Raw genomic sequence first — 68,010 nt, forward strand, 5'->3', positions numbered from 1 at the left:
TAAAAAAAGCGAGAGTAACGCCTGTCCACAAATGTGGTAATCTCACAGATGTTAACAACTACAGACCTATATCTATCCTGCCAAACTTGTCAAAAATTTTTGAAAAACTAATCTATAAGCAGCTTTACTCATATCTAGCCAAACTCAATATACTTAGCCCTTGCCAATATGGCTTCAGACCCAAAAAAAGCACTAACGATGCACTTATTAGTATGCGTAACTCGATTCATACAGCTCTTCATAAAAATGAGTTCTCTGTTGGGTTGTTTGTGGACCTGCGTAAAGCTTTTGACACTGTCAACCACCAAAACCTTCTTCTTAAATTACATCATTATGGAGTCAGAGGACATTCCCTACAATAACTCAAATCCTACCTTACTGACAGGCTCCAATATGTTTCTGTGAATAATACAATTTCTCCCACCCTACCCATCAACATTGGTGTTCCCCAGGGCAGCATACTTGGCCCTCTCCTCTTTCTCATCTACATTAATGACCTTCCAAATGCCTCCCAACACCTCAAACCAATTCTATTTGCTGACGACACAACCTTCATTTACTCCAGTCCTGATCCCCTTGCTCTAAATGCCACAGTAAATACTGAGCTAAATAAAGTCCATCTGTGGCTAACTGCCAACAAACTCACCCTTAACATTGACAAAACCTTTTATATTCTGTTTGGCAATAAATCCTCTAATCAAATAAATCTCAAAATAAACAATACCCAAATTTGTAACAAATTAGATGGCAAATTCTTTGGCATTCTCATTGACCACAAGCTGAATTTCCAGGGACACATTCTAAACATATCAAAAAAAGTTTCAAAAACTGTGGGCATTCTTTCTAAGATCAGATATTATGTACCACGCCCTGCCCTGGTGACTCTCTATTACTCCCTTATCTATCCATATCTCAACTATGGTATTTGTGCTTGGGGCTCTACTACCCAAAATCACTTACGTCCTCTAATTACTCAACACAAAGCTGCTATTAGGACAATATCCAATTCTGGCCCCAGACATCACTCGGTACCCCTACTTAAATCTCTGAATATGTTAGACATTAAGTCACTGCACATTCTCTCATGTGTATTATACATATATAAAACGCTAAACTATAATGCCAATCCTGATCTCAAAAGCTTCATAGAAGGTTGTATCAGAACCCATGAGCATCACACCAGAAATAAATACAGTTTTGATATTCCTAGAGTACGACTTAATCAAACTAGAAATGCTCTACAAATCAAGGGGACCAGAATGTGGAATGACCTTCCCAACCATGTTAAAGACTGTACCTCTCTCAACCAGTTTAAGTTAAAAGTGAAGCTATACCTAATAAATTCCCTGTAACCTACCTTACCCTTCTATTGTCAACCAATGTCTATTTTTTTCTTTAAAGAGCGCTGTTTGTCGACATAATTGTATTTGTGCTGCTTTTTCATCTATGTTTTCATTTCTTGTTTTCATTCTACTCATTATGCTCAATTAGTATTAAGCTTGTCATTTAAGTTTATCATGCCCGAAACGCTTTGCGTAATAGTGGCTTTAGGCATTGTATGTACTAGCTATACCTATAAGTTAAACAATCCTTGTAAATATTTATTGTATGTATGTACCTTACCTAAATAAAATTGTATTGTATTGTATTGTATAGTAACCAGGGTGTGAGAGAGGGTCACTAGTTCCTAGTAACCAGGGTGTGAGAGGGTCACTAGTTCCTAGTAACCAGGGTGTGAGAGAGGGTCACTAGTTCCTAGTAACCAGGGTGTGAGAGAGGGTCACTAGTTCCTAGTAACCAGGGTGTGAGAGGGTCACTAGTTCCTAGTAACCAGGGTGTGAGAGAGGGTCACTAGTTCCTAGTAACCAGGGTGTGAGAGAGGGTCACTAGTTCCTAGTAACCAGGGCGTGAGTGGGGGTCACTATTTCCTAGTAACCAGGGGGGTGTGAGAGAGGGTCACTAGTTCCTAGTAACCAGGGTGTGAGAGGGTCACTAGTTCCTAGTAACCAGGGTGTGAGAGAGGGTCACTAGTTCCTAGTAACCAGGGTGTGAGAGGGTCACTAGTTCCTAGTAACCAGGGTGTGAGAAGGGAGTCACTAGTTCCTAGTAACCAGGGTGTGAAAGGAGTCACTAGTTCCTAGTAACCAGGGCGTGAGAGAGGGTCACTAGTTCCTAGTAACCAGGGTGTGAGAGAGGGTCACTAGTTCCTAGTAACCAGGGTGTGAGAAGGGAGTCACTAGTTCCTAGTAACCAGGGTGTGAAAGGAGTCACTAGTTCCTAGTAACCAGGGTGTGAGAAGGGAGTCACTAGTTCCTAGTAACCAGGGTGTGAAAGGGGGTCACTAGTTCCTAGTAACCAGGGTGTGAGAGGGTCACTACTTCCTAGTAACCAGGGTGTGAGAGAGGGTCACTAGTTCCTAGTAACCAAGGTGTGAGAGAGGGTCACTAGTTCCTAGTAACCAGGGTGTGAGAGAGGGTCACTAGTTCCTAGTAACCAGGGTGTGAGAGAGGGTCACTAGTTCCTAGTAACCAGGGTGTGAGAGGGTCACTACTTCCTAGTAACCAGGGTGTGAGAGAGGGTCACTAGTTCCTAGTAACCAAGGTGTGAGAGAGGGTCACTAGTTCCTAGTAACCAGGGTGTGAGAGAGGGTCACTAGTTCCTAGTAACCAGGGCGTGAGTGGGGGTCACTATTTCCTAGTAACCAGGGGGGTGTGAGAGAGGGTCACTAGTTCCTAGTAACCAGGGTGTGAGAGAGGGTCACTAGTTCCTAGTAACCAGGGTGTGAGTGGGGGTCACTAGTTCCTAGTAACCAGGGGTGTGAGAGAGGGTCACTAGTTCCTAGTAACCAGGGTGTGAGAGGGTCACTAGTTCCTAGTAACCAGGGTGTGAGAGGGGTCACTAGTTCCTAGTAACCAGGGTGTGAGAGGGGGTCACTAGTTCCTAGTAACCAGGGTGTGAGAAGGGAGTCACTAGTTCCTAGTAACCAGGGTGTGAGAGAGGGTCACTAGTTCCTAGTAACCAGGGTGTGAGTGGGGGTCACTAGTTCCTAGTAACCAGGGTGTGAGTGGGGGTCACTATTTCCTAGTAACCAGGGGGGTGTGAGAGAGGGTCACTAGTTCCTAGTAACCAGGGTGTGAGAGAGAGTCACTAGTTCCTAGTAACCAAGGTGTGAGAGAGGGTCACTAGTTCCTAGTAACCAGGGTGTGAGAGAGGGTCACTAGTTCCTAGTAACCAGGGTGTGAGAGGGGGTCACTAGTTCCTAGTAACCAGGGTGTGAGAGGGTCACTACTTCCTAGTAACCAGGGTGTGAGAGAGGGTCACTAGTTCCTAGTAACCAAGGTGTGAGAGAGGGTCACTAGTTCCTGGTAACCAGGGCGTGAGTGGGGGTCACTATTTCCTAGTAACCAGGGGGGTGTGAGAGAGGGTCACTAGTTCCTAGTAACCAGGGTGTGAGAGAGGGTCACTAGTTCCTAGTAACCAGGGTGTGAGTGGGGGTCACTAGTTCCTAGTAACCAGGGGTGTGAGAGAGGGTCACTAGTTCCTAGTAACCAGGGTGTGAGAGGGTCACTAGTTCCTAGTAACCAGGGTGTGAGAGGGGTCACTAGTTCCTAGTAACCAGGGTGTGAGAGGGGGTCACTAGTTCCTAGTAACCAGGGTGTGAGAAGGGAGTCACTAGTTCCTAGTAACCAGGGTGTGAGAGAGGGTCACTAGTTCCTAGTAACCAGGGTGTGAGTGGGGGTCACTAGTTCCTAGTAACCAGGGTGTGAGTGGGGGTCACTATTTCCTAGTAACCAGGGGGGTGTGAGAGAGGGTCACTAGTTCCTAGTAACCAGGGTGTGAGAGAGGGTCACTAGTTCCTAGTAACCAGGGTGTGAGTGGGGGTCACTAGTTCCTAGTAACCAGGGCGTGAGAAGGGAGTCACTAGTTCCTAGTAACCAGGGTGTGAGAGAGGGTCACTAGTTCCTAGTAACCAGGGTGTGAAAGGGGGTCACTAGTTCCTAGTAACCAGGGGGTGAGTGGGGGTCACTAGTTCCTAGTAACCAGGGGTGTGAGAGGGGGTCACTAGTTCCTAGTAACCAGGGTGTGAGAGAGGGTCACTAGTTCCTAGTAACCAGGGGTGTGAGAGAGGGTCACTAGTTCCTAGTAACCAGGGGTGTGAGAGGTCACTAGTTCCTAGTAGCCAGGGGTGTGAGAGGGGGTCACTAGTTCCTAGTAACCAGGGGTGTGTGAGAGGGTCACTAGTTACTAGTAACCAGGGTATGAGAAGGGAGTCACTAGTTCCTAGTAACCAGGATGTGAAAGGGGATCACTAGTTCCTAGTAACCAGGGCGTGAGTGGGGGTCACTATTTCCTAGTAACCAGGGGGGTGTGAGAGAGGGTTACTAGTTCCTAGTAACCAGGGTGTGAGAGAGGGTCACTAGTTCCTAGTAACCAGCGTGTGAGTGGGGGTCACTTGTCCCTAGTAACCAGGGGTGTGAGAGAGGGTCACTAGTTCCTTGTAACCAGGGTGTGAGAGGGTCACTAGTTCCTAGTAACCAGGGTGTGAGAGGGGTCACTAGTTCCTAGTAACCAGGGTGTGAGAGGGTCACTAGTTCCTAGTAACCAGGGTGTGAGAGAGGGTCACTAGTTCCTAGTAACCAGGGTGTGAGAGAGGGTCACTAGTTCCTAGTAACCAGGGTGTGTGAGAGGGTCACTAGTTCCTAGTAACCAGGGTATGAGAAGGGAGTCACTAGTTCCTAGTAACCAGGGTGTGAAAGGGGGTCACTAGTTCCTAGTAACCAGGGCGTGAGAGAGGGTCACTAGTTCCTAGTAACCAGGGTGTGAGAGAGGGTCACTAGTTCCTAGTAACCAGGGTGTGAGAGGGTCACTAGTTCCTAGTAACCAGGGTGTGAGAGGGGGGTCACTAGTTCCTAGTAACCAGGGTGTGAGAGGGTCACTAGTTCCTAGTAACCAGGTTGTGAGAGAGGGTCACTAGTTCCTAGTAACCAAGGTGTGAGAGAGGGTCACTAGTTCCTAGTAACCAGGGTGTGAGAGGGGGTCACTAGTTCCTAGTAACCAGGGTGTGAGTGGGGGTCACTAGTTCCTAGTAACCAGGGGGGTGAGAGGGTCACTAGTTCCTAGTAGCCAGGGTGTGAGAGAGGGTCACTAGTTCCTAGTAACCAGGGTGTGAGAGGGGGTCACTAGTTCCTAGTAACCAGGGGTGTGAGAGAGGGTCACTAGTTCCTAGTAACCAGGGTGTGAGAGGGTCACTAGTTCCTAGTAACCAGGGTGTGAGAGGGGTCACTAGTTCCTAGTAACCAGGGTGTGAGAGAGGGTCACTAGTTCCTAGTAACCAGGGCGTGAGAGAGGGTCACTAGTTCCTAGTAACCAGGGTGTGAGAGGGGGTCACTAGTTAATAGTAACCAGGGGTGTGCGTGGGGGTCACTAGTTCCTAGTAACCAGGGGTGTGAGAGGGTCACTAGTTCCTAGTAACCAGGGTGTGAGAGAGGATCACTAGTTCCTAGTAACCAGGGGTGTGAGAGAGGATCACTAGTTCCTAGTAACCAGGGTGTGAGAGAGGGTCACTAGTTCCTAGTAACCAGGGTGTGAGAGAGGATCACTAGTTCCTAGTAACCAGGGTGTGAGAGGATCACTTGTTCCTAGTAACCAGGGTGTGAGAGAGGGTCACTAGTTCCTAGTAACCAGGGTGTGAGAGGGGGTCACTAGTTCCTAGTAACCAGGGTGTGAGAGGGGGTCACTAGTTCCTAGTAACCAGGGGTGTGAGAGAGGATCACTAGTTCCTAGTAACCAGGGTGTGAGAGAGGGTCACTAGTTCTTAGTAACCAGTGTGTGAGAAGAGGGTCACTAGTTCCTAGTAACCAGGGGTGTGAGAGGGGGTCACTAGTTCCTAGTAACCAGGGTGTGAGAGAGGGTCACTAGTTCCTAGTAACCAGGGTGTGAGAGGGTCACTAGTTCCTAGTAACCAGGGTGTGAGAGAGGGTCACTAGTTCCTAGTAACCAGGGTGTGAGAGAGGGTCACTAGTTCCTAGTAACCAGGGTGTGAGAGAGGGTCACCAGTTCCTAGTAACCAGGGTGTGAGAAAGGGTCACTAGTTCCTAGTAACCAGGGTGTGAGGGTCACTAGTTCCTAGTAACTAGGGTGTGAGAGAGGGTCACTAGTTCCTAGTAACCAGGGTGTGAGAGAGGGTCACTAGTTCCTAGTAACCAGGGTGTGAGAGAGGGTCACTAGTTCCTAGTAACCAGGGGTGTGAGAGAGGGTCACTAGTTCCTAGTAACCAGGGTGTGAGAGAGGGTCACTAGTTTCCTAGTAACCAGGGTGTGAGAGAGGATCACTAGTTCCTAGTAACCAGGGTGTGAGAGAGGGTCACTAGTTCCTAGTAACCAGGGTGTGAGAGAGGGTCACTAGTTCCTAGTAACCAGAGGAAGTTTCACTTCCACAAAATGGTTCATCAACCACATTTAGACGCCAGCTGCTAAGGTGACCCCATGTGTATACTTGCCTAGTTGTGCTTGTCTGGCTCTGCTTCTCTAGTTGTGCTTGTCTAGCTCTGCTTCTCTAGTTGTGCTTGTCTAGCTCTGCTTCTCTAGTTGTGCTTGTCTGGCTCTGCTTCTCTAGTTGTGCTTGTCTAGCTCTGCTTCTCTAGTTGTGCTTGTCTAGCTCTGCTTCTCTAGTTGTGCTTGTCTAGCTCTGCTTCTCTAGTTGTGCTTGTCTGGCTCTGCTTCTCTAGTTGTGCTTGTCTGGCTCTTGCTTCTCTAGTTGTGCTTGTCTGGCTCTGCTTCTCTAGTTGTGCTTGTCTAGCTCTGCTTCTCTAGTTGTGCTTGTCTGGCTCTGCTTCTCTAGTTGTGCTTGTCTGGCTCTGCTTCTCTAGTTGTGCTTGTCTAGCTCTGCTTCTCTAGTTGTGCTTGTCTAGCTCTGCTTCTCTAGTTGTGCTTGTCTAGCTCTGCTTCTCTAGTTCTCTATTAGGAGGAAGCTCCAGGTCGTGGAGTAGGAAACAAACATGAAAGTCAGAAGTTTTATGTTAAAATAGAAAGTTTAACCGACAGGTGTAACCATTGTTAATCGTATGCAGCAGTCTGCCACAGCTCGGGCCACACCTCTGGTCTGAGTAGTGGCCACACCCCTGGCTCACCTCTGGTCTGAGTAGTGGCCACACCCCGGGTCACAGTAGTGGGCAGTACTGCTGGCCATGTGTGACCTCTCGCTAAGTACCAGTGCTCTATAAATAGAGTATAAATAGAGTGAGGTCGTCGCTGGAGGACCCAGAAGACCAAAGGCTTCTGCTGGAGCTCAGCAGAAGCTCCTCCAGCATGGTACTCTCTTATACCCACCTTGGTACTCTCCTATACCCACCTGGGTACACATACCTGTGCATGTATTTCTAATTATGTAGGGCGGATAATGGTTAATGCCTCGGGCACCGGGTCCTCGGGACGGCTCCCAGCTGCTGGGTGCAATCCCTGCAGCCTAGTTACCGGCTGAGCCTGACAACGCCGCCATCAAGGGAGTGTACCCAGACTGGAGGTCCAGCGAGGGCCTTCAACGGCCTCATGTGTCTTGTAGGAATGTATGACACTAGCATCAGAAATAACCAAGATCCTGAAGTATTTAAGGTGCCTCAGATAATTCTCAGACACCAGATGTGTATCTGCTTTCTAGAGCAGTTTATTGTGCCAGTCTTCAACAATTTGTGAACATTTGCCTACTTGGTCCTGGAGGCCGGCGCTGGCCTAGTGCATCTCACGGTCATAAACACATCTCACCACAGTAATCTCAGCATGTGGTCTACAACAACGTTTTTCAAACTTTTTTTCTTTTACTGCGACCAGCAGCATGAACTACATTTAGTATTGCGACTCAGTGGGCCTATGTGTAATACATCAGATGTCATCTCTCAATGTTCCTTTATTTACTTTTGACACATGATATATATATGTGTGTGTATATCACGAAAATAAGCGCGTGATTAAATCACTCCTGAAGATGTATTAATATACGAAAGTACTTAAGGAAATTCCCGTTTCAATTTTCCTCCGTGGTCTGACACTGAAAAAAATAGAAATATGTAATTTACTTGAATGCATATATATATATATATATATATATAAATATATATATATATATATATATATATATATATATATATATATATATATATATATATATATATATATATATATATATATATATATATATATTATACATGCATTCAAGTAAATTACATATTTCTATTTTTTTAGGAAGAATATAGAAAAATATAAAAAAATGTAAGAAATTCTAACAAACAAGACTCATTAAGCAATATTGTTAAAAAAAAATTAATGAGAAGAATGTTCTTGTTTGTTTGTAAGTAATTGATGACAAATTGGAGCACAGGAAGACACTGCACATCTGGTGCAGCGTTGAGCTGGTTTCTGTCTCGTTTGTAATTGAGTTAATGTTGAACGTCCTGGGTTGATAATAATAGTCGTCGTTCACGCAAGTAAGTAGTAGTGAAAGGTGATAGTATCAGGATAGCCTTTTTACTTAAACGTGGAAATTCTCATTTAATAGTAATCCAAAATGACAGCAAACATAATTGCTCAGTCGTTCTTGAGAGTAAATGAACTCCTACGGTACAGCAATTGTCTGACAAGAAGCGTACCATCAGTTTTTTTTTTTTAGTTTAGATCATTTATTATTCACCCCATACCCATCTTGTGGGCGGTAGTGGAAAGGGTTACAGAGGCACATAATGGGCTCAGGGACTGAACCCCACAATTCATTTGTGGGGTTCAGTCCCTGAGGCAGCCTCACAAACTACAGTAATGAGACCGTCGCTCTCACTTAGTTTGTGTGGGATTTGTGTGTCGCCCCACAGGTCTGGAGCCACAGTTTGAGCCACAGCCCCCTCCCCCCCTCCCCCACGTACAGTGGTCCCATCCCAAGAAGCAAGGTGGCACGAATTCCAGTTGCCTTACTTTCTAATATTGCTATTACGTCAGGGTTCTTGTCAAAATTTGTCAGTTCATGCATCTTAGGTGTCAGTCTGTAAGCTGTCTTATATCAGACTATTAGGTTCTCGCCTCAACTTTCCTCACAACTCAGTACATAGGAAAAAAAGCTTAAATTGTGTCAGGGTGGTCATTTCCAAATGTTCAAAAAGGAGAACTTTGGACAAATTATATATATATATATATATATATATATATATATATATATATATATATATATATATATATATATATATATATATAGAAGGGGTGTAAAGACAGAAGGGGTGTATACACCCCCCTTTAGGCGAAGGGAGCAGGAGGTTGAACACAAGGTACCATCTGGGAGGTGAAATCCTGCAAGAGTCAAGTAGAGAAAGATTTGGGGGTTGATATCACACCGAACCTGTTCCCAGAAGCCCACATCAAAAGGATATCATCAGCGGCATATGCTAGATTGGCCAACATTAGAACTGCCTTTAGAAACTTGTGTAAGAAATCATTCAGGACCTTGCATACCATTTATGTCAGACCAATAATTGCGTATGCAGCTCCAGATTCAGAGGTAAGCTAGCAGACTAGTCTCAGAACTGAGAGATATGAGCTACGAGTAAAGGCTACGAAAGCTACACCTCACGTGCTTGAAAGACGGAAGAGTAAAGCTAGACATGACAACTACCTACAAAATTCTCAGGGGAATTGACAGGGTGGACAAAGACAAACTATTTACCACGGGTGGAACACGGACAAGGGGACACAAGTGGAAACTTAAATACCCAAATGAGCCACAGAGATATTAGAAAGAATTTGTTCAGTGTCAGAGTAGTTAACAGATGGAATTCATTAAGCAGTGATGTGGTAGAGGCTGACTCCATACACAGTTTCAAATGTAGATTTGATAGAGCCCAGTAGGCTCAGGAATCTGTATACCGGTAGATTGACAGTTGAGAGGCGGGACCAAAGAGCCAAAACTCAATCCCCGTAAGCACAACTAGATGAGTACAGAGCCTAGAGTGACAGTGTAGCCCTGTCACTCTGTACAGAAAATTTGTATTTCTCCTTTCATAAAAATCATGGTTGGAAGGATTGGAAATATAGCAAGTTCAGTTCTTTAATAATATGGTTATAATTACTTGGTCTGAATTACTAGCTCCTTCCAACCTTGAAGGGATAACTGGTCCTTGGACCCATACTGACCCGCGCTTCCTCTATTATGAGTCAAGCTGGGAACAACGGGGTCAAACTGTGAGCAGTTGTGGTGTGTTGGTAGTCTTAGCAACGTCAGCTAGGCTCTTGTAAGTCTTGACAACATGCGTCTATCATCTTACTATGGCGTCTATCATCTTACTGTAGCGTCTATCATATTACTATAGCGTCTATCATCTTACTATAGCGTCTATCATCTTACTATAGCCTCTATCATCTTACTGTAGCGTCTATCATCTTACTATAGCCTCTATCATCTTACTGTAGCGTCTATCATCTTACTGTAGCGTCTACCATCTTACTGTAGCGTCTATCATCTTACTATTTTACTAGAGCGTCTATCATCTTACTGTAGCGTCTATCATCTTACTATAGCCTCTATCATCTTACTGTAGCGTCTATCATCTTACTATAGCCTCTATCATCTTACTGTAGCGTCTATCATCTTACTATAGCCTCTATCATCTTACTATAGCGTCTATCATCTTACTATAGCCTCTATCATCTTCCTATAGCCTCTATCATCTTACTATAGCCTCTATCATCTTACTGTAGCGTCTATCATCTTACTATAGCCTCTATCATCTTACTAGAGCGTCTATCATCTTACTAGAGCGTCTATCATCTTACTATGGCGTCTATCATCTTACTGTAGCGTCTATCATCTTACTGTAGCGTCTATCATCTTACTAGAGCGTCTATCATCTTACTATGGCGTCTATCATCTTACTATAGCCTCTATCATCTTACTGTAGCGTCTATCATCTTACTATAGCCTCTATCATCTTACTATGGCGTCTATCATCTTACTAGAGCGTCTATCATCTTACTAGAGCGTCTATCATCTTACTATGGCGTCTATCATCTTACTGTAGCGTCTATCATCTTACTGTAGCGTCTATCATCTTACTAGAGCGTCTATCATCTTACTATGGCGTCTATCATCTTACTATGGCCTCTATCATCTTACTGTAGCGTCTATCATCTTACTATAGCCTCTATCATCTTACTAGAGCGTCTATCATCTTACTATAGCGTCTATCATCTTACTGTAGCGTCTATCATCTTACTGTAGCGTCTATCATCTTACTGTAGCGTCGATCATCTTACTAGAGCGTCTATCATCTTACTATAGCGTCTATGATCTTACTAGAGCGTCTATCATCTTACTGTAGCTTCTATCATCTTACTATAGCGTCTATCATCTTACTATAGCGTCTATCATCTTACTATAGCCTCTATCATCTTACTTTTTTCGGCTCATGTAAGTGGGAGTACAGTGTGGGAGTGGCAGCAGGCGGAGGTGACAACAGAGACGAGTAGGGAGCGTATTCCCGGCGGGATAGTACAAGGTGTGTGAGGAGCAGGAGCCGTGTGGAGGCGTCCCTGGGTATGAAAGTTACCATAGTCCACCCTATTATTACCCTGGCTGCTGGTGCCGCCGCTGTCATGCTCTCTAAACGTCATGGTCTTCCCACTTCATTCTCACTGGAGATCCTTCACACGTCGTGTCCGCTCCGTTACGGCTCATTCTATACTGCAGTCCCTTCACTATCATACTCATATATAAGTAGTTGGGATTTGTCTCTGTTAAACATCATTGTTATCTGTTGCCAGGTGTTGATATCTGTGTTTTTTTAGTGCGTTATCTTGAAGACATTTTCCCGCAGATTTGCGGGAAAATTTTGTTTTGGCAAAAAAATAACAGGAGACTGTAGTTTGTATTTTCGTCTGTGTGGGATGAGAGAGTAGAGAGAACAAAGACAGTGTACTATGAACCAATCTTACACGGCCCTCAGACCGGGAGATAGTGTGCTCTTGTAGTATATAACCTCTCTCAGAAAATGAAATAGCTATTGCCCAACTTTGCCCCTATTTATTCATATGGCTCTTATTTTAAAATCTATCACTCCATGACCACATTTATTTACAGATTTTGTTAAGATAAACTTTGCAGCATCTGCATCCTGGTGTTGTTCTATTGCTCCCCTCATTTTGTCATAGTAGTTGAGCAGTTGTGAGACAGAATCTTCGCGCTTTAAGCCAACATTGACCTCCATGTACAGCTGATTTCTTCTTAAAATGTGATTTAATGTTCAATAACTATCTTCATCTTCACTAAATTGAGACGTTATTGCAGTTCCTTCAGAGGAACAGTCAACATGAGAGAACTTGTACCACCTGATGACCCCCAACCCCACCTGATGACCCCAACCCCACCTGATGACCCCAACCCCACCTGATGACCCCCAACCCCATCTGATGACCCCCGACCCCACCTGATGACCCCCAACCCCACCTGATGACCCCAACCCCACCTGATGACCCCAACCCCACCTGATGACCCCCGACCCCACCTGATGATCCCCAACCCCACCTGATGACCCCCAACCCCACCTGATGACCCCAACCCCACCTGATGACCCCCGACCCCACCTGATGACCCCCGACCCCACCTGATGACCCCAACCCCACCTGATGACCCCCGACCCCACCTGATGACCCCCGACCCCACCTGATGACCCCCAACCCCACCTGATGACCCCCGACCCCACCTGATGACCCCCGACCCCACCTGATGACCCCCGACCCCACCTGATGACCCCCAACCCCACCTGATGACCCCCGACCCCACCTGATGACCCCCGACCCCACCTGATGACCCCCAACCCCTTAGGTGTCAGTGTAACCTGTGTGTCAGTGCATCTTAGGTGTCAGTGTAACCTGTGTGTCAGTGTATCTTAGGTGTCAGTGTAACCTGTGTGTCAGTGCATCTTAGGTGTCAGTGTAACCTGTGTGTCAGTGCATCTTAGGTGTCAGTGTAACCTGTGTGTCAGTGCATCTTAGGTGTCAGTGTATCTTAGGTGTCAGTGTAACCTGTGTGTCAGTGCATCTTAGGTGTCAGTGTATCTTAGGTGTCAGTGTAACCTGTGTGTCAGTGCATCTTAGGTGTCAGTGTAACCTGTGTGTCAGTGTAACCTGTGTGTCAGACCAAGCGAGGGTGGCGGCAGGAGTCGGCTCATCCTCTAAGACGTACTGCTACATTAGGCCTAACAGAGTGCATGTAAATCCTACACTAGGCCTATCAAAGTTTGGGTTAGAGTGTTGCCTGCTTCTCCCGCACTCCACAAGATGGACAGCACAAAACGCCAACATTGTTGGTTGAAACAGCCCCATTTTCATACGTTCTCCTAAATAGTTGCTATATAATTACTATTATTTAGGAGGTTGGGTTGCATGGGGTGTGGATGGGGGTGGTGTTTGATAGGTTGGGGAGGGGGAGTATAGTTTAATGGAGGGGGGTCGTCTTCAGGGGGGTGCGGAAGGGGCCGCAGGTATATAAGGGGTGGACGCTGCCTGCCTCGCGACTACTGTAGAGGCAGCAGCAGCCGGGAGAGGAGGGACCCCAGCTCCCAGGACACCCCTCACGGACCTACCTACACTCCCAAGTACACACACACACCCACGGACTGTACTTACACCCAGCAACACATGAACTAAGACACAAGCCGCTATGAGAACGGTAGGTGGAGTGTGTTTCTGTACTCGGCCAGTGTTCTGTACCATCAGAGAGATTTTTACACAACTCTGATTAATAAGAGCTAAGTGTACATTGTGAGAGCTTTATACACCTCGAGAGAGCGTTGTACACCCCAAGGGAGCGGCGTGCACCCTGAAGGAGCGTTGTACACCCCAAGGGAGCGGTGTGCACCCTGAGGGAGCGTTGTACACCCCAAGGGAGCAGTGTGTACCCTGAAGGAGCGTTGTACACCCCAAGGGAGCGGCGTGCACCCTGAAGGAGCGTTGTACACCCCAAGGGAGCGGTGTGCACCCTGAAGGAGCGTTGTACACCCCAAGGGAGCGGTGTGCACCCTGAGGGAGCGTTGTACACCCCAAGGGAGCGGTGTGCACCCTGAGGGAGCGGTGTGCACCCTGTGGGAGCGTTGTACACCCGAAGGGAGCGGTGTGCACCCTGAGGGAGTGGTGTGCACTCTGTGGGAGCGTTGTACACCCCAATGGAGCGGTGTGCACCCTGAGGGAGCGTTGTACACCCCAAGGGAGCGGTGTGCACCCTGAGGGAGCGTTGTACACCCTGAGGGAGCGTTGTACACCCTGAGGGAGCGGTGTGCACCCTGTGAGAGCGTTGTACACCCGAAGGGAGCGGTGTGCACCCTGAGGGAGTGGCGTGCACCCTGAGGGAGCGTTGTACACCCCAATGGAGCGGTGTGCACCCTGAGGGAGCGTTGTACACCCCAAGGGAGCGGTGTGCACCCTGAGGGAGCGTCGTACACCCTGAGGGAGCGTTGTACACCCTGAGGGAGCGGTGTGCACTCTGTGGGAGCGTTGTACACCCCAATGGAGCGGTGTGCACCCTGAGGGAGCGTTGTTCACACCAAGGGAGCGTTGTGCACCCTAAGGGAGCGTTGTTCACACCAAGGGAGCATTGTGCACCCTGAGGGAGCATTGTGCACCCTGAGGGAGCGTTGTTCACACCAAGGGAGCGTTGTGCACCCTGAGGGAGCGTTGTTCACACCAAGGGAGCGTTGTGCACCCTAAGGGAGCGTTGTTAACACCAAGGGAGCGTTGTTCACACCAAGGGAGCGTTGTGCACCCTGAGGAAGCATTATACACTTCGAGGGAGCATTATACACCTCGAGGAAGCATTATACACCCTGAGGGAGCATTATACACCCTGAGGGAGCATTATACACCTCGAGGAAGCATTATACACTTCGAGGGAGCATTATACACTTCGAGGGAGCATTATACACCTCGAGGGAACATTATACACCTCGATGGAGTGTTATACACTCTGAAGGAGCATTATACAACCTGAGGGAGCGTTATACACCTTGAAGGAGCATTATACACCCTGAGGGAGTATTATACACCTTGAAGGAGCATTATACACCCTGAGGGAGCATTATGCACCCTGAGGAAGCATTATACGCCTTGAAGGAGCATTATACACCCTGAGGGAGCATTATACACCCTGAGGGAGCATTATACGCCTTGAAGGAGCATTATACACCCTGAGGGAGCATTATACGCCTTGAAGGAGCATTATACACCCTGAGGGACCATTATACACCCTGAGGGAGCATTATACACCTTGAAGGAGCATTATACACCCAGAGGGAGCATTATGCACCCTGAGGGAGCATTATACACCTTGAAGGAGCATTATACACCCTGAGGGAGCATTATACACCCTGAGGGAGCATTATACACCTTGAGGGAGCAGTATACACCCTATGGGAGCATTATACACCCTGAGGGTGTATAATGTACTGTACACCATCCAGGAGTACTGTACACCATCCAGGAGTACTGTACACCATCCAGGAGTACTGTACACCATCCAGGAGTACTGTACACCATCCAGGAGTACTATACACCATCCAGGAGTACTGTACACCATCCAGGAGTACTATACACCATCCAGAAGTACTGTACACCATCCAGGAGTACTGTACACCATCCAGGAGTACTGTACACCATCCAGGAGTACTATACACCATCCAGGAGTACTGTACACCATCCAGGAGTACTATACACCATCCAGGAGTACTGTACACCATCCAGGAGTACTATACACCATCCAGGAGTACTGTACACCATCCAGGAGTACTATACACCATCCAGGAGTACTGTACACCATCCAGGAGTACTATACACCATCCAGGAGTACTGTACACCATCCAGGAGTACTATACACCATCCAGGAGTACTATACACCATCCAGGAGTACTGTACACCATCCAGGAGTACTATACACCATCCAGGAGTACTATACACCATCCAGGAGTACTGTACACCATCCAGGAGTACTGTACAATATCCAGGAGTACTGTACACTACCCAGGAGTACTATACACCATCCAGGAGTACTATACACCATCCAGGAGTACTGTACACCATCCAGGAGTACTGTACACCATCCAGGAGTACTATACACCATCCAGGAGTACTGTACACCATCCAGGAGTACTGTACACCATCCAGGAGTACTGTACACTACCCAGGAGTACTGTACACCATCCAGGAGTACTGTACACTACCCAGGAGTACTATACACCATCCAGGAGTACTATACACCATCCAGGAGTACTATACACCATCCAGGAGTACTGTACACTACCCAGGAGAGTACTATACACCATCCAGGAGTACTGTACACCATCCAGGAGTACTGTACACCATCCAGGAGTACTATACACCATCCAGGAGTACTGTACACCATCCAGGAGTACTGTACACCATCCAGGAGTACTGTACACCATCCAGGAGTACTGTACACCATCCAGGAGTACTGTACACTACCCAGGAGTACTATACACCATCCAGGAGTACTATACACCATCCAGGAGTACTGTACACCATCCAGGAGTACTATACACCATCCAGGAGTACTGTACACCATCCAGGAGTACTGTACACCATCCAGGAGTACTGTACACTACCCAGGAGTACTATACACCATCCAGGAGTACTATACACCATCCAGGAGTACTATACACCATCCAGGAGTACTGTACACTACCCAGGAGTACTATACACCATCCAGAAGTACTGTACACCATCCAGGAGTACTGTACACCATCCAGGAGTACTATACACCATCCAGGAGTACTGTACACTACCCAGGAGTACTGTACACCATCCAGAAGTACTGTACACCATCCAGGAGTACTGTACACCATCCAGGAGTACTATACACCATCCAGGAGTACTATACACCATCCAGGAGTACTGTACACTACCCAGGAGTACTGTACACTACCCAGGAGTACTGTACACCATCCAGGAGTACTATACACCATCCAGGAGTACTGTACACCATCCAGGAGTACTATACACCATCCAGGAGTACTGTACACTACCCAGGAGTACTGTACACCATCCAGGAGTACTATACACCATCCAGGAGTACTGTACACCATCCAGGAGTACTATACACCATCCAGGAGTACTATACACCATCCAGGAGTACTATACACCATCCAGGAGTACTGTACACCATCCAGGAGTACTATACACCATCCAGGAGTACTGTACACCATCCAGGAGTACTGTACACCATCCAGGAGTACTGTACACCATCCAGGAGTACTGCACACCATCCAGAAGTACTGTACACCATCCAGGAGTACTGTACACCATCCAGGAGTACTGTACACCATCCAGGAGTACTGTACACCATCCAGGAGTACTGTACACCATCCAGAAGTACTGCACACCATCCAGAAGTACTGTACACCATCCAGGAGTACTGTACACCATCCAGGAGTACTATACACCATCCAGGAGTACTATACACCATCCAGGAGTACTGCACACCATCCAGAAGTACTGCACACCATCCAGAAGTACTGTACACCATCCAGGAGTACTGTACACCATCCAGGAGTACTGTACACCATCCAGGAGTACTGCACACCATCCAGAAGTACTGTACACCATCCAGGAGTACTGTACACCATCCAGGAGTACTGTACACCATCCAGGAGTACTATACACCATCCAGGAGTACTGTACACCATCCAGGAGTACTGTACACCATCCAGGAGTACTGTACACCATCCAGGAGTACTGTACACCATCCAGGAGTACTGTACACCATCCAGGAGTACTGTACACCATCCAGGAGTACTGTACACCATCCATTAGTGCCTATAACCTATCTTTCACCGCCCACGGGAGGACTTTGGTGTCCGTAATACAGCAACTTAACTAAGCTAGAGCTAACCTGAGCTAGGTGAGAATCGGGAAAGACCTGGGTAAATACCGGCTTGGAAGAAGAGCGGATGATGTGTGGAACTGATCACCGGGATACATAATAAACGTGGCATGCCTTCAGTGTTTCAAGCGCCGGTCAGACATACATGATGTCTGACCTTGGAGATGACTTGTATGCCAATACTCAGGCAGGTGTGCTGAGGAGATATCTGCCTTGCCCACACACCTCATGTGTGTGGGCAAGGCACCCTGCACATCACTGATAAATGGACCACATACCACCATGCACATCACTGATAAATGGACCACATACCACCATGCACATCACTGATAAATGGACCACATACCACCATGCACATCACTGATAAATGGACCACATACCACCATGCACATCACTGATAAATGGACCACATACCACCATGCACATCACTGATAAATGGACCACATACCACCATGCACATCACTGATAAATGGACCACATACCACCATGCACATCACTGATAAATGGACCACATACCACCATGCACATCACTGATAAATGGACCACATACCACCATGCACATCACTGATAAATGGACCACATACCACCATGCACATCACTGATAAATGGACCACATACCACCATGCACATCACTGACGACTCCACTACACACCATCAGTGTGAATAAGTGATAAAGTGGGTGATACACCATCTGTGTGATAATAGTGCAAGGAAGGCACCAGGACTATACCATGGATCTACACTTGCTGGTTCACAACGTTGCAGTACAAGAGGTTCACACAATAGTACTTTTGCAATGAAGTTGAAGAATGTTGCATAGTTGTGGGATGGTGATGAGTATGTTTGCAGTGGGTAAGCCTATACCGTCAGGGCCAGCTGGTCCACCAACATTACTGGACCTGTCAGCTGGTCCACCAACATTACTGGGACCTGTCAGCTGGTCCACCAACATTACTGGACCTGTCAGCTGGTCCACCAACATTACTGGGACCTGTCAGCTGGTCCACCAACATTACTGGACCTGTCAGCTGCTCCACCAACATTACTGGACCTGTCAGCTGGTCCACCAACATTACTGGACCTGTCAGCTGCTCCACCAACATTACTGGACCTGTCAGCTGGTCCACCAACATTACTGGACCTGTCAGCTGCTCCACCAACATTACTGGACCTGTCAGCTGGTCCACCAACATTACTGGACCTGTCAGCTGCTCTACCAACATTACTGGACCTGTCAGCTGGTCCACCAACATTACTGGACCTGTCAGCTGGTCCACCAACATTACTGGGACCTGTCAGCTGCTCCACCAACATTACTGGACCTGTCAGCTGGTCCACCAACATTACTGGACCTGTCAGCTGCTCTACCAACATTACTGGACCTGTCAGCTGCTCCACCAACATTACTGGACCTGTCAGCTTCATCAGTGGGTCACCAGCCTCTACACACCAACATCAGACTAAGCCAGCCAAGTAACAGTGTTCCATACTGTATTAGTGTATAGTGTATTAGTAGCACACTGTTGTAGGCAGCAGCAGCCCGCCTGACCTGACCCACGCTCCCAGCACCTCGCTCGCTGCAGAAACAACTTCAACGCCTCACAGGTAGTGATCCGTGGCCCTCACGCCTGTATCAACCCGTCCTCGACTCAAGTCCATTCCATCCAGCGATCGACCCCACAGACGCATTCATAAATTTTTACATGCTGTTCATTTAAAACAGGAATTTTCTCAAATATAAATTAATATTATGATATATTTGCATATTGTGCATATATATTCATAGGTTAGGTTAGGTATTTAGGTTCTGTTGGCGATTATTTGTATTTGTAGTACGTGGGTGAAGCATTTACCAACCCGTCCTCGACTCAAGTCCATTACATTCACCGGTCGACCCCACAGACGCATTCATAAATTTTAACATGCTGTTCATTCAAAACGGGAATTTTCTCAAATATAAATTAATAAGATAATATATTAGCATATTGTGCATATATATTCATAGGTTAGGTTAGGTGTTTAGGTTCTGTTGGCAATTATTTGTATTTGTAGTACGTGGGTGAAGCATTTATAGCGTTGTGGTTCGAACAAAATTCGTCAGTGAAGCACTTGTTCCGGATATGTTCGAACGTCAGCAGTTGTGAGTCGTGTGTAAACCGTTTTTCATTCATAAACAGGAGGTTTGGTGGGTGGATGGAATCACTTTCGGGTCTTCGTTTGGAGGACGGGCTGCCTGTCTAGTATAATGGTGGTGTGGTGGTGGTAGTGTACTCACTTAGTTGTGCTTGCGGGGGTTGAGCTCTGGCTCTTTGGTCCCGCCTCTCAACTGTCTATCAACTGGTGTACAGATTCCTGAGCCTACTGGGCTCTATCATATCTGCATTTGAATCTTTGTATGGAGTCAGCCTCCACCACATCACTGCTTAATGCAGTCCATTTGTTAACTAGTCTGACACTGAAAAAGTTCTTTCTAATGTCCCTATGGCTCATTTGGGCACTCAATTTCCACCTGTGTCCCCTTGTTCGCGTACCACCCGTGTTAAACAGTTTATCTTTATCTACCTTGTCAAGTTCTCTGGAAATTTTATAGGCAGTGATCATGTCTTCCCTTACTCTTCTGTCTTCCAGTGTCGTGAGGTGCATTTCACGCAGCCTTTCCTCGTAATTCATGCCTCTTAGTTCTGGCACTAGCCTAGTGGCATACCTCTGAACTTTTTCCAGCTTCGTCTTGTGCTTGACAAGGTACGGGCTCCATGGTAGTGTGGTAGTGGTGGTGTAGTATTGTGTGTGGTGGTAATGAGGTTGGCTTATGAGCTCGCTATAAGCGCTTGATGAGTCTTTTAGGTGGTATGAAGACCGCGGGTGTGACCAGGAAGTCCAAGGTGAGGCCAAGGTGAGACACACACTCACACACTCAGACATAATTATAAAGTAACTGTACCAGGGACGCCAGCTGCTTCCCTCCACCCCCGTGGGCGGACGGCCACCAGGCTCCCCCCAGGTAGTAACCTGCTCATCACAGGCCCCGCGCTTCACGGCGTCACGCAAACACTGGCAGACGGACGGCCTCACCTCCACCGCTGCCTTACATAAAACACACACACATGGTTGTCTCGTGGCTGCATGGTTGAGTCGTCTGCCTGTGTGGTGTCAGCGGGTGTGTGGGGTCGCAAACGTTAACTGCTCTCTGTGAGATGGAACACTTCCGGTTGTCAATCTTACCACTTATGACTTGGCAACGTGTACAGATTGTTCTGATCTTCTATTGTGTTCACTTCCACCGTTTAATGAGATCTGTGTGTGTGTGTGTGTGTGTGTGTGTGTGTGTGTGTGTGTGTGTGTGTGTGTGTGTGTGTGTGTGTGTGTGTGTGTGTGTGTGTGTACTTACCTAGTTGTGCTTGCGAGGGTTGAGTTCTGGCTCTTTGGTCCCGCCTCTCAACCGTCAATCAACTAATGTACAGGTTCCTGAGCCTATTGGGCTCTATCATATCTAGATTTGAAACTGTGTATGGAGTCAGCCTCCACCACATCACTGCCTAATGAATTCAATTTGTCTTCTACTCTGACACTGAAAAAATTCTTTCTAATGTCTCTATTGACACACACGTGTGTGTGCGTGCGTGAGTGCGTGCGTGCAAGTGTGTGTGCGCGTTTTCACCAATCTGTGACTGCAGGATCGAGTTTTAGCTCTTGGACCCCGCCTTCCAACCGCCGGTTGTCTAATGCAATGACTCTTGCCCTATTTCCTTATCATATCTAATGTTAAGATTAAGAAAGACTTTCCTTCTACAACCTGTTTCTTTAGTTCACTCCGTTTACCCACTGTCAAAAACTGTCCAACATCTCTATGACTGTCCAACATCTCATCTGAATCTCAAGCTTCCATCAGTGCCCTCTTGTTCCATTGGTATTAATTCTGAACATTTCCGCTTTTTCCATTCTGTCAATCCCTATAAGTATTTTATATGTCTTCCGCATATGTCTCCTCTCTCTCTCTCTCTCTCTCTCTCTCTCTCTCTCTCTCTCTCTCTCTCTCTCTCTCTCTCTCTCTCTCTCTCTCTCTCTCTCTCCAATGCTCTAGCGTCGTCAAGTCTAGTTCTTTCAGTTGTTCTTCATATTCAAAATTTTAAGGCGAGGCTCGTTGCAAACTTCTGAACTTTTTCGAGTTCCTTAAATGACTCTTTGGTTGGTGGTGCCACGACCAGGAGGCATACGTATTCTGACCCTTGCTCGTGTAGTGTATGCTGCTGACGTTATCATATTTATATGTGGCTCCGAAGATGGGTTTGGTGTTATGTCCACTCCCAAGTCTTTTTCTCTGGTCTTTGTAGGGAGGTATAGTTCCCCTTTATCGTGTACTGTCCTTTTCGTCTCCTAGCTCATGTTACCATTTACATCACCTTACACTTTCTGGTGTTAAAATCCAGTAGCCATTTCTCGAACCAACTCTGCAGCTTGACCAAGTCATCTTGGAGAATCTTACAATCAAAATTATCATCTATCTCAACTGTTCTCACCAATTTTGCATCTGCAAACATCGACATATAAGATTCGGCTCGTGTAGCTAAGTCGGGTAGGCAGAGAGAGAGAGAGACACACACACACACACACACACAACTGTCTCCTGACAGTTGAGAGGCGGGACCAAAGAGCCAGAGCTCAACCCCCGCAAACACAATTAGGTGAGTACAGACAGACACTGGGGGTGGGGGAGCCCGGCCAAGAGAGAGCCCCGGACACCAACCGCCCCAGCAGACACTCCCGCTCAGACATTGTTGTGGCGGATATTAGTCAATAATGTGCCGGGGCTGCGACCTGAATTACCCTGTTACCACAACATGTGCCTAATTCCCGGGAACCTACTTACTGCCAGGTATAGAGGCCTCAGGCGAAATGAAACTTGTCCAAATATATCTTCCTATCCGGGAATCGAACCCATGATCATTCGGCTGTTCACTGCAACTCAGCTCCACAAGGAACAGTAGTTACGACTTACTGAACAGCCTGTTGTGTTCTCAGTTATTAACCCTTTGCATAAGGTCTCCCCATAATTTGACAACACAAAGATAAAGGAAACCTGCATGAGGCCAGCTGTTGTTCCGTAAGAAGCAGCTACAAATGGCCAATACAAGGCAGCTACTGTTGGCTATTGACGGTAACCGGTTGAGTCAAGTTGAAGGCTGAGATACAGTCACCGGTTAAGCTACAGTGCCACTGTTGGAGTCGATGCTTCGAGTCTTCAATATCAACATCGTTGCAACGTATAATTGAGTGTATATCTTAATTATTTAATTGACAATATTATCCAGTGCGTCCGGCGCTGACCAGTTCTTCTCCCTAACACCAGCAAATGTTAGTCATTGATCCTTGATATAAACAATTACACCCCGAGCTGTGTTGGTGCTGTCGTACGACCAGGGTCATCAAGTGGCCACCCCGGGCTGAATGGCAGTCGTACTATACCGCTTGTGATCAGGCTGACACTGTCAACATTATGGCGCCTGGCAACCACTGTTATGGGGTTCGAGCGGCCGCAAGCTGCGGTGATGGCGGGACCCCAGCAGCGAGGCCGGCCCTGGCCACTAGGTAACCTGGTCACCGCCATGGCTCCCCAACCGTGTAACCACAAGCACACACACATACATTTCACCTCTTCTCACCGGTTCTGCAACAAGTCGTTCCCTTCAGGCTTTTAAAGACTCCACCAAACTCATCAATTTTCCTCCAAACTTCAACGTTCCCGCCATTTTCACATTTTTAAAAGTTTCGAACAAACTTTTGGTTTTACATACAATTCCCACTCAATAATAATAATAATGTTTGAAATCTTTCTTTTTAACGTCATCTACATCAATGACGGGGCAGAATATTACAAACCACATCATTCAATTTGCAGATGACACTAAGATTTATGGTTTAAAATAAGAAGCGAAAATGCCTTTGAGGCTTTGCATGATATTCACTTGCGTTCCTCAAATTATCAGACGACTGCCAAATACTTTTTAATATTGAATTATGTAAGATTTAACAACATATTAGGCATAGCACTGCACATCACAACTGTCGTATCAACAACACTACCATCCAGCACACTGAAGAAGAAAAAGCCTAATAAGAGTCATGATCCGCTAATCATTAAAAGTTGCACATTTTGCTGTAAAAAAAATCAAAATGAATAATCTAAAGAACTTTAAGGAACAAAATTGTTATTCAATTGAACAAGTCCCTCCCCCCCCCCCCACCTGGACTACAGTACAATAGCCAAGCATGGAGACCTCATCTTCAGACGGATATTTCGTCTTTGGAGAAAGTTCAACACAACTACAAAAATTCCTCCCAGAACTACGTCGACTCTCACACCAGGAACGGTTGAGCGCCACAGACCTAACAGCACTGCAAAACAAGCATGACAGAGCTGAATCTAATACTCTGGTGACCTCGACGAGGACAGGAAGCCGGCGGCTTGTCAAAGGTCCCCATTTGTCCTGGTGATTTTTTCAAGCTGGATTTTAAAATTCAAAAGTGTTTTGGCATTAACAGGTTCGGCGGGTAGGCGTTTTCATGGGTTTATAACCCTGTGGGTGAAAATGTATCTTGTTTTCTGTCCTACATTGTGGCTTGTTGAGCTTGAAATCTTTGCTCTTTGTGTTACATCTGACCTTTTGAATAAGTTGTCTGGGACAATATCCTCCAAGTTGTTCAGTATTTTATATTTAGATGAGATCAGCCCTGTGATGCCTGGTTTGCATTGTTTTGTTTCCCGGAGTTGAACTTTCTCCAAAGAAGCTATTTTCTTTCTTAAGATGAGGCCTCCATGAGTGGATACAATAATCCAAGTACAGAGATTTATACAGTGGAATAACATCCTTCTTACCCTCGAAATCAACGGTTTGTTTTGTTATTCCTAGGATTTGTTTATTTTTTTTACTGCAGCTCCCAAATATTAAAAAGCATTTGCCAGTTTTCTGACCATTTGTGGAATTCAATCCATTTGTGGATTGAAGCCTTTGTAAGGTCTCAATCCAAGGCCTGAAGGCCAAGGTCACCTTTCCTTACCTGGGTGCTCGCCGCCTGACAACCTTCCTTATCTCTGGCGGTATATCCACCTTAATGAATCGTGATAACATCAGCAGAGTATATAATATCGCCGTTGGGATAGTCACCGCTTTACCACAACAGTTAATAACGCATTGAATAGACGGCTCAAGATACTTTTTTTTTACACAGGTGGATTTAGGAACAGACGTCTGGTTACTCCTGTTAGCATGCTGACAGCCTTCCCTTCCTATAGCCCATAGTAAACCTTACACACTAGTTCCCTGGAATACAACTTGCCAGTCGTTTAAGAATCAGCTGCGCAATCACTGCTGGGTGTTAAGAGGTGTACAGTTAAGGACTAGCGGCCGGCCAGGATACGGAAACTAGGCCAAATCCCTGGCTTGGGCGCTCGGTAAGGATCTTGGCGCCTAAAATCCTTACCGAGTGGAGAAGCAGCCTTCACTCTGGCGGGTTCCCTCACAATGGAAGGTCCGGAATGCAAAGCAATAAGACAGAGGTGAGACTGAGGCAGGTGGATATAGTGCCGTGTTGTGTAGGACCAGCAGGGTGATGGCCAGTGTGTAGGGCCAGGAGGGTGCTGGCCAGTGTGTAGGGCCAGCAGGGTGCTGGCCAGTGTGTAGGGCCAGGAGGGTGCTGGCCAGTGTGTAGGGCCAGGAGGGTGCTGGCCAGTATGTAGGGCCAGCAGGGTGCTGGCCAGTGTGTAGGGCCAGCAGGGTGCTGGCCAGTGTGTAGGGCCAGGAGGGTGCTGGCCAGTGTGTAGGGCCAGCAGGGTGCTGGCCTGGGTGTAGGGCCAGCAGGGTGGGTCTTCACGGCAACATACACTCTAGCCACCAATCATAAACTTATTCTGGACCAATATCATGAGGCTGGGAAGCCTCGCGTGGACTATGATGTACAGTTCAGCCGTCACAGTACAACATGGACATTAATTATTTTAAGAATATACAGAGAATGACAGAAATGTTAATTCCAGGTATGACGAACCTTTTTTTAAGACAGACACGCGATTATTGAGACGTCACCTTGGCGAAGCCTACGGTGAACTGTCAAAGCAATACAATCTATTAAACATGGCAAATTTAGATTTCCAAAGGATACCATATAAGCATTTGTATAGCAATACTTCTGTGTAAGTTATAGGCCTAGGGAGGCACCAGGGTGTAGCTGTGGCCTAGAAAGAGGCTTTAGGGAGGTAAAGAGGCCTACGGAGGATCGTCAGCTATGTGGGTCGATGGTGAAAGTTTTTGGTCCTGGGGGGTTTCCCTTACCCCCTCACCCCCCCCCCCCCCATTACACGTCCCCTACGGTCCTCCCCCACCCTCCCCCCCCCAGCACCTATCCTCCTCCGCCGTCTCCACTTCTCTAGATAATGACCATATTGTACCTTATTTGTTCCCCTCCATCACCCTCCCTCCATACTGCCCCTCCATCACCCTCCCTCCATACTGCTCCTCCATCACCCCTCCCTCCATACTGCCCCTCCATCACCCTCCCTCCATACACAGCTAGACACAACATGGTGATAAATGTGTTCCCCTGAGAGTTTAGCTGCCCCCATGTGCTGGACCCCCATGTGCTGGACCCCAGACGTGGGGGGCTGATGTACCAGTCATGACCCCACTCTTGACGGTGGGCAAGAGGTGGGGGAGGGGCGTCGGGTTTTCATGTGCGTTACCTTGTGATTTATTTTTATATATATTTATATATATACAAGAAGGTACATTGGGTTTGTGAGAATACATTGGATAGTACAGTATTTACATTCTTGCAAAGCCACTAGTACGCGCAGCGTTTCGGGCAGGTCCTTAATCTAGCAGATAATTTTAAGTAGGTAATTTCAATCAGAATTGATAAATGATAAAGATACATTACAAGAGAAAAATGAGATGAGAGATAAGTAAGTATATTAAAGCACATTGTTATATTAGAGCTCTGATTACATTGACAGCTTGATTAGTAATTTAAACAAGATTAATAGACACCATACAGCAGATTGACAGATGGTTTCGGGGCTTAGCGTCCCCGCGGGCCAGTCCTTGTCCAGGCCTCCAGTTTGCTGGACTGGTCAACCGGGCTGTTGGACGAGGCTGCTAGCAGCCTGACGGGAGAGTCACAGCCTGGTTAATCAGGTTTCCATTGCAGATGTTTATTAAGTTCTCTCTTGAACACTGTGAGGGGTCGACCAGTTATGCCTCTTATGTGTGGTGGAAGCGTGTTGAACAGTCTCGGGCCTCTGATGTTGATAGTTCTCTCTCAGAGTACCTGTTGCACCTCTGCTCTTCAATGGGGGTATTCTGCACATCCTGCCATGCCTCCCGGTCTCAAGTGATGTTATTTCTGTGTGCAGGTTTGGGACCAGCCCCTCTATTATTTCCATGTGAAAATTATTGTTTCTCACCGCCTGCGCTCAAGAGAATACAGATTTAGGCATTTTAGTCCCAATAGTTTAGATGTTTTACCAAGTGTATTCTAGCAGTAAAGGATCTCTGCACGTTCTCCAGGTCAGCAATTTCTCCAGCTTTGAAAGGGGCTGTCACTGTGCAGCAGTACTCCACCCTAGAGAGCACTAGCGTCTTGAAGAGTATCATCTTTAGTATAGCATCTCTAGTTTAAAAAGTTCTTGTTATTCAACCTGTCATTTTTCTTGTAGTTGTGACGGCTACTTTATTGTGTTCTTTAAAGGTAAGGTCTTCCAACATGAGTACACACAAATCCTTCACTTTGCTTTTTCGTTCTATGTTATGATTTGACCGCGTTTTGTACGTGGTTTCTGTTTATATATTTTATTTTCTTCCGTAGCGCATGAGCTGGAACTTATCTTCACTAAATACCATACTATTTCCTGTAGCCCATTGAAAGACCTGATTTACGTCTGATTGGAAGTTTGCTGTGTCCTCAATGTTGTCTACGCTTATAAAAATCCTAGTGTCATGGTGGGTGGAGGTAGGAGGGTGGGCGGCCACGGTGGGTGGAGGTAGGAGGGTGGGCGGCCACGGTGGGTGGAGGTAGGAGGGTGGGCGGCCACGGTGGGTGGAGGTAGGAGGGTGGGCGGCCACGGTGGGTGGCTCTGACACGGCAACACATGTTTCTTATAGGAAGATGAGATCATACATTTCCCCGTCACGCATAATTATGTAAAACTGTTTACTCTATAACGAGGCCGTGGGCGTGGTGATCGTGGTGGTGGTGGTGGTGAGCGTGGTGGTGGTGGTGATGGTGGTGGTGATGGTGGTGGTGGTGGTGGTGGTGGTGGGCGTGGTGGTGGTGGTGGTGGTGGTGGTGGTGGTGGTGGTGGTGATGGTGGTGAGGGAGGAGACGGGTGGTAATGAAGGTGTTCCACCCCAGGGGGCGACACGGTCCAGTTCTAGTGTAAACCCGAGGGTATTCCTCCCTCCGTCAGCGCCGTCAGCTGCCTCGCCGAGACCCTGTTATTGCTCTAAGTGTTTCCTGCCGCCCGTGTGCCGTGACGCCTGCCCCGCCACCACTCCTCCCACCACCCACCACCCACCACCACCCACCACCACCCACCACCACCACCCACCACCACCCACCACCACCCACCACCCTCCACCAACCCACCAATTAGAAATCCTTCGTGTAAAGAGACATTAAAATGGGTCCACTTTCATGCTCCAGAAAGACAAAGAGTAAGAGTGACGTGATTGATGCAGCACAGTTGTCTACGTTCTTGGCTCACAGTCGGAATTCCCGGGATAGCACTCCGAGAGACAGAAATTATTCGGAACGTTTCCTTCACCTGATGCTCATGTTCACCTAGCACTAATATATTCCCGGGAGTTATATAGTTTAGTGATTTAATATGCACTCCATACCCATCCCGTAGCAGTGATTGAGAGGATTATAGGGACACAATGGGTTATCTTGTGGTTATCTTGTGATTCTTTCGGGCCTTAGCGTTCTCGCAGCCCGGTCCTCGACCAGGCCTCCTCATTGCTGGACTGGTCAACCTTTGGACGTGTTTATCCAGTTCTCTCTTGAACACTGTGAGGGGTCGGCCAGTTATGCCCCTTATGTGTAGTGGAAGCGTGTTGAACAGTCTCGGGCCTCTGATGTTGATAGTTCTCTCTTGAACACTGTGAGGGGCCGGCCAGTTATGCCCCTTATGTGTAGTGGAAGCGTGTTGAACAGTCTCGGGGCTCTGATGTTGATAGAGTTCTCTCTCAGAGTACCTGTTGCACCTCTGCTCTTCAACGGGGGTATTCTGCACATCCTGCCATGCCTTCTGGTCTCATGTGGTGCTATTTCTGTGTACAGGTTTGGGACCAGCCCCTCTATTATTTTCTATGTGTAAATTATTATGTATCTCTCCCGCCTGCGCTCAAGAAATACAGATTTAAATATTCGTCCCCCGTCTAGCCTAATAATGTCGAACTAGCCAGTGAAATGCCTCAAACTTTCTTTTTGATTATAATTATTAGCATTATTATTATTATTGTTATTGTTAAGAGTGTTACTGATGATGTTGTATGTGTTGCAGGTGGCGCCAGCAGCGGTGTGGGCGTGTGTGTGGGCGGTGGTGTGGGCGGATTACCCAGCGCCCTCACCCGGCCTACATACACACAGGTCCTACAAGCCAGCCGTGGAGTATGCTGGACCTATCGTATACTCGGATGAGAAGCCTCCCATCATACACTTCCCTCGTCCTCCTAGACCTTCGGTCAGCATTCATTCTTATACAAGAACTACTACACGCCTTGCCACGCCACATAATATGTTTAACTAAATTAAGCATTACTTAATGTATTGATAACCTAAATCCTCACTCGGCGTAGTGTGTGTGTGTGTGTGTGTGTGTGTGTGTGTGTGTGTGTGTGTGTGTGTGTGTGTGTGTGTGTGTGTGTGTGTGTGTGTGTATTATAACGTGCTCGTTTTTATTCCCTTTCCCCAGCGATCAAACACAACAGCTTTCTGGTTCACCTGTTTCTTAAGTTTCCATCCATGCCCTCTTGTTTTGTTTGTATTAATTCTCAATATATTTTTTCCCCCATTCTGTCAATCCCTGTAGCCTCCTTGTGTGTGTGTGTGTTGTTATAAGTAATGGATGAGTGTACTCACCTGTCTATGCCTGCAGGATCCAGCTTTAGCTCTAGGATCTCCCGCTTCTTTTAGCCACTGGTTGCCAATTGCAATGACTCCTGACCCTTTACCCCATCATATTTACCATATTTACTTTTAAAACTAAGAATATAGCTCTCTTCTGCAGCCTCCTCCTTTAGTTCATTCCATTTGCTGGACATTCTCTGCTGCTCCACACTTCGTCTCGTACCTAGGCTCTCTGCCATAGTGTTAATCCTCGTCGCCACTGGTACAATTCAACAGGAAGAGAGACACGAACGTGTGCTCCACATGGCGTTCATTGCAACAACAACAACAAACAATAACGTCACGGGGGTATAGGTGCCATGAAAACAAATGAGCATCGGATCTTAATATTACAAATCTAATCTTAAGTGACCTTAATCCTATACATGCCTTAATCCTAACGTGCCTCTTCTCTATCTCCTTTCTTGTAAATTGGCACCACCATTTGGCCGAGTGTGTAGAGGTAGCCGAGTGTGTGAAGGTGGCCGAGTGTGTAGAGGTGGCCAAGTGTGTAGAGGTGGCCAAGTGTGTAGAGGTGGCCGAGTGTGTTACACAGAGTGCATATGACTAACTGAATGTTCATGATCACAGGTTGGTGGGTACGGAAACAAGGCGGTCAAGTCTCAGCCGGTCAAATACGTGCCACTGCCGCACCACGAGCTGCCTGTCCTCATCTACCAGTCTGACAGCTCTCCGCCCGTCCACGTCGTCCACACGCCCGCGCCGCCCATTCACGCCCATCTCAAGGCCGCCCCCAAGCCCACCTACGGTCCGCCGCCCAAAGCTCCACGTCCTAGTTACGGTCCACCACCCAAGGTTCCCAAGAACACTTATGGACCACCACCTAAAGCCCCTAAACCCTCCTATGGTCCACCACCCAAGGCTCCTGGTCCAAGCTATGGTCCACCACCCAAGGCTCCTGGTCCAAGCTATGGTCCACCACCCAAGGCTCCTGGTCCAAGTTATGGTCCACCACCCAAGGCTCCTGGTCCAAGTTATGGTCCACCCAAGGCTCCCAGTCCAAGCTATGGTCCACCACCTAAGGCTCCCAGTCCAAGCTATGGTCCACCCAAGGCTCCCGGTCCAAGTTATGGTCCACCCAAGGCTCCCAGTCCAAGCTATGGTCCACCAAAGGCTTCCAGTCCAAGCTATGGACCACCCAAGGCTCCCAGTCCAAGCTATGGTCCACCAAAGGCTCCCAGTCCAAGCTATGGTCCACCAAAGGCTTCCAGTCCAAGCTATGGTCCACCGAAGGCTCCTGGTCCAAGCTATGGACCACCCAAGGCTCCTGGTCCAAGCTATGGTCCACCGAAGGCTCCTGGTCCAAGCTATGGTCCACCGAAGGCTCCTGGTCCAAGCTATGGCCCATCCAAGGCTTCTAGTGCAAGCTATAGTCCTCCCAAGGCCCCCATTCCAAGCTATGGTCCACCTAAAGCCACTAGCATAAGCTATGAATCACCCAAGGATTCTAGTCAAAGCTATGGTCCTCCCAAGGCTCCTATTCCAAGCTACGGTCCTCCTAAGTCCATAGTTCCGACCTATGATCCTCCTAAGGTTAGCCCAAGTTACGGTCCACCTAAAGCTACCCCACCAAATTATGGTCCGCCAAAGGCCTCAAGTGCTCAGTACAGCGCCCCTTCTGACACCGGTCCTGTATACATCAATGCTCCCCCAGCACCTAGCCCCGTCCTAGTTCCAGCCCCACAGCCTCAGTACGCCCTCTCTAATGCCCCCAAACCTTCTTATGGCCCTCCGCCCAAGGCAGCTAAGGGCACCAGTAAGGAAAGTTATGGCCCGCCTCCCAAGGTCTCTGCTCCTAACTATGGCCATCCCCTTACTAAAACACCCCCATACGTTCCTCCACCACCGACCTACGGACCCCCACTGGCCGCCCCTACTAAGGGCACCCCCGCCCCACACATCATCTATGCTGGCCACCCACCCATCCACGTGTACCAGCAGCCGCCAGTCTTCCAGCTGACAAAGGCACCACACAAGCCCAGCTACGGGCCGCCACCAAAGGTCTCTCTCCCAACGTATGGCCCACCCAAGGCTCCTCTCAAGGCGCCAGCACCAAGCTATGGACTTTCTCCAAACACTCCTCCGGCATCCTACGGACCTCCTCCTAAGGCTCCCACACCATCATATGGTCCTCCTTCCAAATATCCTGCACCATCCTATGGACCTCCAAAGGCTCCTGAACCATCCTATGGACTTTCAAAGGCTTCTGCGCCATCCTATGGACCTCCCAAAAGTATTTTACAATCCTATGGATCATCAAATGCTCCAATTCCTTCATATGGACCACCTCCAAAGGCTCCTGGACCATCTTATGGGCCTCCAAAGGCTACTCCACCAGCATATGGACCTCCTCCCAAGGCTTCTGCACCATCCTATGGACCTCCTCCTAAGGCTCCTACCCCTTCATATGGCCCACCAAAGGCATCTAGGCCAAGTTATGGCCCTCCTAAGGCATCAAGACCCAACTATGGTCCCCCTCCTAAGGCGAAGCCACTGTATGGACCCCCACTGAAGGCTCCTGGACCATCCTATGGGCCACCCCTCAAGGCTCCTGCTGAGCCCACCTACCTGCCAGCGCCCAAAGCCTTTCACAAGCCGCCCATCATCATCTACCAGGGAGTGAGGCCGCCTGTACACGTCTACCAGCAGCCCAGCACAGGCGGAGTACCCAAGAGCGCACCAGCAGCACCTTCAGGAAGCTACGGCGCGCCCCCCAGCCCTCAGCCCTCATACAGCGCGCCTCTCAGCCCTCTGGCGGCCTATGGCGCTCCGAAGGGAGAAGACATCATAAAGACAGACAGTGACTCGTACTCTGCTGGAAGTTCTCAAGTCGCCAGCATCGCCAGTGTCGCTCCCGCTCACTCTTCACTTTCTGAAGGCACTCCCGCCCACTTGACAACCTCGTTACAGTCTGCCCCCGCCCACTTGACAACCTCGTTACAGTCTGCCCCCGCCCACTTGACAATTTCGTCACAGTCTGCCCCCGCCCATTTGACAACCTCGTCACAGACCTCGAGCTACACTGCACAGAAAAAGAAGGACTCAGATGTCACCGACAAAGAGGAGGAGGAGAAAGGGAGCGACTGGGAGCCCACTATCGGCTACCCGGCCTTCTCGGACCCGTCTCTCTCCGTCGACCCCCGTAATCCCAAGACCGCTGAAGACCGCGTCGAGACCAATGTGGACGTAAGCGAGGCCAAGGTCTCGGCGTCGGTCTCGGTCAGCTCGTCTTCGTGATATGTGATCTAATTAACACCTCAACACCTTCAGCGTCCTGTTCAATGACCACCCGGGAGCCAGCCCTTGTGTGCTGGTGCGTCAGGGCTGCTACCTGGCACACGCCGGGTAGCCCCCGAGGTGCTGTTCTGCGCGTCGTTATAAGACGTGGAAAGAGTGTCACTCCCCGAGCAGCGCTGGACGGTGCAGCAGCCAACACGTTTGTGCTCAGTACGGGCATCTCTCTCAGCCAAGGCCGAGTGTAGTAATGTAAGGTGGATAGCGGGCCGTCGTTCCCGGTCCCTCTCCTGACTCTCGATAGTGAATACTGTGGCCACTTCGGTCGTACAAACATCACCCGTCTGGTGTCGTTATTTATTGTTATTATGGCGGCGGACGCGCCACGGCTGCCGGCCCATCCCTCACCACCACCACACTATTTATTGTTTCCAACCACACCACCACCTTGTCCACTCACCCTGCTGCTGTGTCCCATGACCCGTCACCCTGCCCTCATGACCCGTCACCCTGCCCTCATGACCCGTCACCCTGCCCTCATGACCCGTCACCCTGCCCTCATGACCCGTCACCCTGCCCTCATGACCTGTCACCCTGCCCTCATGACCCGTCACCCTGCCCTCATGACCCGTCACCCTACCCTCATGACCCGTCACCCTGCCCTCATGACCTGTCACCCTGCCCTCATGACCTGTCACCCTGCCCTCATGGCCTGTCACCCTGCCCTCATGACTTGTCACCCTGCCCTCATGACCCGTCACCCTGTCCCAATGACCGACCCATCACACGTTATGGGTTACCTGAGTACTTCTGTACACTGGGGCTACCTGATGGGTACCGGAGGGCTACCTGTACACTGGGGCTACCTGAGGGCTACCTGTACACTGGGGCTACCTGTACACTGGGGCTACCTGTACACTGGGGCTACTTGAGGGCTACCTGTACACTGGGGCTACCTGTACACTGGGGCTACCTGTACACTGGGGCTACCTGTACACTGGGGCTACCTGTACACTGGGGCTACCTGTACACTGGGGCTACCTGTACACTGGGGCTACCTGTACACTGGGGCTACCTGTACACTGGGGCTACCTGAGGGCTACCTGTACACTGGGGCTACTTGAGGGCTACCTGTACACTGGGGCTACTTGAGGGCTACCTGTACACTGGGGCTACCTGAGGGCTACCTGTACACTGGGGCTACCTGAGGGCTACCTGTACACTGGGGCTACTTGAGGGCTACCTGTACACTGGGGCTACCTGAGGGCTACCTGTACACTGGGGCTACTTGAGGGCTACCTGTACACTGGGGCTACCTGTACACTGGGGCTACTTGAGGGCTACCTGTACACTGGGGCTACTTGTACACTGGGGCTACTTGAGGGCTACCTGTACACTGGGGCTACCTGAGGGTGATGGATGATCTGGTGAGTGTTACGACCATACTCCTCACATCACTCCCTACAGCCGTGGCGCAGACCTCGTCTCTCCCGTTTGCCTGTCATTCCCTGGCAGTGTAAACTCATCTCTGTATACCTCGATGGCTACAGTATACTCACCTCCGTATACTTCGTAGTCTACTCATTTGCCACAAAGGTTCTTTGTTTGTAATATTATTTGTATTAGTTTCGTTATATTTATAATGTTAATTATTAATAAAAGTTAAATGTGAATTTGTATTTAAATTTTCCCTAAAAAAATGCATGATTGTTGACTGCTGCCGTAAGAAATATATACTTCTCTGGTAAACTATTGAGGCCGTTTATGTTGTGGGATTACATATTGTGTGTAGACGTATGTGGTAGTGGGGAAGCTACTACCACATATGTTGTTAACACTGACTGAGGGCTCACTCCAACTTGTTTACATGGGAGCCATACGTTAAGAGGGGCGCACAGTGAGCTTCCACCTCCCTGGAAGCCCCCTGTGCGGGCCCACTTACATAAAAATCTGCCAGGAAGATGGCGCGGGCGTGCTCGTGCTGGCGATATGGCCGCCGCGTTTACCTGACCTGACGCCTTGCGATTTTGTTTTCTCTAGGGCCATGTGAAGGGATTAGTGTGTGTCCTCCCTCTTCCTACAAGCCTAGAGGAACTCCAGTAGAGCATCACTGCCGCACTGGAGACTCGTGCAAGATACGGTGCAGGGTGCGGGGCAGGCGCTGGACTACCCTCACTTGTCTTGTGAGGTGTTATATACTTATTTTGTCCAGGTCATCTTGAAGGGGATGACAATCATCTAAGTTTCCTATCCTTCCTATTATCTTAGCATCATCAGCAAACATGTACATATAATTCTGTATACCAACTGGTAGATCATTTATGTAGACAATAAACATCACTGGCGCAAGAACTGAACCCTGTGGTACTCCACTTGTGACATTTCTCCAGTCCGATACATTGCCTCTGATTACTGCCCTCATTTTTCTATCAGTCAGAAAATTTTTCATCCATGTTAGAAGCTTACCTGTCACCCCTCCAATATTTTCCAGTTTCCAGAACAACCTCTTATGTGGAACTCTGTCAAAAGCCTTTTTTAGGTCCAGTGTGTGTGTGTGTTTGTGTGTGTGTGTGTGTGTGTGTGTGTGTGTGTGTGTGTGAGTGAGTGAGTGAGTGAGTGAGTGAGTGAGTGAGTGAGTGAGTGAGTGAGTGAGTGAGTGAGTGAGTGAGTGAGTGAGTGAGTGAGTGAGTGAGTGAGGGAGGAAAGATTAAGGACTTGCCCGAAAAGCTATGCGTACTAGTGGCTGTACAAAAATGTAAGAACACTTGTATATATAAATAAATAAATAAATAATTCTTGACAATAATAGCGCCGTGACTACTAAACCCTCATAATCGCCATGACTATTATTATGCCGAGCACCCAGCCCAGTGGTGCCAGATTCGGCTACAAATAGCGAATTGGGCTACTTTTGTGAGCCCCGCGCTCCCAAATTTTTAATTTCGCTACTTGCTACTTTTTGGGCTAATTTAAAAGCAAGATGTGCTAATTTGGGCTATTAAAGTTAAGAATGTACGATTGCGAGTTACATGAAAGTAACTAAGCTATAAATAATTGTAATTAATAATAATTGTAAATATTAATTAATGCTAAATAATATTATTTAATAAATTAGTCCCAATTCAATGCAGAGTTTTCTTCCAAACACAGAAACTTGTAAATATAAATACAAGATAATAGATAGATCGATAAATAAATAGACAACTTTCAAATATTGCACCAAGTAATGGCGAGAGGAAAAAACTAGACAGTATACATTACATTTGAAATTAAAAATGGATGCATGGTAATAAATTGGTGTATGTATGTATGTATACCAAACAAAGTCCATTTAATGGCAGAATTTAGCCATTTTGTGTAAAAACTTTTATATCTCATATTATTAATTATAACAGTAATCGAAAAGAGTCATAATTTGTATATACAAGAGATGAAACAGAGAGCCATGAGCTAGAGCGATGTGCTGAGTCCATAAGGAGGCCGAGCTTCCAGAAATACCTTCCTGTGATTGGCTGTTGCGGGGAATACCAACACTCTTTTATGAATAAAATTTAAACTAAGAAATAGGCCCTTGTGCACAACAACAAGGTTGTTGTGAAAAAGAACAACAATTTCTGATTTGCACCTGACAGAAATCTCCATCTAACTGAATAATTTACTCGAATAAGAGGGCAGAGCAGTGTATCATTATTTGTGTCAAGGCAACCCCCAATAATAACGTCTCAAGTTTGGTAGCCAGCCCATTTTTATATAACATCTGTTATATCCTGCAATATTTAATTATCACTTTATTAACACTTTAAATAATTAACACTTCACTTTTTTTGGTAAATTAAAGTTAAAGCAGAATTCCATAAGCAGGACTAGTGGGCTGAACTAAGATTATTTACTAAGTGGATGGCACCTATAGCTGATTCCTTCCTGTGATTGGCTGTTGTGTGAATGTCAACAAAGAATATTTATCAATGATGTGCCATTTATTATGCACCCCATACCATCTTGTGGGCGGAGCTTGGAACCTCCTACCCGAGCACAACAACCCGCCTTATGGGTTGCTGTTCGGCTATTTATAGTGCGTTGGAAAAAAAAGAGATGGCGTTAGTTGTATTTTGTGGGGTAATTTGTTATAAGTGTAATTTGATGTCAACAGATGGCGTAAGCTGTATCTTATGGCCACTGTTGACCAGCCAGTTGATAGTGTTCTCTTCTGCCGACAGATGGCATCAGCTGTGTTATTATTACTTCCGAATTCCCTTTAAACACTGATCTACAAATCCCTTGGCTTATGATAAGATTTTATACTATTTATGATAAGTATTAGATAACTGGAGTTCCGCAATTACTTTTATTTATCAACTGTTGAGGATATCATCATATAACGTCTGGTCAGGACGTACTGCTCTCGATTGATGAAGATTAAGCCACCCAAGAGGTGGCACGGGCATGAATAGCCCGTAAATACTGCTCTCGTAATATTATTCAGGGGGGGGGGGGGGAACTATCAAGTGAAAACGCCAAGCCATTACGACTATATAGCACTCGGAAGGGGTCAGGATACAGATTTGGGATGGAACGGGGGAAAGGAATGGTGCCCAACCTTTTGGGCGGTCGGGGATTGAACGCGGACCTGTAGGAAACGAGACCGTCGCTCTACCGTCCAGCCCAAGTGGTTAAGCGTAATATTATTAAAACAACAATTTTGCATAAAATAACAGCATTTCACACTAAAAATACTTGGATATATATCAAAATTTGGTAGTGAATTCCAATCTAGGAATCTCCTATGACTAAACTGTACTTTTTAATTATTTTTATGTACTTACTACTTATTATTAAATTATTAAGTACTTACTATAATAATTAAATAAATTATTTTATTTAATATTTAAATTAAATGATAAAATTGAAATTGAAATTGAAATAAGTTTATTGATGTAAAATACACACAAAGGGATGAGGTAGCTCAAGCTATTCTCACCCCGTTCAGTACATCGTGTTAATACATACATAGACACACATCACAAACAATAAACATATTATCAAACATTCTGAGAGATAAACATCTACATTTTCTCCTTTACACAAGTAGTATGGTATCAGACGTACACACAAATACTTTTATGACCGAGGTATACTGTATAGACAATTTGCAAGAGACATGCAGATAATTCAACAAAAAATTACAGTCTTGGTGCAAAATTCTTATATCTCTCAAGAATATCATCAACCTTTCCGTTGTGACACATCCAGGCTATTTGTTCAGGAACAGTCCTTATCTCAGTGTTTCTATATACATTAATCAACGAATGATAACAAATGATAAATAGGTAATAATAAATCATTGTGTAGGGGGACAGGCAGCCAGTGTATATATACATGTTAGACTTACACCAAGGTGCCACAAAGGTGCCAAATTAAAGACTGGGTGCTGCCGGGGCGGGCCCAAGGGCTGCTGGCGGCCCTGGCCAGGCTGAACTTCCGCCCTTATAATCACCATTGTTTAATAATCTTCACAGGGAGAAACAACTGTAAATATAGGAATAGTTTATTACAACATACACGGTAAAGAAAACAGCTCGGAAACTAAGGAAATAAAGCTGCCGAAAAAACATTAAAGTCCACTTCAAGTTCAAGTATGTTTATTGTCGGTTCGTTCATGCTAGGCTTGCAGTTACACAACTGGTCGGGGTCCTCTTACACAACTGGTCGGGGTCCGCTTACACAACTGGTCGGGGTTCGGGGTGCACCACTCACTGGTTGAATAGGGGATGCTTAATGAACTATCTACCTCTGGCACTCAACTCAGAATGTATCAGTTTCATGATTTGTACCAAGAGAAACAACAACGGCACTTTCCTGCACCGTGGAGGTTACATCCTTTCCAGTTTTAATCCCTCCCTTTCCACCCAAGAAGCAAATTAGAGATCAGCCCAAGCTTCGTCTTGAGGCAAAGCTCAACGCCTTAAGCCATATTGATGCTCTGTCCACTCTCTCTCAAATCATATACACTGATGGTTCCCTACACCGCACCACGGGTGCAGCTGGAAGTGCAGTTGTTCTGACAATGGGCGATGGCTTGTACTTTGAGTGGGGAGTCCGTATAAACAATTGGGCCTCTACCCTTCAGACTGAACTATTTGCCTTGCTCCTTGCACTGAAATGTGTACAAGTCTCCAAACTTGATACATTAATTGTAAGTGACTCCTTATCATCCTTAAATGCTCTCAACTCTTTAAGACAACTGTAACATGCTCGTGTCCGAAGCTAGACACAAATACAACAAAATTATTAAGGATGGTAACAGAGTCCATTTCATGTGGTCTCCATCTCATGTTGGCCTCCGAATGCATGATAGAGCTGATAAGTTAGCCAAAGAATCTGCCTTTAAAGGAGCCGTTGAGTGTAACCTTGGATTGCCAATGAGCAATCTGAGAGCAGCAGTACACCGAGAACTTCAACAAGATCTTGTAGATCTGAGGCAAAGTGAAATTGACACCAGTAATTCCATCTATCATCATACTATCATGCAAGAGGAGCCACACATCTATGGATCATCCAATAAAATCAGCAGGCTCCTAGATGTTACTACTGCTCGGCTTAGACTCGGTTACAAGTATCTCTGGGAATTCTCATTATCTGCTGATGTAGACCTGACCAAATGTAAACTGTGTCAACAAAATTATTCGCACACCCTCCGTCACTATGTGATGGATTGCGAAAAGATACGTGAATTTAGAGACAATTCTATAACCAATGTTCTAGCGATGTGTAAATATTTCATTCAAAATGATCTGCTACCAGAAATTTTAGCCAAATATCCCCAGTTTGCTAACTGTAGGTAGTAACTAAGTGATTGTAACCTATCCACCGCTGCCCACTGGATAGGGGGCGGTGTGCAGGACAAACATATAAATTGTGACACTAGCTCTCCACATATGTCAGTTGCTTAATTTAGAACCTGTACTTGAGGTCGATCTCGAACCCATTGTTGATGTGACGACTTATATTGAATTTTGTAACTAGCTCATCAAGATTGTAACTTGCTTAGCTAAATGAATTGTGGGGTTCAGTCCCTGAGCCCATTACGTGCCTCTGTAACCCTTTCCACTACCGCCCACAAGATGGGTATGGGGTGCATAATAAATGAACTAAACTAGATAGATATATATATATATATATATATATATATATATATATATATATATATATATATATATATATATATATACCTAACCTAACCTAACTAAAATAGTTTTCAGCCTACTATGCAAGGCCCGATTTGCCTAATAAGCCAAGTTTTCCTGAATTAATATATTTTCTCTAATTTTTTTCTTATGAAAAGATAAAGCTACCCATTTCATTATGTATGAGGTCAATTTTTTTTTATTTGAGGTAAAATTAACGTAGATATATGACCGAACCTAACCAACCCTACCTAACCTAACCTAACCTATCTTTATAGGTTAGGTTAGGTTAGGTAGCCGAAAAAGTTAGGTTAGGTTAGGTTAGGTAGGTTAGGTAGTCGAAAAACAATTAATTCATGAAAACTTGGCTTATTAGGCAAATCGGGCCTTGCATAGTAGGCTGAGAAGTGCGTTCTGGCTACTAGGTACGACATATATATATATATATATATATATATATATATATATATATATATATATATATATATATATATATATATATATATATATATATATATATATATAATATGTGTGTCTATGTGCAGAAATAATATTAATAAAACAATTAACATCGTGTAGTGTACTCTATATATCAAAATATATTACTTTGAAACCCATATCATTCACTAAAAAAAATTGGGCTACTCTAATTACAAATCCGCTACTTTTAGAGCATCAGCTCGCTACTTTGAGCACTTTAGATCTCTGGCAACCCTGACCCAGGAAGGATTCAAAGGTAAACAACAAGAAGGCCTCCACGTTAGGTAATTTCCTAAGTCTAGTTAGACAATCCTGCACCCCCAGAGTCCAATCCTCTCTCACAAAATATACAACCGAGTCCTAATCTTGTTGAAACTCTTGTCACTTGCACTGAAACTGCACTAGAAAAGACGCTGAACTGACTCCTAACTTAATTCTTTACACAAGTAACTCGACCCATACCCGAGGCTGACCCAACACCCCCCATCGACAACTATAATGACATCCGTCCAAATAAAGCTACCATTGGTGGATACACATCGTTCGAACTGATGATGGAAAAACTCCTAAATAACTCCTTAGCACGCCTTACCAAAGTCACTCCCCAGGCTGACTTGCCACATACCCCAACCACCGGCACCAGGAGTAAGAAATCCTCAGCTGTACAAACCTCCCAACGACCTGGCACTTCGACTGAGAAACCACATAAACCACACTCGCTCACGACACATCCCCCCTAACCACTCCCAGATATTCAACACGGTGTATTACTAGCACGTCATTAGAAGAAGTGCCAAAAAGTGCCACTTCTTCTGGGGTGCCAGACACACACTTCGATCTTCTTAGTCAAAGAAGACCGATGTAATCACATCCCAAGTGTAAAACTCTGAAATACGACAACATAACCCCTTTTCAACTATCCTACCCCAACTACACCTAACCTACCCTACCCCAACCTATCCTACCCTAACTTACCCCAACCTAACGTAACCTTATACACATTAAACCCATGTTACTTAATGTATTCTAACTCACCCTATCATAATTTACCCTAACATATCTGAATTGCGACAAACTTCCAAACATACATACTCACAATCTCAGTCTCTTGACTAAAACCACACATGTTTCATAAAACAGCAACACTTGGATACCACCATTAACACCACTCTTCATCTTTGCCATCCTAAGTCTATTTCTACTCATATGTTTATTTTTCTCATTATCCTCACACAAATAAAAGACATTGATAACTTTCAACCTCTGCCAAATTTTGAACATTGATGTGCCATTGCAAGTGCCGCATCTATCAACATCACCACTCATCGGGATGATCATGTAGTCATCGGGAGGAAAAACCTTCGTGCAAACTGCACGTATCGCGAAGTAGTAGTAGTACAGTAGTTAGTGTGCAGTCATCAGGGGAATAAACCCATCTTGCTAACTGCAAGTACCATCAAGAAGAAGCAAAAGTGCAATTACAGGATGAGAGCTACGGCTGTAGTGTCCCGTCTTCCAAGCATTGTCATATAAGCTTTGAAACTACAGACGGTTTTGGCCTCCACCACCTTCTCGCTTGTTCCAACCGTCTATCACTCTACAAAAGTGAATTTCGTAGAAGAAATTCACTTTCAGAATAATTATGAAATACAGTATAAGTATTTTTTTCCAGCAGCTTTGTTAGCTTAAGTCTATGAACTCTTGCTCTTGAAGTTCTAGTTCTCTCATGGTATTGCACATGGATTGTACCTGGATGAGGTTCTGGGAGTTCTTCTACTCCCCAAGCCCAGCCTGGGGCCAGGCTTGACTTGAGGATAAATTATGTAATAACCTCACACCCACTACACCACATTCTCCCTCCCTTCTGGAAGCCGCCAGGGCTTCCTGAAGATAGCTTCGGGATGCCATCAGGGCTTTAATAGAAAGATGCATTTCAATACATTCGGTGCTGGATTTTTACATTTTTTTCAAAAACAACTTTATCAAGGTTTATTATTGAATATCATAAAAAATATACACTGTACCTGCAGTCTAGGACAGGTCATTTAACAACCAGTGATTAACTTACCAGGTTTTTCAAAAGTTCATTTTGTATTTTTCAGCACTGATGTGCAGAGACTGGCAACTTTTCCCTGGTTATTTATGCTGTAATTTAGTTGGGTATTGTTCCTTCACTCTACTTAATATTCCAGAGTAATATGGGGGTTCAGTTGAGTTAGGTGAGTTGGCAACATAGGGTGTTGTAGCTGACAAGTGAAGAATATTCTTTATTCATTGTATGCACAAAGGTGTCACCTGGTGTATTAATTAATATGGGTTTTATGTTTCAGATTAATTGCTTGAATTACCTCAAGATAGACTCCAAGAAGTTGTTAGGAGAGCAATATCTAGTACACAAGTATCAAAATGTTTGCAAGTGTGCCCTGGAGGCTGGGCTTGCGATGTTACAGTTCAGGCTGTCGCACTAGCAGTATATTGGCTCTACTGCATGACAAACCAATCAACCAAACTGTTAAAGTTAATGTAAGTTATTAAGTTAAGCTTTGAAAGCTGGCATATAAGGAGTGCTGAAAGCTGAACATATAGTACTGTACTGTCTGCTGTAAGTACATAAATTCACAGTAGTAGTAGTAGGCCTCCATCAGTCTCGGGAGACTATGGGGTTGTGCTCTGGTTGTCAGTCTGAGTAGCCTCTCCAGGGTGCAAAGCCAGGGTAAGTTGATATGAAGGAGAAGCTGTTACACTATCATCACAAAATCATTAGTTATTTTATACACAGTGTATGTTACATATTTTGATTTTAGTCATTTTGTTTTCAAACTTTTTTGGGAAAGCCTTGGGGCTCTTCTCTTTTTGGTGTTGTTCACCTGAAGTTCTCTCACTGAGATGACTCCCAACTACTATCTCACATCATATGTGGAGTTCTGCTTGGCCTATCAGGGACCAGAGCCAGAACCTACCCCTCTCCCCTACAAAGGGGCAGAGAGCAGGTGACTCTCCGCCACCCCACTGCTGATCCAGAAAATCAGCGAACCAATTTAGACCTCTGTTAGGTTCAAAGAGACCAAAGCCTCAAAACCACCAAACAAACTCCCCAAGCATTGTAAACAAATGATTGAATCTCTTGAAACTAGCATGAGCTCATTAGCACTGTCTTCCACCAGCTTGGGGGGCAGGGCTCCAGGTCTTCCACAGCTATCCACAGCAATTCTGTTGCCGGACTTGTGTAGATGTCCACTGTTGGGTTCCCAGGACATCAGCAAGCTGTATGGGTCCTGTTTTTTCTAAGCTAAATGCTGGCCATCCTTGGACTTTGGCCTGTAAAGACTTCCAAAGACTCCTGCAAAGTGTTTTCTTTGGCATTGACCTGGTCTGTAGAGTTCTTGAGGATGCATGTGCTTGGGGCTCTCTTCTCTGAGTGTTCGTTAATGTTGCCCGTGCACTGACACAGTTCTCTGGTGTATTCAGGAGTTTATTCTTTAGAGGCTTGACCACTGATTTGGAGCCTTACCTTGGGTGTGTCTGGGGTCATTTTACCCCTCAGTCTAGCCCCTTAGTTGGGGGTGAACATTTTTGGCTGGTTGATGTGCACTGGTTGTTTGCACACTTGTTCACACAGCATGCCGAGGCCATCCTTCACAGCCATGTTAAATAGGCTGTGTTGGTCTACCTTATTTATTTATTTATTTATTTTTATTTATGCATATACAAGAATGTACATAAGGAATGTGAGGATACAATTATGGTAATTACAGTCTTGTAAAGCCACTAGCACGCGCAGCGTTTCGGGCAGAAACGTTGTAGTTTCATTATAATATCCAGTGAGCATCCTCAGTGCCTGGGTGTACTGTTTGGTTTGTCTCTCAGACTCTAGTAATCCCCTTTGGCTTTGGTAGGGCCAGTGGATATTCTCTTCGGACACATTCTCGCCTTGTGCGAGTTTGAGGGCTGTTTGTCATCTGTGCCATGGGATGGTGACCATGCTACCTATTGGATCGGTGACACATATGACCCCAAGTTTTGCAAGGTTCCCATAGTGGGACTTCAGGGAGTCACAAGTAGCTAATTCAGAAAACCAGCATTGAATGTAATGAAATTGCCTCTTTCTGGGTAAGCCCTAGTAGCTCCCTGCCTCCCAGGTTGTCAGTTGGTGGGTGTTGTGTGCTCATCTGCTCCAGAACTGGTGTGGAGAGCTGGGGAGACCAGGAGCTCTGGCCCTGCTACCTTTACCCAGCAGGGAGTTTTGGGCAGTCCTCTTAGTTGTACTCGCTTAGTTGTGTTTACAAGACTTGAGCTTTGACTCTTTGGTTCCACCTCTCAACTGTCAATCAACTGGTGTACAGATTCCTGGGCCTATTGGGCTCTTATCATATCTACATTTGAAACTGTGTATGGAGTCTGCCTCCACTACATCACTTCCTAATGTACTGTATTCCATTTGTTAACTACTGTGACACTAAAAAAGTTATTTCTAATGTCTCTGGCTCATTTGGGTATTCAATTTCCACCTGTGTTCCCTAGTGTGTGTGCCCGCTGTGTTAAATAAGCTGTCATTATCTACCCTATCAATTCTAGTGCTATAGAGTCGTAATGGCTTGGCGCTTTCTCCTGATAGTTCACTTTACTTCACTACTCTATCAATTCCTCTTGAGAATTTTGTATGTGGTGATTATGTCTCCCCCTAGCTCTTCTGTCTTCCAGCAACGTGAGGTCTAGTTCCTGTAGCTCTCCTCGTAGCTCATACCCCTCAGCTCGGGTACTATTCTGGTGGCATACCTCTGAACCTTTTCCAATTGCTAATGAGCTCATGCTAGTTTTGGGAGATTCAATTGTTTATTTACATTATTTGGGGTAGTTTGTTTTGGTGGTTTTGAGGCTTTTGGTCTCTTTGAACCCAGCAGTGGTCTGTATTGGTTTGCTGCCTTTCTGGATGCTTTCCTGGTGGGGTGGCCGAGTGTCATCTGCTCTCTGCACCTCTGTGAGGGTTGGGGGGGCCAGGTTCTGGCTCTGGTCCATAGAAGGTCAAACAACTTCACGGGTAATGTGTCCTAGTAGTTGGGAGCCATCTAGGTGAGATAGCTTCAGGGAGCATTGGGCTCACCCAGAAAAAGGCATTTAATTAGTACAATCAACACTGGTTTTTCCTTGAATGATACTAATAATTAGTAAAAAAAAAAAGTTTAATAAAAGGTGGATGATATAGGTTTTGGGACATATAATTGTTTACATCTCTGGTGATTTATACTGTATTGTAAAATGTATTTTGCTGTCCCACTCAGGGCTGGGTGAAGGGCATCAGGCGACAGAAGGAGCGAATCTTTGTAGATGTCGACGATGGCTCTTGTTCCCAGAAGTTGCAGGTGTGTTGGCACCAAACAATTCATTTCACACTTCCACTTTACATAATAAAAAAAACTCAAGAAAGCTACAAATTTATTGTTATCATCTCAGCAAGCTATCTTGCTGAGATGACTCCCAACTACTAGATCACATTAGCTGTGGAGTTCTGTTTGGCTAATTGGGGGCCGGAGTCAGAATCTGGCCCCATCACAGAGGCACAGGGAGCAGGTGACACTCCGCCACCCCTACTGGGAAAGGCAGTCAGAAAGTCGGCGAACCAATACAGACCACTGCTGGGTTCAAGAGCAACCTGTCCTCAGACCAAGTCCATTCCATCCAGCGGTCGACCCCAAAGATGTAATCAAAATCAAATAAAAAATCAAAATGTTTATTTAGGTAAAAGTACATACATAGAAGATGAGTTACAAACATAATGTTGGATTTATAGATAGAGCTAGCACATACAACACCTGAAGCCACTAATACGCACAGCATTTCGGGCAAGGTATGGAGGAAAAAACCCCACTTAGACGAAGCTTAATACTAATTGAGATTAAAGTATAAATTGTGCAGAAAAAGAAAAAAAAGAGTGGGTGAACTAGGGAGAAATTAGCAAATATACAACTTGGTCAACAAACAGTATTGTTTGAAAATAGCAAGACATGGGTTTACAATTAGGGGGTAAGGTAGGTTACATGGAGTTTATTGGGTAGTACTTAGTTTTTCCTCTTAAACTGGTTGAGTGAGGTACAGCCTTTGACATCATTGGGAGGGTCATTCCACATTCTGGATCTTGGGTTTTTCGGGGTTCAGTGCCTTGGCGCCTGTCTGAACCCTCGCTCGATGTGTTCACAGATGCGTCGTCTCTCGGCTGGGGCTTTGTAACCAGTGCTCACCAGGCCGGCTGGGGCGGTGGGATCTGTCCTTCTATCAGGTCCACAGCATGGTGCGGGAGCTCGCGGTGGTGTGGTTTGCACTTTGGAAGGTTCAGGTCGCCTGCAGATCGATGATCTGGCTCCATTCGGACTACAGTACTTCCCAGTGGTTCTTTGCCTGAACTGAGGGGGTTCGATGCTGTCCTAGACTTTTTTGGGCTGGCCGCTTCGGGTGACTAGTCTGCTGAGTTCTCGGGGTTTAGCTCTCCTGGTCGTTCATGTCCAGGTAGTGTCTAACGTCTTGGCGGATGGCCTGTCCTGGTTCATTCCTCTGTGTATGGCGTGGATACTCGACGCCGAATCATTCAGTTTGCTCTGCTGGACGTTCAGGCGCCCGTATATGGACCTCTTCGCGTCGGCGTGGTTAAGCCGTCTTCCGAAATATGTGGCACCCTTCCCCGACAGTGAGGCTGTTGGGATTGATGCCTTCCAGCAGGACTGGTCGATGTGGGGATTCCTATACCTCTTCCCCCTGGTTCAACTGTTGCTCCAGGTCCTGGCTTGCTTGGAGACTTACCAGGGGCGAGTAGTTCTCTTGGCCCCGTTGTGGCCGGCCCAGCCGTGGTTCAGCCGCTGCTTGCCCGGTGTCCAAACCCGAAGGTTTTTTCCGCGGCTCTGCCTCTTTTTAACAGATCTGGCCGGTCCGTTATGAGACTGGTTCACTCTTCTCCTCGAGTCTTCGAGTTTGTTATTTTTTACTTGAGTTTATCACCATCTATATGGTGATCAGGTGGTTTCCTTGATGGTGTTCCACCTGCGGGCTTCGTCTCGGCGGCAGTATGAAGTTCCTGGTGGGCCTTCCATTATTTTTGGCTTTTTGTCATTGTATTTTTCTTTCTACTTGTACTTCGCTTTTGGTTCAGGTGGTGTTGTCCTTTCTCTTGTGGTTGTTCCAGGTCCGTTATCTTATGCCCAATACTATCTCTTCGTATCATGCAGCACTGGCAGAGCCGCTGCTGCTTGCTTTTGGTATAGATGTCATTTCTGCGCCGTTTCACAAGCTGTCTCGTGTGTTGTTTCACCTCTGGCCTGCTCATATGCCTCCTGAGCAGTCCTGGTCTTTGGATAGAGTACTCTCCTACCTCTCTTCTCTTCGGTTGCTGGTGGCCCCTTCGATTCAGGTTTGTTTTTCTGAGACTCTTTTTTTTTTTCCTGGTCTCTGGGGGTGGGGTTGCAGAGCTTCGTGCTCTTCTCCGATGCAGAGGTTTTCTACTCTTTAGGTTACCTTGAGGTGATTCCGGGACTCAGCAACCCCGCGGCCTGGTCGTCGACCAGGCCTCCTCGTTGCTGGACTGGTCAACCAGGCTGTTGGACATGGCTGCTCGCAGCCTGACGTATGAGTCACAGTAAAATGCTCCAAAAATCACATGTGCATTTCTATAGGCTATTGCTCCTCGTGCCTCTCTGAGGGGATCCAAGTTCTGGCCGTGGTCCCCGGTAAGCCTAGAACTCCGCCCACATCGACTGATGCCAAAAGTTAGGGTATCCTTATCAGTCTGGATAGCCAGGGAGCCTCTGGGACTCGCCCAGAAAATGGCATTTCATTACAGTCAATGCTGATTATTTTTTTTGTGTTGGCATCTGTAGAGACATGCATCCTAGGATTTTTATAAGGCAAATTAATTCGGTATGCAAAAGTACAGTGCTAATAAAACAAAAACCAGGTTTGTTTGAGGAGCAAATTATTGCTCAAAACTAGTAGCTGTATATGTTAACGAGTTGAATGTAAGGTGTGTTGATGTTGCAGGTTGTGTTGCCATCAGGAAAGAGGTCAGTGAACTTAGGGTTCCATGCATCCGTTTCAGCTACAGGAATTTTACATTCCTCCTCCCACAAAGGACAGGACGTTGAGATGGTCACAGATGAAATACAGGCATGTTGTAAGGATTTAAGTCTAATATGGCTGATAGCAAAGTTTAGGAATTTGGATATTTATGGAAAATAATTTCATGACAGTGAGGAAAGAGGTTCTATGGAGAGCATATGAGTATATGAGGGTTGTGTTATGTCCCCATGATTACTCAAGGTATACTCTACCTGTATATGTCTAGTCAATAGAGAAATCACTGTAAGAATATTAAAAAACTTAGCATATGATAAGAATTGACTAAAAGTTTGATCTCATGTGCAGCAGTCATGACTAGACACATTACATGTGATTAGAAAAATGTGTTAACCAAAAACACATCTCTGCAGTCACGTAGGTCAGAGAAACTTCAGAGCTCTCAGTGTTTTGATTGAGACAGAATAGTAGTACTATTTCAGTAGTACTTCCACTCTTGCTATCATCATGGGGGAACTAGTTGTAAATATTTTGTTTTATTCTTAATTTGTTTTTCTTTTTGCCTTAGGTAATTGGTGGAGCAGTCCAAGAGGAGTATCCTTTCAAGTCTCGTCAGTTACACCCACCAGAGTATGTCCGTAAATTTCCTCACCTTCGGGCTCGTACCAACTCCTTCAGTTCGCTGTTACGAGTCCGCTCCCAGGTATGGTTACTTGGGGAAAATAAATAACCCAAGCCCCATACATGAAATGAAAGTGATGTTTTAGTCTGTTGTGAAGCCCATAACATAGCAGCAGCGATACGGGGAGAGGGGAATATTGTGAACATTTAGATACGGGAACATGTCAATTGTGAATTGTACTGTACTTGGAGAGTCTTTGGTGAAGGTGGGGTGAGGTGTGAGACTCGTGGTGAATGTGTGGAGAAGGTGGGGTGAGGCTGCTATAGTGTGTGTGTGTGTGTGTGTGGAGTAGGTGGGGTGAGGTGTGAGACTGATAGTGTATAATTACCTAAGTGTAGTTAGAGGATGAGAGCTACGCTCGTGGTGTCCTATCATCCCAGCACTCTTTGTCATATAAGCTTTGAAACTACTGATGGTTTTGGCCTCCACCACTTTCTCACTTAACTTGTCCCAACCATCTACCACTTTGTTTGCTAAAGAAAACTTTCTAATATTTTGGGTTGCCTACCCCCGTCCCTGCAAACAAGTGGGGGAGGGAGATGGGGTGAACGAGCTCATGCCATTTCCGAAAGAATTTGATTGTTTATTTACATAATTGGGAAGTTCTTTTGGCAGGTTTCGAGGCTTAGGTTTCTACTGAAGCCAGAAATTGGTTTGTTTTGATTCATTGACTTTTTGGTTGTTTCCCCTAGTGAGGTGGTAAAAGTAAATGTTACAGCCCCCTGCCTTTCTGTGAGGGAGGCCAGTTTCTGGTGCTGGTCCGCTGTTGGACTTTAGAACTCCTCAATTAATGCAACTTAGTAGATGGTATCATTGCAGTGCTGCATATAATAGCTTCAGGGAGCTACGGGAGCTCCCCCAGAAATTGGCATTTTCTTACATTAATGATGGTTTATTGAGGTGCATTCAAGTTCCTGTGGGACTGCCTGTAAGACCGACAGACAGTTTTGAAATGTAATGAAGAGACTAGGAGGAATATGATCAGAAATAACCTAATTGGTACATTAACCATTTTAATTTTCCAGGCAAAAATGGCAATTCAAGAGTACTTCCGTAAAGAAGGCTTCATTAATATTGACACACCGGTGCTGACAACCAATGATTGCGAGGGTGGTGGAGAAACATTCTCAGTTCGTGTAAGTCTGACTGATATAAACAAAAATTATTGTGTGCAGTCTCCAGCTTTTGTATGTCGCAACTTTATTAATTATCGTTTGAGTTCTGAGGTGCAGATAAGAAATGGCAATTACCTTGATTACGTGGAATAAAACTTGCTGTTTTAATTTGAGTTTAAAGACATGAATTTTCACTTTGCATAACCAAGGCAAAAATGACGGGTTATACATTATAGAGAAAGGAAATATGTATTAGAGCTTTTATATTAATATGTATCATGTTTTGCAATTTTGTGTTTCAGCTTTTCAACAGCAATACTACTGAAGAAAGAACTGCAAATGATTCCAGTTACTTTGGCCAGGAAGCTCATCTGTCAGTTTCTGGCCAGTTACATCTGGAAGCCATAGCCTGGTGAGGGGGGGTCTTTCACACACTAAAACTGTAATTACCACTGTTATCACTGTCATCTTTGTCATATTGTCTGTTATTTTATGCCCACACTAATGCTATAATTACCACCGGTGTTATCACCGTTATCATTGTCATACTGTCAGTGTTGTTATTCACACATGCTAATACTGTACTATAATTACCACTGTTTTTATCACTGTCATTATCATAGTGTCGGTGTTGTTTTGTGCACATGGTAAAACTATAAATACCAGCTTTGTTATCACTGCAATTATTGTTCATATTGAGAAAATCAATTGGAGTTGTGAGGGGGATTCGAACCCTCGACCTCGAAAGGTAATGGAGTTTTTCCACCATACACTCACTTTAGATACACAAAAAAATCACACTAACCAATACCAGAGTGCATGATGGCTATGTGTAAAACCAGGACTGGCTTCAGTAGAGGCCTCCAGACAGCCTGTGAATTCATTGGAATCCCATGTTGTATAACTTTTACCACATTGTGGTCCAAAGGTAAGCTGCATGGCTTGGGAGTACCCAGAGCAAGGGTTAAAATCCTCCGCACTGCTCTAATAACTTTTCTCATTTATACATCACATTAGTGTGATTTCCGTGTGTGTGATTCTTCATATTGTTTGTGTTGTTTTATCATTATGTATGGATGTGAGATGCTGGTGTAACATAACATTCAGTTAGTTGTTGAATTAGTGAATTTGAGATGTGTTTATGATGTTGAAAGGATAGAGTACAGAATAACAATTTTATGAATAGATGTGAAGTACAAAAATCAGTAAATAGTATGATAGATGACCATTTAATAATGTTTGGTTGTGTTGAAGGAATAGATAATTACCTAAGTGTAGTTACAGGATGAAAGCTACGCTCGTGGTGTCCCATCTTCCCAGCACTCTTTGTCATGAAACGATTTTTGAAACAGGTGACGGTTTTGTCCTCCACCACCTTCTCACCTAACTTGTTCTAACCGTCTACCACTCAGTTTGCGAAAGTTAATTTTTGTTGTATACTCAAGACCTGATCCTTGAGTATATGACAGAAACTTTTATAAAAAGCAGCCAGGGCACTATAAGGAGTATGTCTTAGGAAGTACTTTGGGACTTGAGGACAAGTTGGTGGCATAGTGGTGCATCCAAGGTTGCTGATGTTTTACATTCGGGTTGCTTGCTATGGTAAAATTGTACTCGCCTATTTGTGCTTGAGAGGGTTCAGCTCTGGCTCTTTGGTCTCGCCTCTCATCTGTCAGTCAACTGATGTACAGGTTCTTAAGCCTACTGGGTTGTATCATATCTACATTTGAAGCTGTATATGGAGTCTGCCTCCATCACATCACTTCCTAATGCATTCCATTTGTCAATAACTCTGACACTAAAAAAGTTCTTTGTAATATCTCTGTGGCTCATTTGGGTACTCAATTTCCACCTGTGTCCCTTAGTGTGTGTGCCCCTTGTGTTAAATAGCTTGTCTTTATCTACCCTATCAATTCCTTTTAGAATCTTGTATGTGGTGATCATGTCCCCCCTAACTCTTCTGTCTTCCAGCGACATGAGGTTCAATTCCCGTAGTCTCTCCTCGTAGCTCATACCTCTCTGCTCAGGCACTAGTATGGTGGCAAACCTTTGAACCTTTTCCAGTTTAGTCTTATGCTTCACTAGATATGGACTCCATGCTGGAGCTGCATACTCCAGGATTGGTCTGACATATGTGGTATACAAAGTTCCGAATGATTCCTTACACAAGTTTCTAAATGCTGTTCTTATGTTGGCCAACCTGGCATATGCCGCTGATGTTATCCTCTTGATATGGGCTTCATGGGACAGGTCTGGCATGATATCAACCCCTTATTGTGGGGTCTTACTAACCCCATCCTTACAGTGTGGGCCATCTTGGTTGTTCTCTGGGATTTAACAGGTCACTATTTGACAGTTTCCCCTGTACAAAGCACCATGCCAGAAGACAATGTCCTGTATCAAAAGGGTTGTCATTGTCTTGAATGAAGCCGCGGAGTGCTGTTGTGAAGACTTTGCTGTAATGTAGAGGTGGTGGTTTGACATTTTTTGAATGGAAGATATGGTCTGTGTGTTATCTGGAGCACCTTTACCCATATCTTCTTATACTGTCTCCACAATCTTATTAAAGGAGGTAACATTGTCACAATGTATAAATTTTGTTAGTGTTTAGTCATGGATAGTAGCTTCTTTTATTTGGATTTAGCACATCTTGACCTGTGCTCTCCATTGACAGGGCAGGAGCTTGTAAGCTGTACCATAGAGTATGAACTCATGAAACCCATCCTTACTTTCTTATTTACAGTATAGGTACATTACTTTAATACAGGGATGTAGAACTAATATGCATTTGTAAACACTTCAGACAAGAGTAATGACATGGGGCCAGTACCATGTTTTTGAATTGACAAACTCGATAAACAATCATAGTGCATACATTACATTTATTAAAACACAGGAAATGAGATAATACATTAACAAGGAATAATTTCTCACTTGTCAGATTAACGTTTAAAGTTCGTCACTCAGATATAATGGAGGTCAATAACCTCACCCAGTGAGGTGCGAATCTCACGAGTTCCCACCACACAACCTGTGTGTGTGTTGAGTCTCAGCCCCCTCTGTCCTCGTGGAGGGCAGGAACAATGTTCCCACCACACAACCTGTGTGTGTGTTGAGTCTCAGCCCCCTCTGTCCTCGTGGAGGGCAGGAACAATGTTCCCACCACACAACCTGTGTGTGTGTTGAGTCTCAGCCCCCTCTGTCCTCGTGGAGGGCAGGAACAATGTTCCCACCACACAACCTGTGTGTGTGTTGAGTCTCAGCACCCTCTGTCCTCGTGGAGGGCAGGAACAATGATTCTCATAAACAACAATGATTCTGTTCTCATCTCGGGAAAACACGTGGGAAAACTTTACAAACAGAATCATACACATTTCCTAATACATGCTCTCAAACACAAATGAAACATAAAATTTAACACAAATAAAACAAACTGGTATTTAACGAAGAGAAACATTTGCATTAATAACAACAAAAACTAGACCTTATATACAAGTCATTACACCATTACAGCAAACTGTGAGAAGTATACACCCTCAACCCTGCTAAAAATGAACTTTCATTACAGTGGGCTGTCCAAGGTTTACAACTTCAACCCAGCATTCCGTGCAGAAAACTCACACACTCGGAGGCACCTGGCAGAGTTTTGGATGGCGGAGGCTGAAGAAGCATTTCTCTGTGGAACAGAAGGTCTTTCTTTATTGATGGACAGAATTGAGGGACTCATTAAAACATCTATTCAGACTGTAATTGATGTGCAAGAGGAGGATGTTCTCTATCACTGGAAGTCAAATGAAAGTACTGAAGTAAGTTCAAGGAAATCCACTTCCAGACCCCTTACTGTCCTCTGCCATCCCCTTCCTATCCTCTGCCGGACCCCTTCCTGTCCTCTGCCGGACCCCTTCCTGTCCTCTGCCGGACCCCTTCCTGTCCTCTGCCAGACCTCTTCCTGTTCTCTGCCGGACCCCTTCCTGTTCTCTGCCAGACCCCTTCCTGTTCTCTGCCGGACCCCTTCCTGTTCTCTGCCAGACCCCTTCCTGTTCTCTGCCGGACCCCTTCCTGTTCTCTGCCGGACCCCTTCCTGTTCTCTGCCGGACCCCTTCCTGTTCTCTGCCGGACCCCTTCCTGTCCTCTGCCGGACCCCTTCCTGTCCTCTGCCAGACCCCTTCCTGTTCTCTGCCAGACCCCTTCCTGTTCTCTGCCGGACCCCTTCCTGTTCTCTGCCGGACCCCTTCCTATCCTCTGCCGGACCCCTTCCTGTCCTCTGCCAGACCCCTTCCTGTTCTCTGCCAGACCCCTTCCTGTCCTCTGCCGGACCCCTTCCTGTCCTCTGCCAGACCCCTTCCTGTTCTCTGCCAGACCCCTTCCTGTCCTCTGCCGGACCCCTTCCTGTTCTCTGCCGGACCCCTTCCTGTTCTCTGCCGGACCCCTTCCTGTTCTCTGCCGGACCCCTTCCTGTTCTCTGCCGGACCCCTTCCTGTTCTCTGCCGGACCCCTTCCTGTTCTCTGCCGGACCCCTTCCTGTTCTCTGCCGGACCCCTTCCTGTTCTCTGCCGGACCCCTTCCTGTTCTCTGCCGGACCCCTTCCTGTTCTCTGCCGGACCCCTTCCTGTTCTCTGCCGGACCCCTTCCTGTTCTCTGCCGGACCCCTTCCTGTTCTCTGCCGGACCCCTTCCTGTTCTCTGCCGGACCCCTTCCTGTTCTCTGCCGGACCCCTTCCTGTCCTCAGCGGGACCCCTTCCTGTTCTCTGCCGGACCCCTTCCTGTCCTCTACCAGACCTTTGCTAACCCAGACATCATTCCTTACATTCTTTGCCCTATGCTTGCTCCATGCCTAAGGTTGACACCAATACTAATCAGGAAGGCTAAAATAGTGGGTATTACAGTGACTGGCACATGTTTTGCTCCTGCCCCCTATTGACCCAGATATCTCTCGTCTCTTCCCGTACTCTGTACTGCTAAGCTTTCTCCACATTATTTTTAAATATTTGTACATTTATATAATGTAATTGAAAGCATAAATTTTCATCAATATTGTAAGAATATATATTAGATGGATTAACTAACATACTGTAGTTGGATATTGGACTATACTGCTTGAAATACAGTATAGTATTGTGTTGGGGTAGAAGTATCAATAGACCACAAAACTTTCTGATCTGAAAGTTGCTTTGGTCTAAACTGTTCTGATTATAGAAACTCCACTGTATACTGTTTCATATTTCTAGTTGATGACTTTTCATCCCCAGAGTGAAGACTGGGGTGAAGGGGGGAGGGGTGACTTACCCAGGGAGTGATAAATAAGGTGGAGGTGGTGGTGGTGGTGAGGATGTTTATGAGAATCATTATTATTATTGATGATTATGATATTCTTTTCAAGTTGACATGAATGAAATCTATTACTCATTGACATAACTGTATTATTATTACTCATACACAGCACAAGTTATTATATTAGAAGTATATTTTTACAGGAACTGGTTAAAGGAGCTTTGTGTCAGCCATTTGTACGCCTTCCATATGCTGAAGCCATGAAGCTCCTTCAAGATAAAAGCCACTTCTTTCAGACGCAACCACTACCCAGGGGTGACCTCGGCAAGGAGCACGAACTCTTTTTAACAAAACACTTGGGAAACATTCCAGTATTTGTGACACACTGGCCACGAGAAATTAAAGCCTTCTATATGTGTGCTGATGAAAATGATCCACAATTGGTAAGCCTTGAAGTACTGTCCTGAAAGGATAAATGTAATGTTTATTCAATAATTCATAACAATGGGATATATGATGCACTCTACAGAACTCCCTCGTACAGCAGAATTTATTATGAAAAGTTTAAATGAGATGTTTTGTTAGTATTTAGTCAAATATTTTAAACCATAATATTTTATAGATAAAATATTTGTGTGTAGCTGCTAGTTAAGGCTGTGTTTTGTCTAGCAGTTCCTTCTGGACACTTTTTTAATTTACAAAGATTGAAATTGTAGTGCAGTGTGGGTGTAGCTAATGAGCAAGCCAACAGAGTTAAATGGCGTCCTTCCTATGTGAGTATAATATCTGGGAGTAATAGGAGGAGGGCTTCCCTACACATTATTATTACCACATTTGCTACTTTCATTTAATTAGAATGCATCAGCCAGGTAGAAATAATTGAAAATGTAAAGGGAAACCCAGCATTGAATGTAATGAAATGGATCTTTCTGATAGTGCCCCAGTAGCTCTGAAGTTGGGGAGCTATCAGTTCTCTTCCTAGAGAGGATGAAGATCCTCAGAGAGGAGGAACTCGTATTCCTTAGAGCAGGTATCTCTGGTGGGACGAGGGAATTGCAAGCCAACTAAAAAGGAAAGTATCCCTGGCCTGCAATTGGAGTTAAATAAGAAGCTATGGCACCCACAATGTTGGTGGCATAAAAATATTATAGTGAAAGAAAACAAAAAGAAAAAGAAAGCAATGGAGCTGGCAGAATTAATGTTCCAGGGAAAACTAACACAATTTAACTGAAAGTGTGAAGTAGAGGATGGGTTCTGTCAGAGGTTTGAGGCTTCCTGTGTTGTGACTGGGTGAGTGGGCAGACTGTCTGGAGCCTCGGGTCACAGTGATGGCTGCCCACATGACAATTACTGTGTTCATCAATGTTTGTTTCAGGGAGCTACTGAGGTCCACAAGAAAAGGGTGTTTCATTAAATAAAATTATATATATTTTGTCTTCATATACAAGAAACAGTAGAAGTACCAATGCTATACAGTTCATCATCTAGCACGTTACAGTAGAGTCACTCTCAAGTTCATTACCCCTCTCCTCTTAACAACAGTAATTAGCATCTTTATTTTCTCTTATCTTTATCTTCTTTCCTTTTCCAATTTAAATAATTCTGCTGCTAGATATCTTTCTTACTAAAAGCTAGTAAAATTAACTACAAAGAATTGTTACTCCTGCTATGACTTAGTTCACTTGGGGCAGTACACTAGTGACTATCACTTCTAAAACTTCCTCTATACAGTATAGTCACTGTAGCGAGTTAAATGACTTGGGGATTCTGCAGAACATCTGCCGGATACACACAATTGGTGTTAGAGAATTTTGCTGGAGTCTAGAGAATTTAACTATACAGTATCTTGATGAGGCTACATCAAGATCTGGCATCTGAACCAGGTAAACTCTTAGTACAGAATGAGGAACAGCCACACCAACACGGGTGAGCTGTCCAAAACCCTTTGTGTAGGCTGAACATTGATGCTGGGACCAATGAGGCATCAGTTCTCAGAACTGGCCACTGACAAGACATCTATGATAAGTTAGAGAAGAGACAGGAGCTTCTGGAAGCTATAGAAGGGTGCATACTTGACTTGTGACTTCACACGTAGTGGGTCTTGACCTGACCGTCTTGCCTCCAGGTGATCCCTTGGCGAGATGCAGCCTCACACCTTCCGTAGCTACCACCAACTATCTCTTAACTCCTCCTCGCCTGCCCTTGCCCTATATAACACATACTCAGATGGCTGTTCTTTTGTTGTGACATCCATAACAGCTGTACAATGGCAGTCACAATATAATTGTACTTCCTGTGTTAGTCTATATCCATAGGTAGTAATCTAGTGACATAATAATTCTGACATTTTTTTAGACGTCTGATGTGTTGACTTCTAAACAATTTTACAAGTTAAATGTAATAAAGCAGCATCCATTTTTTGTGCATCTCCTTATTCATAAATATTTGAGCTCATTTGCTGAAATGACTCGGGCATTTCAAATCTTTTAATTTTTACTTTTTGTTTATAGGTGATGGCTGTTGATCTGTTGTTACCAGATATTGGAGAGGTTGCAGGAGGAGGACTAAGGGAACATTGTCCCTCTCGACTCCACCAAAGACTTCAGCAACTACACCTCTTGGACAAGCTTGATTGGTACCTAGACTTACGGAGACTAGGTGGAAGCACTCCTACTGGTGGGTTTGGCATAGGCTTTGAGAGATTTCTTCAGTTCATACTTGGCATTGGTAACATTAAAGACACTATACCATTTCCACGATGGGCAAAACATTGTTCCTGCTGACGAATAAAAAAATTAATCATCTGTGATGTGCATAGTGGAAGTAAATGATGATCTTTCAGAGAAATACAATACTGTATAATACAGTATTACATTTGTGTGTATTCCTGAACATCACACACTGCATGATATCTACAGAGAGGTATCAATATGGTATATCTTCACCAGCAACATAAAAATATAATAAAAGAAATTCAAGTAAATAGTGCAGAGTTGTGCTGTAAGATTTATATTATTACAGTACTAGGAGGGGTACCCAGCAGTGCCCAGGTGCCCTCCCCATCCCCCCTTGTCCTCTTAACTCTCCCTCCCCTTACCCTGACCCGACTCTCCCCCCTCATCTTCTCCCCCTTTCCTTCCTACCCTTACCCTCGTCCTTCCTCCCACATCAACCCCTCTCCCCTTCCTCCCACTTTTCCTCTCATCCTCCCCCCATCCTCCCAAACCACTTCCCCTGTTGAGCCACTCTTCACTTCAATAACATATAATATTAGGGAGCAATGAAACAACTTTGTGTTTAAGAAAATTATTTTTTCTGATGAAAAACTCTTCGGGCATCTCCACCAAAATTTCACACTTGACTACAACTGAATCTGTGAGAATTGGGTGGGGTGTGGGATATATTATTTTAATAATATAACACATTAATAATATTTCATAAAACTAAGGCCTATCTCGACCAGCCTATGTCTGTCTCGTACCTCAAACCATTTCCCTTACAAATTTAGTTAAGGCTCGCCCCAAGCATCTGGCTTCCAACTTTGAACATACAGACACACACTTCTCTCTTATACTGTAGTATAGATTATTATTATTATTGTTGTTGTTGTACAATGAAATTATATTAATGTGTTGTATCAATAAGAAAATCAGGTCCAGATTTTGTCATTGATACAACAAGTTAACATGGTTTCTTTGTGCTTTGAAGAGAAACGTTGGTGGTAGAACTCCTGGACCACACTGGAGTGTATATGCGGGTAATGTGTGAAGCCCTGATCTGGTATCAGTTGCTGCCTCAGAACTCTCCCTAGAAGACTTAGTTAAATCCCAAGTTACATGACTTTACATTGCATATCATAGTCCAGTGGTTTAAGGTGGGCTCTTGGGGGCTTCCAGTGTACGGGTTCAAGTCATCCTCGTGGCGCTCACAGGTTTTCTCATAATTATTTTTATTATTATTATTATTATTATTATTATTATTACATAATTATTATTATTATTATTATTATTTCATTATTATTATTATTATTATTATTATTATTATTAGAATTTATGCTTCAATCCCATGTTTTAGCCTAAGAGTCATTAATGTAAATACTTCAGTGAGGCATAATAAAGAGTTTTCTAATAATGATAATTTTTCATCCTTCATCTCAACTGTCACTCTCTTGATCCCGTGTATATGTCTCTCTTGTTGTATATTCCGGGAGTCCTGTAATTCCTTCTGAAGATGTGTGGAAAAGCTTCATTTCCCACACACTCACACACAAAATGAGTTAGGGAATTCAGTATAGGAAGAGGCCTAACCCACAAACATACCAGCACTACAAGCAAGCAAGAAACAACAACAGTGAGGAGAGAGGCAGAAAGACACTTTGATAAAGGTATAGCATACAACTGTAAAACTGATTCTGGCCTTTTCTATAAATTCATTAAAAGCATGCTGCATGTAAAGGATAAAATCCAGAGATTGAGAACGGGGAACAGGACTACTAAGAATGAAAAAGACGTGTGTGAAATGCTACATGAACACTTCAAAATTGTATATATACAAAATGAGGATTTCATAGAAACGGACCAATACCATTTCCAGAGCAAGCCATAGAGTACATAAAGGTACCTCAAGACGAAGTGGAAAAATTACTCAAGGGGCTATTAAGAAGAAATAAAGCAGTTGGACCTGATTGAGTTTCGCCTTGAGTGCTGCGAGAATGTGCAACTGAGCTGAGCATTCCACTCCAATTAATATTTCAGACATCCTTTTGCACAGGAATCTTAGCAGATACATAGAAAAGGCAAACATAGTACCAATCTATAAAAATGGTAGTCGAGAGGAACCTCTATCATTAACAAGTGTGGAAGTCAAAACACTAGAAACAATAGTTAGAGCCAAATGGGTTGAACACTTAGAGAGTAATCACATAATAACGGACAAACAGTATGGTTTTCGAACAGGAAGATCCTGTGTAATAAATCTTAGTTTTTATGATAGAGCCACAGAGATAATACAGAAAAGAGGGGGTTGGGTTGATTGTGTTTATCTGGACCTAAAAAAAAAGGCTTTTGACAGAGGGCTGTTCTCAACATAAGAGGCTGTTCTTAAAACTGGAACATGCTGGAGGAGTGACAGAAACTTGCGACATGAATGAAAAACTTTCTAACTACAGACAGATGGGGGCAGTAATCAGAAACAACATATCTGACTGGAGGAGTGTTACTAGTAGAGTAACACAGGGTACAGTTCTTGCACCAGTAATGTTCATCATCTACATAAACAATCAACCTGAAGGAATACAGAATTATTTGAACATGTATGTGGATGATGCTAGGATACTGGGGAAGATAGGAGGTGCAGACGACTGTAATGCCCTTTAAATTGATCTAGATAAAATAAGTGCTTGGAGCGTAAAGTGACAAATGGAATTCAATGTGAATAAATGCTGTGTTATGGAATGTAGATTCAGAGAAAATAGACCACACACAACTTACAAATTTTGTGGAAAGGAATCACAGAACTCTAATAAAGAACAAGACCTGAGGTGGTTTTGGATAGAAAGCTGTTGCCAGAGGAACACATAGAGAACATTGTGAGAGGAGTGTATGCATCACTTTCCAACTTCAGACTTGCTTTAATTATATGGATGGTGAAATTACTAAAGAAACTGTTCATGACTTTCGTGAGACCAAAACTGGAATATGCAGTAGGTGTATGATGCCCAAATCTCAAGAAGCACATAAAGAAACTGGAAAAGGTGCAGCGGCATGCTACAAAATGGCTTACGGAACTGAAAAACAAAAGTTACGAGGAGAGACTACAGGCATTAAACATGCCAAAACTAGAAAATAGAAGAAATAGAGGTGATATGATCACCACTTACAACCATATTGACAAAGAGGAATTTCTTAAACTAGCAACATCATGAACAAGAAGGCACACAGATTCAAGCTAAGGACACAAAGGTGCCAAAAAAACATTAGAAAGTTTTCTTTTGCAAACAGAGAGGTAGAAGGTTGGAACAAGCTAAGTGGAGGTGTTGGAGGCCAAAACCGTCAATAGTTTCAAAGTGTTATATGGCACAGAGTACTGGGAAGACCGGACACCGCGAGCGTAGTTTTCATCCTGTAACTACACTTGGGTAATTATACACACACACACACTATATATGTTATACCAGGTTATATCTGGAGAGGGTACCATGAGATCTTCCACTCCAAGCCCTGCCTGGAGCCAAGCTCAACTTGTGAGAGCTTGGTTCATCAGGCTGTTGCTTGGAGTGGACAGCAGCCCCCACATATCCACTACAACTCGGTTGGTCTGGAATTTCTTGCACGAACTTGTCTAAATGATTCTTGAAGACATTCACCCATCCACCTATTTTATAATGAGAAAATTTTGAAGCAATAGGGTGACTTGAACCTGTGTTCTGGTGGTTCCCAGACACCTGCCTTAACCCACTCGGCTGCACCAGGCCGAGTGGGTTAAGCTTAGATACTAGTGTTATCCATGATATAATTAAAACAATGGAGAGCATGTCACTTCACAAAGGTATTAAAGTAGATGTCAAAAATTATAAACTGCTCTAACATCACACATCATAACAATCTTTGAAAGTGCTAAGAAGTAAGATCACAAAACACATGGAATCACAGTATCTACATAAGCCTGGGGCAACATGGGTTCAAAACAGGGGCACTCCTGCCTCTCTCAGTTGCTAGACCACTGACATGGCTTTAGATGCCATGGAAGACAAACAAAATGCTGATGTAATATAATATACACAGATTTTGCACAAGTTTTACACAAATGTAACCATGGTGTTATTGGACACAAAAGAACTTACTTTTCTGGCAAAGTAGGGAGAGGGATCTTCAACTTCCTAATGAACAGAATGCAGAGTGTATAGGTCAACACAGTAAAATCCAGATCATCCACCGTGAAATACTTAGTCTCCCAAGGTACCTGGTACTTGCTCCGGTACATTTTCTCATCCTCATATCAGACATAGACAAGGATACAAACTATAGTATTGTTTCATCCTTTGCAAATGACATTAGAATTTTCATGGAGAAGACAATATAGAGTTATAATATATAAAACTTCCAATCAGATGTTAAATTAATCAAATCTTTCAATGGGCCACAGAAAGTCTAAAGTTTATGAGGATAAGTTCAAGGTACTCCACTATGGAAAAAAGGAAAATATCAAAACAGGAACCACACACAAAATGCAGTTAAACCACACTATTGAAAAAAAAGCAATGTACTGTATAAGATTTAGGAGTAATCATGTTGGAGGACTTTACTTTCAAAGAATACAACAAAGTAGCTGCCACAACTGGAAGAAAAATTACAAGAAATGGCACATTAATAATACTTTTTAAGACACTAGGTGCTCTCAAGAGTGGAATATTGTTGTACAATAACAGCCACTATCAAAGCTAGAGAAATTGCTGACCTGGATAGTGTGCAGTGATCCTTTACTACTGTAATAGAATCTACTGAATTAAACATCTAAATTATTGGGACCCCTTAAAAATGTTAAACCTGTATCCCCTAGAATGCAGGCAGGAGAGATGCATAATAATTTACACTTGGAAAATGTTAGAAGGATTGGTTCCAAATTTGCACACAGAAATACCACAACCATCATCACCAGGCATGGTGGTGATGGTGCAAATCAGAAGGCATGGCAGGATGTGCAAAATTCCTCTGGTCCTCTGGTTAAAAGCAGAGGCGCAATAGGCACGCTGAGAGAGAAATCGACCAACATCAAAGGTCCAAGACTTTTCAACACACGCACGCTCTACACATATGGGGCGTAACTGGCAGACCTCGCAGTGTTCGAAAGAAAATTTGATCAACACCTTCAAAGGATACCTGATTAACCAGATTGTGACTCATATGTTAGGTTGCGATTAGCCACACTGAACAGCCTGGTTGACCAGGAGACCTGAGAGACTGGACGGCTAAGATGTAACTCCTCGGAATCAAATAGGGTATACGACAAGTATGGTGGTGACATTGATGACATGGTGGTGGTGATGGGTGATAGGTGGTACTGTGTGGTGCCAGTAGTAACGTGGTAGGGACGGTAGTGGCTGGGGTGATGACAGGCTACTGACAGTGGTAATTGGGTGGTGACTGGTGACTGGCTGGTGACTAGTGACTGGGTGGTGACTGATGACAGGGTGGTAACTGGTGACAGGGTGGTGACTGGTGACTGGCTGGTGACTGGCTGGTGACTGGTGATTGGGTGGTGACTGGTGACAGGGTGGTGACTGGTGACAGGGTGGTGACTGATGACAGGGTGGTGATTGGGTGGTGACTGGTGACAGGGTGGTGACTGGTGACAGGGTGGTGACTGGTGACAGGGTGGTGACTGGTGACAGGGGGGTGACTGGTGACAGGGGGGTGACTGGTGACAGGGTGGTGATTGGTGACTGGTGACAGGGTGGTGACTGGTGACAGGTGACTGGTGACAGGGTGGTGACTGGTGACAGGGTGGTGACTGATGACTGGGTGGTAATAGGTGACAGGGTGGTGACTGGTGACAGGGTGGTGACTGGTGACAGGGTGGTGACTGATGACTGGGTGGTAATTGGTGACAGGGTGGTGACTGGTGACAGGGTGGTGACTGATGACTGGGTGGTAATTGGTGACAGGGTGGTGACTGGTGACAGGGTGGTGACTGATGACTGGGTGGTAATTGGTGACAGGGTGGTGACTGGTGACTGGGTGGTGATTGATGACTGGGTGGTAATTGGTGACAGGGTGGTGACTGGTGACAGGGTGGTGACTGGTGACAGGGTGGTGACTGGTGACAGGGTGGTGACTGATGACTGGGTGGTAATTGGTGACAGGGTGGTGACTGGTGACAGGGTGGTGACTGATGACTGGGTGGTAATTGGTGACAGGGTGGTGACTGGTGACAGGGTGGTGACTGGTGACAGGGTGGTGACTGGTGACAGGGTGGTGACTGGTGACAGGGTGGTGACTGATGACTGGGTGGTAATTGGTGACAGGGTGGTGACTGGTGACAGGGTGGTGACTGATGACTGGGTGGTAATTGGTGACAGGGTGGTGACTGATGACTGGGTGGTAATTGGTGACAGGGTGGTGACTGGTGACAGGGTGGTGACTGATGACTGGGTGGTAATTGGTGACAGGGTGGTGACTGGTGACAGGGTGGTGACTGATGACTGGGTGGTAATTGGTGACAGGGTGGTGACTGGTGACAGGGTGGTGACTGATGACTGGGTGGTGACTGATGACTGGGTGGTAATTGGTGACAGGGTGGTAACTGGTGACTGGGTGGTAATTGGTGACTGGCCAACTTTCTTCTCATTCATTCTAGCCTTTCCTGATATGACGTCATGGCGGTGGTGGAGCGTCCCGGCACCCCCCCCCCACACCCTCCCCCAGGAAGACCCCCCCCACACCCTCCCCCAGGAAGACCCCCCACACCCTCCCCCAGGAAGACCCCCCCACACCCTCCCCCAGGAAGACCCCCCACACCCTCCCCCAGGAAGAACCCCCACACCCTCCCCAGAAAGACCCCCACACCCTCCCCCAGGAAGACCCCCCACACCCTCCCCCAGAAAGACCCCCACACCCTCCCCCAGGAAGACCCCCCACACCCTCCCCCAGTAAGACCCCCACACCCTCCCCAGGAAGACCCCCACACCCTCCCCCAGGAAGACCCCCACACCCTCCCCAGGAAGACCCCCACACCCTCCCCAGGAAGACCCCCACACCCTCCCCAGGAAGACCCCCACACCCTCCCCAGGAAGACCCCCACACCCTCCCCAGGAAGACCCCCACACCCTCCCCAGTAAGACCCCCACACCCTCCCCAGGAAGACCCCCACACCCTCCCCCAGGAAGACCCCCACACCCTCCCCAGGAAGACCCCCACACCCTCCCCAGGAAGACCCCCACACCCTCCCCAGGAAGACCCCCACACCCTCCCCAGGAAGACCCCCACACCCTCCCCAGTAAGACCCCCACACCCTCCCCAGGAAGACCCCCACACCCTCCCCCAGGAAGACCCCCACACCCTCCCCCAGGAAGACCCCCCCACACCCTCCCCCAGGAAGACCCCCCACACCCTCCCCAGGAAGACCCCCACACCCTCCCCAGGAAGACCCCCACACCCTCCCCAGGAAGACCCCCACACCCTCCCCAGAAAGACCCCCACACCCTCCCCCAGGAAGACCCCCCACACCCTCCCCAGAAAGACCCCCACACCCTCCCCAGAAAGACCCCCACACCCTCCCCAGGAAGACCCCCACACCCTCCCCAGTAAGACCCCCACACCCTCCCCAGTAAGACCCCACACCCTTATTTTTATTGATTTATTTATATACACAAGAGTTGTTACATTCATGTACAGCCACCAGCACGCGTAGCATTTCAGGAGGTCCTTCATCCTAATATACCCCGGAATACGACCTGCCAAATCCTGTAACCACTAGGTACCCATTTTACTGTTGGGTGAAGAGAGGCTACAGTTCAGGATTGGTCATTAAGAGAGCAGTGTACACTGTACAAGGCCACAGAGACCTAACAAGGGACACCAGCCTATACTATACAACGCAGTGTTATGATGCGTAGGAGCCAAGCGGAGGCCTGCTCCAGGCACTGGTGGTGGTGGTGAGCAAGTGCCCTTCACCACCGCTGTACTCCACTCCTCCGTGTCCTCCTGGCACCCCGCCCTCTTACAATGAAAGATCGAATATTAAGAATGTCTAATACCACCTATTTAGTGGTATGTACTCATATGTAGTGATGGACCACCAGGGGGTACTGTACCCATATGTAGTGATGGACCACCAGGACGTACCCATATGTAGTGGTGGACCACCAGGAGGTACTGTACCCATATGTAGTGGTGGACCACCAGGAGGTACCCATATGTAGTGATGGACCACCAGGAGGTACCCATATGTAGTGATGGACCACCAGGAGGTACTCATATGTAGTGATGGACCACCAGGAGGTACCCATATGTAGTGATGGACCACCAGGAGGTACTGTACCCATATGTAGTGATGGACCACCAGGAGGTACCCATATGTAGTGATGGACCACCAGGAGGTACCCATATGTAGTGATGGACCACCAGGAGGTACCCATATGTAGTGATGGACCACCAGGAGGTACTCGTATGTAATGATGGACCACCAGGAGGTACCCATATGTAGTGATGGACCACCAGGAGGTACCCATATGTAGTGATGGACCACCAGGAGGTACCCATATGTAGTGATGGACCACCAGGAGGTACCCATATGTAGTGATGGACCACCAGGAGGTACCCATATGTAGTGATGGACCACCAGGAGGTACCCATATGTAGTGGTGGACCACCAGGAGGTACTGTACCCATATGTAGTGATGGACCACCAGGAGATACCCATATGTAGTGATGGACCACCAGGAGGTACCCATATGTAGTGATGGACCACCAGGAGGTACCCATATGTAGTGATGGACCACCAGGAGGTACTGTACCCATATGTAGTGATGGACCACCAGGACGTACCCATATGTAGTGGTGGACCACCAGGAGGTACTGTACCCATATGTTGTGATGGACCACCAGGAGGTACCCATATGTAGTGGTGGACCACCAGGAGGTACCCATATGTAGTGATGGACCACCAGGAGGTACTCGTATGTAGTGATGGACCACCAGGACGTACCCATATGTAGTGGTGGACCACCAGGAGGTACTGTACCCATATGTAGTGATGGACCACCAGGAGGTACTCATATGTAGTGATGGACCACCAGGAGGTACCCATATGTAGTGATGGACCACCAGGAGGTACTCGTATGTAGTGATGGACCACCAGGAGGTACCCATATGTAGTGATGGACCACCAG

At 45.8% G+C, this 68,010-nt stretch overlaps 2 protein-coding genes and 1 long non-coding RNA gene across 9 annotated transcripts; 2 read left to right on the forward strand and 1 right to left on the reverse strand.

Annotated features, from left to right (window-relative positions):
• The first annotated feature begins 13,551 nt into the window (after positions 1–13,551).
• Positions 13,552–34,238, forward strand: LOC123775135 (uncharacterized). Its single transcript, XM_045770037.2, has 3 exons — positions 13,552–13,698; positions 29,474–29,653; positions 30,670–34,238. The coding sequence occupies exons 1-3, from the start codon at positions 13,690–13,692 to the stop codon at positions 33,334–33,336; spliced, it is 2,856 nt and encodes a 951-aa protein (XP_045625993.2). The 5' UTR covers positions 13,552–13,689; the 3' UTR covers positions 33,337–34,238.
• Positions 34,063–35,000, reverse strand: LOC138359699 (uncharacterized). 5 transcript variants are annotated; one of them, XR_011226006.1, is made up of 3 exons: positions 34,437–35,000; positions 34,228–34,289; positions 34,063–34,182 (listed from the first exon to the last, which is right to left on the reverse strand). It is a non-coding gene; the product is annotated as an uncharacterized lncRNA (long non-coding RNA). The 5 variants fall into 5 exon arrangements; XR_011226004.1 differs by having other exon boundaries at positions 34,228–34,272; positions 34,392–35,000; XR_011226005.1 differs by having other exon boundaries at positions 34,090–34,210; positions 34,245–34,289.
• Positions 35,001–41,195: 6,195 nt separating this feature from the next.
• AsnRS-m (asparagine--tRNA ligase, mitochondrial) lies at positions 41,196–60,254 on the forward strand. 3 transcript variants are annotated; one of them, XM_069319183.1, is made up of 10 exons: positions 41,196–41,253; positions 43,328–43,520; positions 46,277–46,357; positions 49,020–49,145; positions 49,624–49,758; positions 50,763–50,873; positions 51,155–51,264; positions 54,421–54,658; positions 56,327–56,566; positions 58,634–60,254. In XM_069319183.1, the coding sequence occupies exons 2-10, from the start codon at positions 43,404–43,406 to the stop codon at positions 58,904–58,906; spliced, it is 1,431 nt and encodes a 476-aa protein (XP_069175284.1). In that variant the 5' UTR covers positions 41,196–41,253; positions 43,328–43,403; the 3' UTR covers positions 58,907–60,254. The 3 variants fall into 3 exon arrangements, with proteins under 3 accessions (XP_069175284.1, XP_045625992.2, XP_069175285.1); XM_045770036.2 differs by having other exon boundaries at positions 41,236–41,281; XM_069319184.1 differs by lacking the exon at positions 46,277–46,357 and having other exon boundaries at positions 41,236–41,281.
• The last annotated feature ends 7,756 nt before the right edge of the window (positions 60,255–68,010 follow it).

This window comes from Procambarus clarkii, chromosome 92, assembly GCF_040958095.1.
Source record: "Procambarus clarkii isolate CNS0578487 chromosome 92, FALCON_Pclarkii_2.0, whole genome shotgun sequence".
Classification (NCBI taxonomy): domain Eukaryota; kingdom Metazoa; phylum Arthropoda; class Malacostraca; order Decapoda; family Cambaridae; genus Procambarus; species Procambarus clarkii.

Bases quoted from the DNA above. Each gene is read 5' to 3' on its own strand.
- LOC123775135 (XM_045770037.2), top strand. The intron at 29,654-30,669 runs GTCAGCATTCAT...TCATGATCACAG, and splicing joins CTCGTCCTCCTAGACCTTCG to GTTGGTGGGTACGGAAACAA.
- AsnRS-m (XM_069319183.1), top strand. From the start codon at position 43,404: ATGTTTGCAAGTGTGCCCTGGAGGCTGGGCTTGCGATGTTACAGTTCA. The intron at 49,759-50,762 runs GTATGGTTACTT...TTAATTTTCCAG, and splicing joins TGTTACGAGTCCGCTCCCAG to GCAAAAATGGCAATTCAAGA. The intron at 54,659-56,326 runs GTAAGTTCAAGG...ATATTTTTACAG, and splicing joins AGTCAAATGAAAGTACTGAA to GAACTGGTTAAAGGAGCTTT.